The sequence below is a fragment of the Bos indicus genome, chromosome 7 (genome assembly GCF_029378745.1).
Source record: "Bos indicus isolate NIAB-ARS_2022 breed Sahiwal x Tharparkar chromosome 7, NIAB-ARS_B.indTharparkar_mat_pri_1.0, whole genome shotgun sequence".
NCBI classification, from domain to species: Eukaryota; Metazoa; Chordata; class Mammalia; order Artiodactyla; family Bovidae; genus Bos; species Bos indicus.
Window position 1 is genome coordinate 37,798,039 of NC_091766.1, and position 64,005 is coordinate 37,862,043.

General features: G+C 51.0%; 2 protein-coding genes across 2 annotated transcripts; one reads left to right on the forward strand and one right to left on the reverse strand.

Moving 5' to 3' along the window:
* The first annotated feature begins 13,076 nt into the window (after window positions 1–13,076).
* On the forward strand, window positions 13,077–42,685 carry CDHR2 (cadherin related family member 2). The gene is made up of 31 exons (XM_070792275.1): window positions 13,077–13,200; window positions 13,280–13,323; window positions 17,444–17,647; window positions 17,758–17,811; window positions 19,050–19,139; window positions 21,306–21,395; window positions 21,806–21,931; window positions 22,008–22,154; window positions 22,237–22,312; window positions 22,413–22,531; window positions 22,674–22,907; window positions 23,792–23,947; window positions 24,028–24,189; window positions 24,470–24,531; window positions 24,799–25,042; window positions 27,189–27,428; window positions 29,134–29,203; window positions 29,334–29,939; window positions 31,080–31,151; window positions 31,580–31,629; window positions 33,186–33,337; window positions 33,487–33,595; window positions 33,685–33,773; window positions 34,235–34,303; window positions 34,405–34,482; window positions 34,577–34,637; window positions 34,728–34,852; window positions 38,891–39,004; window positions 39,085–39,165; window positions 39,359–39,416; window positions 42,417–42,685. Exons 1-31 carry the CDS (start codon window positions 13,077–13,079, stop codon window positions 42,549–42,551), a joined length of 4,041 nt encoding a protein of 1,346 aa, XP_070648376.1. The 3' UTR covers window positions 42,552–42,685.
* Window positions 42,686–42,717: 32 nt separating this feature from the next.
* On the reverse strand, window positions 42,718–54,357 carry GPRIN1 (G protein regulated inducer of neurite outgrowth 1). The gene is made up of 2 exons (XM_070793299.1): window positions 53,777–54,357; window positions 42,718–46,554 (listed from the first exon to the last, which is right to left on the reverse strand). The coding sequence occupies exon 2, from the start codon at window positions 46,386–46,388 to the stop codon at window positions 43,620–43,622; it is 2,769 nt and encodes a 922-aa protein (XP_070649400.1). The 5' UTR covers window positions 46,389–46,554; window positions 53,777–54,357; the 3' UTR covers window positions 42,718–43,619.
* Between the last annotated feature and the right edge of the window lie 9,648 nt (window positions 54,358–64,005).

Below are 64,005 nucleotides of genomic sequence, written 5' to 3' on the forward strand. Positions count from 1 at the left end.
GAGAAGGAAATGGCAACCCATTCCAGTATTCTTGCCTGAAGAAGCCCCTGGACAGAGGAGCCTGGCAGGCCATAGTCCATTGGGTTGCAGAGTCAGACATGACTGAGCATGCATGCATACACACATATATGTAATCTTTTTCATATTCTTTTCCCTTATAGCTTTCACAGAATATATGGGCATAGTTCCCTGTGCTGTACAGCAGGTCCTCGTTGGTTATCTGTTTTGCTCCACTCACTTCCTGTTCATCTTTGCCTGCTCTGTCTCTTACTCCTGCTGACTACCAGAAGCTTAGGGGCCAGTGCAGGGGCCGCCAACGCCTGTTCTTGGCTCCACACCTAACCTGGCCTTGGAGGATAGACAGAATCTGCACATAGGCAGAAGACTGGGGAAGGTGTTCTGGGCGGAGGGAAGGGTATATGCAAATATCTGGAAGAGGGAAAACAGGTGTGGCCTGAGGATCGGATGCCTGGAGAGCAAGGGTGAATGGAGCCAGCGGCTGTGAGGCCCTGCTTGCTCGCCTGGCGCCTGGGGGAGAGACAGGAAGTGGGTTCCGCAGCCAGCGGGAGCCATGGCAGAGGCTTGAGCATGGGAGTGGCTGAGCCAGTGACGCTGGAAGGCTCCCTGTTGGGGCAGGTTCAGCCTGTGCCTTCCGAGCTCACACAGGCTTTGTGCATTTTTCTCAGGTGACCGAATCCAGATTGTTAGAACTTTGGCCTCATGATGATCAGACGAGCGTGTGTCTATCATGAGCGTGTGTCTCCCGTGACGAGGAGGAGGCAAGACTCCGTGAAACCCAGGGCCCTGGCATGGCAGGGAGAAGGAGCACTGGACCGCGGAGGCAGAGGGGTGGAGTGGCGTGTTGAGCAGGAGCCCGAGCCTCCCTGGGACTCAGGCCTAAAGGGCTTGACAGCCCTCTCTTCCCTCCCCAGGAACGAGGCAGGCTCAACTCAGGGGAAAGACTTTGTGCCTTACCCAAATGTAACAGGTCACACTGCTCTGAGGGTGGGTCACAGGCTTCTTGAGGGCCCGTGAGAATGGGAGGGGGTGTCAGAAGAAATTTTGATGAAAGATGAGTAGAGCTGGATGTGAGAAGGGGACGTGGGGGTGGAGTCTCAGGGACCCTGCAGAATGAAGCCCCTAATTAAGGCTGTTCTGCCTCTGCCTGGACCCCGGGGCTTTGCACAGGCCTGTGCAGAGGGCATGGCCGAAGGGAAAGAGAAAACCAGAAGCCTAGCAGAGGACAGCACGCAGGTCCTGCTCTGGGTTCTGATCCTGTTACTGAGTCACGTCCCTTCCTGTCTAGGACCGTGGTGTGCTAAGAACTCAGTGGTAATGGGTGCAAAGTTCTAGCTGGCCATCCCGGCCAGTTCCCTTCCCCTCGGGACTGGAGCCCAGGGCAGGAGTCTCTTCTAATTGCACTTCAACTTGGGTGAGGTGCACACTTACTGGCAAATGGTTTTGTGGCTCTGAGTTCACCTCTAAAGGAGGGCAATGGAGAGAGAAAAAGAGGTGAGGGGGTTAAGTTCAAGATCACACCCCCAAGGGGGTGCGGGGACTAGCTTCATCCAGGCAGGGTTAAGTGCCCTGAATTTTGCTCATACAATGGATGCTGGGAACCTGTCAGCATCACCAAAACCCTAATCTGTCTTCATCTCCTCTGTCAGCCCACCACCATCACCGCCACCAGCTCCAACCGCATCCCTCCAACCCCCGCATCACCACAAGGGTCACTGTTGAATCCATCCCCACCTCATCCCTACCACCATCACCACTTCTGTCCCCTCTGCCATCCCTGTCCCCAGCTGGCCCCCAGGCCACCTGTTCCTCACCATGTGCGTGCATGCGCTGCTGCTGCTGCTAAGTTGCTTCAGTCGTGTCCGACTCTGTGCGACCCTATGTACTGTAGCCCGCGAGGCTCCTCTGTCCTTGGGATCCTCCAGGCAAGAATACTGGGGTATTGCCATGCCCTCCTGCAGGGGATCTTCCCGACCCAGGGATGGGACGGCTGTTATGTCCACCCTCACAGGCAGGCGGCTTCTTTACCACTAGCGCCGCCCGGACCTGAGTCCCACCTCCATCATGCCAGCACCTCACATGGAATAATCTTTGTTTCGCTGATGACTGTGGCTCAGCACTCAAGATTCTGAGGACTGAGGGCTTATTAACTCCTCCCAAGAAACCAGGTCCATCTGCATTTCCCAACCTGGCTGAGTGTAACCCTGCTGTCCTGCACGTGGGTTGTCCCCAGCTATCATATTTGGGGACCTTGGCAAGCCAGGGGTTTTCACAGCTGCTTCCCCAGGGGCACTGGCCAGAGTTCCATTGCAGATAATGACCCAGAAATATAGTCCTTGGCATCATCCACAAGAACAGCCCTGCCCTGTTTTTGACGTTTACACTCGATCTCAGGGCATGGCCAGGGTTGGGGGCACGGAGGGAGATGGGAGCAGTTTCTGTGGTGACCGCATGGGGAGTAGCAGTCAGAAGGTGAAGATGGGCCCACGAGATGCAAAAGAAAGGATTTGCATTTGCCAAACACCTACTGTATGCCAGGCACTGAGCTGGCGTGTTCTACTGCCATTTACCTGCCCCCACCCAAATTACCACTTATTGGAGGTATCATTCCCGTTCTACAGATGAAGAAGCAAGCTCAGGGAAGCTCAGGGAACTGCTCAGCACAGCTGTGTAGCTTCTCAGTTCTGTGAGCACAACCAAGGCTCTTCACTCCTCTGAGCTTTACTTTCCCCATCTGTAATGTGGGTATAATGGTTTCTACCCTGAAATGTTCTTGTGAGAATTAAACAGCACCCAGCCCAGGGTCTGGCACATCGTAGGCGTTCCTTTCGTGGCAACGTTTGCTGTTCATCACCGTGATGTCTAAAGGCTGCCAAACATTCTGCCAAGGGCTTGACCATGTTTTTCTTAGCATTTGCTTGTGTTTCATGTGTAGGTTACTTCCACTTTCCAAGGTTAGAAATCATCGCTTGTGAGGAACAACTTTTCTGCAAAAAGTTTCTCTATTTTAGATTAGTTAGATTACTGGATGTAAGAAGGCAAATGTTTTAAAGATTTTGAGTCCATAGCTGAACAGGGGTTTTCCTCTTGTGCTGGGATCTGGGGGGAAGGGGAGGGCTGCACCCTTCCCTCTGTGCACAGAAGAGACGGGGGCCTTGAGTTTGGAGAGCTCTGTTTGAATCCCACTCACTCTTAGCTGTGAGATCCTCAGCGTATCAGTCTGAGCCCCAGTTTCTCTGTCCGCTAAAGTAAATTAAATTATGTGACTTCCTAACATCCAGTCTCCAAAATATATCTCTACTCTCACCCTTCCTCTCCAGCCCTGGGACACCATTTCAGTCCACTGGCCCACAGAAGCCAAAAGATCTTTAAGAGAAGCAAATGAGTCCTGTCACTCCCCTGCTCCCCTGGAACAAGCTTCTGTTTATCTTAAAACAAAACATGTCTTACAGGGCCCAGCATGATCTGGCCCCTGTCTCCTTCTCCAACCCCATCTCCCACCCTCTCCACTCTGTCCCTGTGCTCCACCCTCACAGTCCCTCTTTCAATTCCTGGGACATACCTCATTCTCATCTGCTCCGGGGCCATCTCTTGTATTATTCATACAACCTGGAAGAACCCTGTAACAGTGATCTCCCTATCCAAGTAACATGAATATTTATTGTAAACATTTCAAATAATACTACAATGTTTAGAACAAAAACCAGCCTCTGAGTTGCTTTCAGTTCAGTCGCTCAGTCGTGTCCGACTCTTTGCCATCCCATGGACTGCAGCACGCCAGGCTTCCCTGTTCATCACCAACTCCCGGAGCTTACTCAAACTCATGTCTGTCAAGTTGGTGATGCCACATAACCATCTCATCCTCTGTCGTCCCCTTCTCCTCCTGCCTTCAACCTTTCCCAGCATCAGGGTCTTTTCTAATGAGTCAGTTCTTCACATCAGGTGGTCAAAGTATAGAGCTTCAACTTCAGCATCAGTCCTTCATGCCAGTGAATATTCAGGATTGATGTCCTTTAGGATTGACTGGTTTGATTTCCTTGCAGTCCAAGGGATTCTCAAGAGTCTTCTCCAACACCACAGTTCAAAAGCATCAATTCTTCGGTGCTCAGTTTTCTTTATAATCCAACTTTCACATCCATACATGACTACTGAAAAACCCATAGCTTTGACTAGATGGACTTTTGTTGGGAAAGTAATGTCTCTGCTTTTTAATATTCTGTCTAGGTTGGTCATAGATTTTCTTACAAGGAACAAGTGTCTTTTAATTTCATGGCTGCAGTCACCATCTGCAGTGATTTAGGAGCCCAAGAAAATAAAGTCTGTCACTGTTTCCATTGTTTCCCCATCTATTTGCCATGAAGTGATGGGACTGGATGTCATGATCTTGTTTGAATGTTGAGTTTTTAAGCCAACTTTTTCACTCTCCTCTTTGACTTTCATCAAGAGGCTGTTTAGTTCTTCTTCACTTTCTGCCATATGGGTGGTGTCATCTGAATATCTGAGATTATTGATATTTCTCCTGGCAATCTTAATTTCAGCTTGTGCTTCACCCAGCCCAGCATTTCTCATGATATACTCTGCATATAAGTTAAATAAGCAGGGTGACAACATATAGCCCTGATGTACTTACTCCTTTCCCAATTTAGAACCAGTCCGTTGTTCCATGTCTGGTTCTAACTGTTGCTTCTTGAACTGCATACAGATTTCTCAGGAGGCAGATAAGGTGGTCTGGTATTCCCACCTCTTTAAGAATTTTCCACAGTTTGTTGTGATCCCCACAGTCAAAGGCTTTGGCGTAGTCAATAAAGCAGAAATAGATGTTTTTCTGGAACTCTCTTGCTTTTTGATGATTCAACAGATATTGGCAATTTGATCTCTGGTTCCTCTGCCTTTTCTAAATCCAACTTGTACCTCTGAAAGTTTTTAGTTCACGTACTGTTGAAGCCTAGCTTGGAGAATTTTGAGCATTACTTTGATAGTGTGTGAGATGAGTACAACTGTGCAGTAGCTTGAACATTCTTTGGCCTTGCCTTTCTTTGGGATTGGAATGAAAACTGACCTTTTCCAGGCCTGTGGCCACTGCTGAGTTTTCCAGATTTGCTGGCATATTGAGTGCAACACTTTCACAGCATCATCTTTCAGGATTTGAAATAGCTCAACTGGAATTCCATCACCTCCACTAACTTTGTTCATAGTGATGCTTCCTAAGGCCCACTTGACCTCACATTTCAGGACTTTATTTCCACATTTTTGTTTGATTTGGTTTGGATTTTTCAGTGTCTGGGTTTTTTTAGCAGGTTTCCATGATTTGATGTGCTTGCTTGTTTCCATGGTGTAAATACTTCCATCCCTGCTGATTTCAAGCTGCGACATAATCCCAATCAGTTTGCAAAATTCCTGAAAAGATGGCAGTTTTAGTACAGCACCCTGGCTCTAACTAAGAAGGAGACTCCACAAAGTTGACTGGGGACCTGTGGGACTTGCTTCCTGGATGTGGAAGGATCCAACAGAGGCCCCACGTTTCAGAATCTGTAGGGGTTTTCTCTTAGGTGGGTCAGCTCTCTCTAATTTTTTATTTCTGGTTGTAGGGAGAGAGGTCATATTGGTCAGTGCTCTTGGGACTGATTGGGGGAAAGGAGCTGAGGGAGTCACCATTTAGAGTGTGCTCTTTCACTTAACGCCCTGTCTTGCTATGGTGCCCCTATCTCCACCAGGCCAAGGGTCCCTGAATCCAGATCTGTCTGATTCAAGCTCCCCAGGAAGCAGCCTCCTTGTGCTCTAGGGTGGGGATGAGGAAGTAATGTTTGGAATCTAATTGCTTCTTGTGCAGCGAGTCTCCTGCCTCCAGGCCACTTCACACCTCTGCTTCTGAGGGTCCTAAGCTTCCATCCTACAGGCTTGCTGTGGTTTTGAGCTTGTTTCCTGGGCTTCTCTGGTGGCACAGACAGTAAAGACTCCACCTGCAATGCAGGAGACCTGGGTTCAATCCCTGGGCTGGGAAGATCCCCTGGAGAAGGAAATGGCACCCTACTCCAGTATTCTTGCCTGGAGAATTCCATGGACAGAGGAGCATGGGGGGCTCCAGGCCATAGCGTTGAAAAGTGTCAGACATGACTGAGCGACTTTCACTTCACTGCCTGTGGGTGCTCCTTACCCCCATCCTTACTCTGGTGTGAACCATCATTAGCTTGATAAGGTGATCATCTCTCATCAATTCATTCCAATTCTAAACTCTTTACCATCATTTTAGTGGGGTTTCAAGAGGAAGGACGGTGTTGAACTGTCCATGTTTAACAGGAACCTCCCTGCACCATGCCTCACACAACATCTCTTCTCACCCCTCATATCTCTGCTGACTCTTTACCTCCTCAAGACTCCACCCCATGTGTTCCCATTATCCACTCCTGCAAAACAAGCCACACCAAGGCTCACTGGCAAACAGCAACAACAGTCATTTATTATGCTGAGGAATCTGCCATTTGGACAGGGCTCAGCAGGGATGGCTCATGGAGTAGGAGGGACCATTTCAGGGTGGTTCACTTGCATGGTTTGCTTACGTAGGTGGGCTTTGCCTGTCAGCTGGAGCTTGAAGGGCCTGGAGGCCAGACGCTTTGGTTCCTCTCCACATGAACCTTTTCACAGAGCTGCTTGGGATCCCATACGTCATGGCTGCTGAGTCCCAAGAGTGAGTGTTCCAAGAGGCAGGAAGGGGAAACTCCCAATATCATGAGACCTGGGTCTGGAAACTGGCACCATAGAATCAATATTCTATTGATCAGTCAGTGAACCTGCCCAGATGTCTTAATCATAAAACATGTAGGAGTTTTATTTTTTTAATTGAGATATAGTTGATGTACGATATTATATGTTTCAGATATTCAACATAGTAATTCATAATCTTTAAATCTATATTCCATTTCTAGCTATTACAAAATATTGGCTATATTCCCTGTATTGTACAATATATCCTTTTAGCTTATTTATTTTCTACCTAGTAGTTTGTACTTAATCCACTACCCTTTTCTTGCCCCTCCCCTTACCTGTCCCCACTGGTAAACACTAGTTTGGTCCCTGTATCTGTTTCTTTTTTGTTGTACTCACTAGTTTGTTTTATTTTTTAAATTCTATATCGTATAGTGTTTGTCTTTCTCTGTCTGACATTTCACTTAGTACAATACCCTCCAAGTCCACCCATGTTATTGCAAATGGCAAGTTTTCCTTATTTTTTATGGCTGAATAGTATTCCACACATATATATGCCACATCTTCTTTATTCATTCATCTGTGGTTTGTTGATGGACAGTTAGGTTGCTTCCATGTTTTGGCAATTGTAAGTGATACTGCTGTGAACATTGGGTTGCATTTGTCTTTTTGTATTAGTGTTCATTTTTTCAGATATATCCTCAGGAGTAGAATTTCTCGATCATATGGTAGTTCTATTTTTAATTTTTTGAGAAACTTCCATGCTGTACTCCATAATGGCTGTACCAATTTACATTCCCACCAACAGGGTACAAGGGTTTCTTTTTCTCCACATTCTCATCAACATTTGTTATTTGTGTTCTTTTTGATGATAGCTGTTCTGACAGTTGTGAAGTGATATCTCATTGTGGCTTTAATTTGCATTAATCTGATGATGCTCAACACCAAACATCTTTCTGTGTGCCTGTTGGCCATCTGTATGTCTTCTTTGGAAAAATGTCTATTCTCATCTTCTGCCCATTCTTTAATTGTTTTTTTTTTTTTTTTTATTAAGTTGTGTGAACTGTTTATGTATTTTGGATACTAAGCCATTGTCAGTCACATCATTTACAATTATTTTCTCCTATTTCATACGTTCTTTTCTTTTTGGGGAACTAAGATCACATGGTTTCCTTTTCTGTACAAAAGCTTTTAAGTTTAATTAGGTCCTGTTTGTTTATTTTTACTTTTGTTTCCTTTACTTTAGGAGACAGATCCAAAAAATATTGCTACAATTTATGTCAAAGAGTGTTCTGCCTATGTTTTTTTACAAGGAGGTTTATGATTTCCAGTCTTGCATTTAGGTCTTTAATCCATTTTGAGTTTATTTTTTATATATGGTGTGAGGATTTTCTAATTTCATTCTTTCACATGTACCTGTCCAATTTTCCCAGTGCTGGTTATTGAACAGACTGTCTTTTTTCCATTGTATATTCTTGTGGGACTTTTCTTTCTTGGCTGTGCTGCATGGCTTGTGGCAATTTAGTTCCCTGGGTAGGAATTGAACCCAGGGCTTCAGCAGTGAAAGCTTGGCATCCTAACCATTGAACTGCCAGGTAATTTCCTGAGATTTTTAATTTATGCAGATGATGGAGTGATGACCTGGAGAAGCTAAACCCATTGAAGGAAGATTTTATTACTCACTGTTCCCTAGAGGAAAGGGGCTGCCAGACCATGCTGGGCCACATGGGGAAGCCCCAGGGTTAGCCAGGAGGCAGGAGGGGCCAGGGGAGAGCAGGGCTCAGAGTGCTTACTGTGTTTTCCGTGAGAAGGAAGGTGGGAAGGAAGCTGTAGGTTAAGCAGCTGAATAGGCTCAAGATTGGACAGTTGGACTAATTTTGGCAGCTCATAGGAGTCACCCTTAGTCATCTAGTACCTGGCGCTGGGGAGATTTAAAGCCCCAGGAATATTGACTTGGTGTGTGAGAGTTGATAAAGGCGGCAGTTGGGAGTACAGGCTTTGAATTGGTTGGTTTATATGCAGGCAAATCATTTGTTACCTCTAGGAGTTACCTAGCCCTGAGATGGGCAGGCAGCCCCTCCCAGATCAGCAAGGCCTCTGAGATGTCAAATCATAAAATACAGGGAAAAAAAACACCATGAATGCATCATATTCAAGTGGAGCCGTTCTCATCTACTGCTAGGAGGAATGTTAAAAAGTCTACAGCCCAATTGATCTGCCAGACCGCCTGAAGTCGTGTCCCTTTACTGTACCCTCACAATGCCCGAATTCTCTTCCTTCATAGCACTTAATGCAGTAAACAATTAGACAATATTTTCCTTGCTTGTTTGAAATTGAAAGTGTTAGTCGTCAGACTCTTAGTAACCCAATAGACTGTAGCCCGCCAGTCTCCTCTGTCCATGGAATTCTCCAGGCAAGAATATCGGAGCGGATTGCCATTCCTTTCTCCAGGGGCTCTTCCCAACCCAGGGAATGAACCCAGACCTCCTGCATTGCAGGCAAGTTCCTTACCATCTGATCTACCAGGGAAGCCTTGACTGTTACACTCACCATTGTATACCCAGTGCTGAGAACAAGATCTGGCACATAGTGGATCTGGGACAGCCAATAAGTATTTGTTAGGGGAATGAATGGATAGATCAGGGTACTCAGCACATAGTAGGTGCACCGGAATGTCAGCATATTTTTTTTTTCATGTGGCTGTGTCAGGTCTCAATCGCAGCACGTGGGATCTTTGTTGAGGTATGTAAGATCTTTCCTTGTGGTGAATGGGCTCTCTATTGTGGCATGTGGTCTCCAGGCTGCATGGGCCCAGTTGCTCCATGGCATGTGGTCCTAGTTCCCCAATCAGAGATCAAACCCATGTGCCCTGCTTTGGAAGGTAGATTCTCTCTCTGTTTCTTTTATTAACTAATTAATTAATTTTGGGCTGCATTGGGTCTTCGTTGCTGCGTGGGCTTTCTCTAGTTGTGGCGAGCAGGGGCTAAGCTTTGTTGTGGTGCACTGGCTTCTCATCGTGATAGCTTCTCTTGTTGCAGAACTTGGGCTCTGAAGCACAGGCTCAGTAGTTCTGACACATGGACTTAGTTGCTCTGCAACATGTGGGACCCTCCAAGACCAGGGATTGAACCAGTGTCCCCTGCATTGGCAGGTGGATTCTTCACCACTGGATCACTCAGGAAGTCCTGTTAGCAGATACTTAAAATTACCAACCCTGTCAATGCCTCAGCAGGTCTGGGCAAAGTGGGGGCAAAGATAACTCTGAGTTAAAGGGGGAAGGCTCAGGCTAGAACTGGATGGCAGGTTGCAGCAAGCCAAGCCCAGAAGAGAGTAGCCAGATTGGAGCCAGGGTCCCTCTGGCTGTCTCAGGGCTATTGACTGAGAGGGGCTTATGAAGTGACCAAGGCTGGCCAGGGCAGAATATGAGGTGTGCCTTTATTCCTCCACGATAATAAGAAAAAAAAATTGCTGACGTTTTTGGCTCACTTACTTTGAGCCAGGCACAGTGGAAGCCTCCCACAGACCCTGTACTGGAGGTGCTACTATTATTCCCAGTTTACAGACAGGGGAGCTGAGGCCCAGAAAGGTTAAGTTACTTGCCCAAGATTACATTGAATTTGCACCCAAGTTCTCTAGCCTATATGCTTACCTCTCACACCTGGCCCCCTCTCTCAGGTGTGTTCCACGTCAGGCCACCGGGGTTACAGTGATTCACTGGCACACTCATTCATTCAATTCAGAAATGCCCCCTGAGCTTGCTGTGGGCTCATCCCTGGGCTCGGTCCTGTGATCAGAGAGATGAATCAGACCTGGACCTTACCTTCACATCTCTCCCGGTCTGAAAGGGAGAGGCTGATCTGCAAAAAGATAATGGGCCCCGAGAGCCACAGAGTTCAGGCTGGGATCTGAGCAGCACCTCATGCGGTCTCTGAGCTGGCATAGGAATTTAGCCCCTCCCTGGAATATTGCAGGAGTGTCCGGAGGAACATAATCTTGGAACTGCTCACCAGGGAGGACCAGGCAGTAAGGAGAGGGAGAGCATTCCAGAAAGAGGACACTTCATATGCAGAGTGAGGGAAAGCAGAGTGGGCTCTGTAGGGAGAGGTGTGAGGGAGGGAGGCAGGGCATGGCTAGAGAGGAAGCTGGGGGCGGGGTGAGGGGGGCAGGGAGGGCAGTGGTGGCAGTGCTCAGGGTGTGGATGGTCCCGGGGAAGCCCTTTTGTACACTTTGCCAAAAGGAGCCATTGTAAGGTTTGGAGCAGGTGAGGGAGGTGATTAGAGGAAGTGAGGAGGGATAATTTTGGTTGAGAGGACTGGATTAAAGAGAAGGAAGGGAAGGAGCCCTTGAGGAGGGCTGAGCCGGGGAGAGAAGAAGCCTGCTGTAGGATGGAGAATAAATGTAAGAGTTGCAGGAATTGGATTGAATGCACGGCATTCAGAAGAGGGGGCATCAAGGGTGATGGGGAAGTGGGTGTCCCTGAGGTGGGAACTCAGAAGGAGGGTTGGGCAGTGGGAGGGAGAGGCCTTCTGGTTTCTGGTAAAGGTTCAGCTCTGGAAGCCCTTCTGCCCCCCACGGACGGCCCGTCATATGGAGTCCACTGTGGGTCGGGGTCCTTCCTTCTTGGTTCTCCCAGAGCTTTGGAGCCAGGCTCCTCTGGAAAATGGCAGGCCACTGGCCTCAGCCGCACTGGGGCAGGACAGGGAGCTGCCTGGGACCCAGTTAGGGTGACTGACAATGACTGTGTTCTTTGGTGTACTTTTATTTTTATTTATTTATTTTTAGGGCTTCCCAGGTGGCCCTAATGGTAAAGAACCCTCCTGACAATGCAGGAGATGCAAGAGATGTGGGTTTGACCCCTGGGTCGGGAAGATCCCCTGGAGGAGGGCACGGCAACCCACTCCAGTATTCTTGCCTGGAGAATCCCCATGGACAGGAGACTGGCAGGGCACAGTCCACGGGGTCACAAAGAGTCAGACACGAATGAAGTGACTTAGCACACACGCACTCATTTATTTTTAATTGAAGGATAATTGCTTTACACTATTGCATCGATTTCTACCAAACATCAGCATGAATCAGCCATAGTTTTGTGCACTTTACAGCTTCAATTTATCTTCGGAAAAGTTCACGTATTCACTTAGCAAACAATTCAAAAGGCACAAAAGGCTATACAGTACAACGTCCTGTTTTATGGAATAATTACACAGATGCAGGCATGCAGCACACTTTCTTGACAGAGGGCAAGAAACATCTGTGGAACTATCTTGCTCTCCCTTGGCTTTGGTATCCATCATCTTTTGGGATGAAAGAACCTTGGCACTTCAGGCGTCTCTTGATGATAGTGAATCCAAGTCCCCCTCTTCCTGGATGAAGGACAGCTTCATCAACATAAGGCGACCAAGAAGACTGGGCCAGGCAGGGTCTTCCAATGGTGCCTGCCCAGCTCTCAGTCAGCAAGAGGAGCACAGAGTCCTTCCCATACTGACTTGACCCGGGACCCCTTCTACTATGCGGCATCTTCCAGGGCTGGGGTTCCGTGGAGCACACTTTGAGAAAGGATGCCAAGGCAGCTATTTATTGTGTCAGCAAGTAGGACAAAGGACCCTGCCCACCCACAGAGTCTCTGGATGGTCCTGGACAAGTCACAGTGCCTCTCTAGGCCCCTGATTTTGAAGGACACTATTAGCTTGGAGAGTCGGACACAACTGAAGCGACTTAGCAGCAGCAGCAGCAGCATTAGCTTGGACACTTCAAATAGGCAGGGCAGCATAGTGGTTGAGGGAATGGATTCTGGAGTCCAAAGACCTGTGTTCAGAGCACGGTCTGACGCTGACTCTGTGTGGCCTCAGGCAAGCCCCCTCCTCTCTCAGACTTGGTTCTTTAGCAGTCACTTTGTCGTTGTAGGAATAAGGAGATTATGCATCCAATATACCTGGGGCCATGCCTGCTACACAGTGGGCCCTGAACTCTGGGGTCAAGTTCAGGCTCAGTCTCAGGCTGAAGCTCTAGACCAGGCTCAGCTACCCTGCCCTCCCTCTCATGCCACACCCCCACTTCCCCTCCCGGGGCACATCTGGCAAATGGGCAGCATTTGATAGGGGCCTGGGGGAGAACCTTGAGTGATGATGATGAGTGGGCCAGGGCTGGACCCACAGACAAGGCTCCACCAGAGGAGGGAGGCCTGGGCTCCAGTGCCCCTTTCCTGACGTCTCTTCCCGCAGGTCCCTCCAGACATGATGGGGTGGCCGTGGCTGTCCTGCCTCTTGTTTCCTGCCCTTGTGGTGTCTGGTAGGTACCTCCCCTCTCCCATCAGCACTAACCTGGAGGCCCTCAGCAGAACCCTCTAGAAGGGCGGGATGCTGCTCCATCAGCAAAAACCTAGCTGCTACGGCCCAGCTCTATGCTTGGCTACCCTGGGGAGGCCTGGGGAGGAATCCAGCCCCAGACTGGTGAGCTGGGCTGAAGGCTGGCCTGGGACTGGTACGGGCTCCTGTGGGGGTAGATGGGGTTCAGTCTTTCCAGAGGTGTCCAGATGTTCCCACACCCCGTGTCCCTGCAGTGGCAGCCAACACGGCCCCAATGTTCGCGTCCAACATGTCAACGGTGAGCCTGCCTGAAGATCTGCCAGTGGGTGAGTACAAGTTCCTGTGCCCATATCGTGCCAAACCCTCACCCATAAGAGGGCCCGGGGTCCCCTGTGGGCTTGCTCCCCATCCGTGCAGCTCCATAGCACCTCATGGCCCAAAGATGGTTCCAGAAGTTCCTTCTTTTCAGCTTTTTGGTCAAAGACCCTCACACAGCATCAAATAATTAAGACCCACCCAAGAGAACACCCCTCCTGTTTCCCATCTCTTTCAGGCTTTCTGATTTTCCCAGGGAGAAAGTATCCATTCGGTACCATTATTTTTCTTCTATCTCTCTCACTTGCTCATCTCTCTCCATCCCTTGCTATTTTTTTCTTTTTCTTAAACAGACAGAGAGAAGACTTGAGGCTCAGCGCCTTTCACGGACACATCTCATCACAAGTCGACACCTTTGCTTTGCTTTTGTTGTCTTTGTAGAGTTACCTTCCATCTGTGGCGAGTGAGACAGGTTTTCCACGTACAGTAACAATCTAAAGTTCGCTTCTAAAATAAATGTATTTACATAAAATAGTAAGTCAATTAAAAGGAGGGTCATAAATAATGAGACATGGTTGGTAGTAAAGATCTTGGCAGTGCACAGGAGTGAATGACGTTCACAAAGCATTGTTTTGGATGAAGCCACAGGGACTGGATGCCAAATTCCCAGCAGGCAGGATGGGGGTTGAAGAAGCTGAAAGGATGGATGGCTGTATTCACTGGGATATAGGGTCAGCTGCGCAGAAAGTGTTAGTCGTTCAGTCGTGTATGACTCTTTGTGATCCACGGACTGCAGCCCCCAGGCTCCTCTGTCCATGGAATTCTCCAGGCAAGAATACTGAAGTGGGTAGCCATTCCCTTCTCCAGGGGACCCTCCCAATGCAGGGATCGAACCCAGGTCCCCTGCACTGCAGGCAGATTCTTTACTGTCTGAGCCACCAGGGAAGCCCTAGCTGCACATAACAGACCCCAAATAATAGAAGTATAAACGAGGTCAATGTTTACTATTCTCTTACATAGTCTCCAAGAACAGTGAGTCAGGGCTGTTGGAGGGTCTGTTCAGTCAAGCTGGCTCTTGCTCTCTGCTTTGGGTGTCAGGGACCCTCCTTCCATTTCTAGGTTCTGCCTCCCCTGTGGCATGGACTTCATCCACAGGGTCCCAGATGGCTAGTGTCACACCCTATTCCAGTGAGAACTTGGGGGAGGAAAGGGCCAGGAAGGCTCACTTCTTTCTCCTAAGGACAGGCCTCCAGATTTCATGCATGTTACTTCTGCTCACATCTCATTGGCCAGAACTTAGCCTCATGCCCTAGCTGAAAGGCAGCTGGAGAAATGAGGGCTTTGTTACTTTAGTTACCCATGTGTCCGGCTCAAAATCCGGGGTTCTATTAGTCTGAGAGAAAAGGGGATTTCTCTTTGAATACTGGGGGACAATTTAGTCTTTGTTGCAGTGTCAGATATCTAAATCTACCAGATGACACAAGAGACGGCATCAAGGAGGCTGAAATCCAGAGCCTGCCTTGGGATCCAGAAGCCCAGGTCTGGGTACACGAAGAAAGGGTGGGTGATGGGCTTAGCAGCCACAAAGGCTACATCCATTTGCATGTGGTTGTCAGGACAGCATAAGGGTTATATTAATAAAGATTTAGAGGCCAAGATGAGGGAGGTGATAGTCTCATTAAATCCCGAGATGGCATAATCCTCCCTGGAGGACTGGGCTGAGGTTAAACTATTTGATATCTATGAATGCAACAGAGAAGTAGTATATAGGTGTTAATGATATTTTACATATGCTTTCATAGGTGTTTAGTCATGGATAAACACACACACACACACACACCCTTCCAAACAAATGTCGCAAATGCCCTCATGATCTCCATTCTCTTCGGTAACCCTTTAAAATCAAGTATGATCTCTGCCAGACCAAATGAGGGTCTTCTTTAAATATATAATTAACTTATGTATATATTTTGGTTGTGCTGGGTCTCTGTAGCTGCATGCAGGCTTTCTCTAGTTGTGGCAAGAGGGGGCTACTCTTCATTGTGGAGTTCAGGCTTCTCACTGTGGAGCTTCTCTTGGTGCGGAGCACAGGCTCTGGGCACGCAGGCTGCAGCAGTTGCAGCAGGCTGGCTCAATAGTTGTGGCTTACAAGCTTAGTTGCTCCTTGGAGTGTGGACTGTTCCCAGACCAAGGATCAAACCCGTGTCCCCTATGGGCAGGCAGATTCTTATCCACTGCACCACCAGGGAAGTCCAAGGGTCTTTTCTTCTGTAACCCCGGGGCCCCTCTCTGGGCTTTCTTAAACCAAAGGGCAATTTTTTCCTTTCTGAGATGAATTCCATGGTTCTCTAGGGATGAGAAAGCATTTTCAGTCAGGTTTTAAAAAAATGTTGTTTAGACCTTTTATTTTGAAGTATAGTATATGTAAATGTACAGGGAGGTACACTGAATTACCACATGTAAATCCCTGGTGGCTCAGATGGTGAAGAATCTGCCTGCAATGCGGGAGACCGAGTTCAACCCCTGTGTTGGGACGATTCCCTGGAGGAGGGCATGGCAACCTACCCCAGTATTCTTGCCTGGAGAATCCCCATGGACAGAGGAACCTGACGGGCTACTGTCCGTGGGGTTGCAAAGAGTTGGACACGACTGAGCCACTTTCACTTCAACTGCCAGGAACACCTACACCTCAACCCCTCTCTCCCCTTCTAGTCACTCTCCATCCTGCATAAGACCTGTTTTCCTGACACTAACACTGTTTAATAGTTTAGTTTTGTCAGGCAGACTCTTTTTTTTTTCCAGACTTTAAAAAATACATTGTATTTTAAATATCAAATTCGACTTTAGTGACAGAGACCTAATATATGTCTTTTATTTCTATAGCTCTTATTATCTGTTACATTTGACTTTTTTGAGACAGACTTTTAGAAAAGCGTTTTCTCCCTGATCCATCTTTCTGTGACCATGGACACGTGTACAGAGAAAAATTTATACACACCCACTCACCTCCCATATTTCCTTGAGTATAAGAGCCATGTCAGTTTACACCTTGACATTTCTGAGTCAGGATGTATCTTATGTTTGAGAGAGTTGCTTAACACAGAATGACTCCCCACCCTCATCCCAGCATGCATTAAATTAACAGTGTGTCTCATGGCAGAGTAAACACAATGTAGACAGCAACATTTTTCTAGTCGGATGGTCTTCCTGGAGGAGGGGGCCTGGGTGGGGAGAGACCGAGCTTTCCAAGGAGTTTCTGGAAGAGGCAAGACTGATCAAAGAAGAGCAGGCTCCAGGTGTGTGGCCCAGACTGTCCCTGAAGGGCCATCGTGGGCAAGAGGGAGCAAGCTGGTTCCCTGGGACACTCAGGCTGCAGGCTGACCCCGCCATCATGTCACCATTCTAGCATTTTTGCCTTTGTGGGCCTCTTCCATAATTAAAAAGAACAAGATATAATTGACATACAACATGATATTAGCTTCAGGTGTACAACATACTGATATATTTGTATATATTTCAAAATAATTACCCCAATAAGTCTAGCTAATATCTGTTATCACACATCATTACAGAATATTTTTCCCTTGCTGTGAGAACTTTTAAGACCTACTCTCTCAGCAACTTTCGAATACAGTATTATTAATTATAGTCACCATGCTTATACATGTACATTATATCCCCAGGATTTATTTATTTTATGACTGAAAATTTGTACCTTTTGACTCTCTTCACCCATTGTTCAGTCTCCTCACCCCACGTCTGGGAACCACCAATCTGCTCTCTGAATCAGTGAACTTGGATTTCTGTTTTCAGATCCCGCATGTGAGTGAGATCATCATATAATATTTGTCTTTCTCTGACCTATTTCTTTTAGCTGAATGCCCTCTAGGTCCATCCATGTTGTTGAAAATGGCAAGATTTCATTCTTTTTTTTATGGCTGAAAATATTCCATTTTGTACAAAATTTACAAAATATTCACACACACACATACATATATATACCACATCTTCTTTATCCATTCATCCATTGATAGACATCCACTGATGCCTTGGCCCTCCTAATTTTAAAAGAAGTTAAATGTACCTGCGGGCCTCGTGGGCAGCTTGGACAGGCCAGCATTGAACTAGGTGGCCGTGGACCCTGGGCATTCCCTGTCCCTTCTGCAGGTGCCGAGGCTTTCTGGTTGGTAGCTCAGGACCAAGACAATGACGAGCTGAAATATGGGATTAGTGGCTCCAATGCCTACTTCTTTAATGTCACCTCAAATACTGGGGAAGTGAAGCTGGCCAGCCCTCTGGACTATGAGGTAAAGGAAAACAGCTTGGGAAGGCCTTGTGAGGGGTAGGGTGGTGGGCAGGGCCCTGGCGGACACCCAAGCAGGGCTCACCTTGGTGCCTGTCTCTCTGCCCACTGCAGACGCTCTACTGGTTCACCATCACCATCTCCGTGAGCGACAGTTACAACAACCAAGTGAGTCAGCAGCGGGAGGGAAGGGTGAGGGTCCCAGGATCAGAGGACAGGGGCCTGAGGGACCATGGCTAGTGGTGTCCCGACCTCAGACAAGCAGAGTGAGCCTCAGTTAACAAAAAACAAGTTGAATGTTTATTTTTATCAACATTATACTTGTCCATTTTTCATCATACAGTATTACCAAGATTTTAGTATTTACTATTAATTTGCTTTAATTATATGCATATGTTTATATATATATATGGTGTATCTATTTTGCATATCTACTGTTTGTAGATATACTGTTTGTATATTTGTATATCTACTGTTATCATGAATTGCATTATTAATTCATATTAATATGTGTATTAATAAGAAAACAGATGCCAAATAACTCCCTACCTTCTCTCCTCTGAGATCATCATTTTCAACTCCTTTGACTAATGGGCTGGTCTCAGTGTTCATGTTTCTCATTACCACGCTTATACAGCTACGTCTGTGTCTGTGAAAGTTGGGGGTTTTCTCTTTATGACCTGTTCCTTAAAACCTATGCATTAAAAGATGACTTGGATATTCATAAATACTTTATAAGAGAGATACTTTCTCTCTGTAATACTTCCCAACCCACTCCCAACTAAAGTATCCACCGTCACTGTTTCTTATCCCTCGCTAAGCACTGGCATACATATATGCATCCATGGAAGAAAGATTGTAGTTTTTGGTGTATTTTCTTAAACCCGAATGGAATCCTACTGCCTGTATGGTCTTGCACTGACTTGTCCACTCAACAATCAGCTTTGGAGCCTTTCTGAATCTGCACACAAGTCTCCCATTTCCTGTATGTCTATGGCCCAGTGTGGGACATACCATGGTGCTTAGCTGGTCTCCTCAACACTTAGGTTGTTCACAGCTTTATTTTGTGGCTAACAAAGCTAAAAGGAAGATTCTTGTAATAAGACTGCTGTGTTTTAGATTTCTTAAATGACCTAAAGTACTCTCCAGTGGTTCAGCAAACATGTGGAAAGAGAGAGAGAGAAACTAAATAAGGGGTAAATCTGCATGAAGAGTATCAGGAGTTCTTTGCTCTGTACTTGCAACTTTTCCGGCATTTGAAATGGTATCAAATAGAGAGTCATCCCAGACACTGCCTGATTGTTCTCCTGAGACGCTATGCCAACTTGCATTCCTGTCCAGGCACTTCTGAATTTGTTTTCCCAAACTCCCACGTTTTCTGGCTCACCTGGGCTTCTGACTTGCAGGTGCAGAGGGAAATGCAGGTGATCGTAGAGGACAGAAATGACAATGCGCCTGTTTTCCAGAGCATAAGCTTCTCCGCCAACGTCAGCGAGGTAACATCTGTCTTACCAGGGTGGGTGTATAGAATGCAGGCATCCTATAAATCTGCTCAGAGTGGGAAGGACCAGAGACAGTCAGCAGGTCATCCAGGATTGGGAAGAGTGCCTCCTAGAAAGGGCAGCCACAGGAACCAAATTCAGGGGGTTGCATGTAACCCCATGTACAATGGTTACAGCAACATTTTTCAATCCATCACACTGGATTGGAGTTCTTTAAGTTATGATCATCCCAGGTGGAGAGGAAGAAATTGATTTTCTCATGTGTTTGGACATTTGAATGGTCTATCTGGCTTCAAACATGGCTGGATCTAGGCACTCAAGCCAGCCATCAAGAAGAGACTTCTCTCCGCCTTGCACCTCTGTGACTCTTGCTGCCTTCATCCTGGGCTTGGGGGAGAAGTTCTCTCCCGTGATGATGAAAGTGCCCCAGCAGCTCCAGGCTCACATCCCACTGGCTTTGAATTGCAACACAGATTGTCTCTTTCTCAGTGGTCCCAACCAACACCCCAGGGCTGATTCTCATTGACCCATTTTGGGTCACGTGCATGTGCCACCATTGTTCACTGGGCTTCCCAGCTGGCTCTAGTGGTAAAGAATCCACCTGCAATGCAGGAGATGTAAGAGACACAGGTTTGATCTCTGGGTCGGGAAGATCGCCTGGAGAAGGAAATGGCAACCCACTCTAGTATTCTGGCCTGGAAAATCCTGTGGACAGAGGAGCCTGTTGGGCTATAGTCCATGGGGTCACAAAGAGTCAGACATGACTGAAGCAACCTAGCATGCATGCAGTTGAGGGGTGTGGAATGCTCCAGTTGTCAAAGTCTGCATCATAGGCCTTCCCCTTTAGCAAGGATGACAGCCTGACTTGAACTGCATGGGCAGGGAGGAGGTTCTCCAGTCGTCCACAAGCAGGAAACACAACACTCCTGAGTCTTCATTGCTACGTGGATTCAAAGACCTGAGAGGTGTGCCCTACCCCCCAGGCCAGACAAGAGGCTGGTGAGATCCAGACAGACCTTCAACAGGCTCTACTGAATGCCTACTATGTGTCTGGCACTGTCCTTGGTGCTGAAGATATCTGGCGATGATAGACTTGGTTGCCACCCTCAGTAGCTCACATTGTAGTGAAGATCACAGACACTAATGAACAAAACACTAAGCAGATAGGATTATTTCAGAGGTGTTGTGCTCAATGAAGAGCATAAGGGGTTGCTTTTAGGTTGAGCCAGTCAGGAAAGTCTTCTCTGGGTGGGTGACACCTGAGCAGAACTAAATGTCAAGGAGCCTCCCTGGGCTGCTCCAGGAAAAGGATTTTCCAGGCAGGGAATAGCAACTGCTGTGAGGTGTGAATCAGCCTGGAGTGTTGTAGGCATAGCTAGAAAGCTGCTGTGGATGGAAGATGGAGTGTGAGAAACAGGTGAGGTCAGAGAGGTGGACCTGACCTGAGAGTGATGTGGTCTGGTTCAGGATTTTCAGAGATCTCTCTGGCCACCTTGTGGAATTAGTGAGTGTGTGGCCAGGTCCTGGGGCAAAGGCATCTGAAAGAAACTTTCAGCTCTGAAGAGTACTGTCTGCAACCTGGGCTGGAGGCTACAGAGAACCCACAGGGAAGTTTAAGCAGGGGAGTGGCAAAACCTGAGTTCTGGAATGATCATTTATACTGGCCCTGAGGGGCTCAGCAAATCAGAAGCTAGTTCATGTGGCGAGGGGGCTCCATCAGGGAGAGGAGAAGTGGGAACTCTGCTTCCTGCCGATGTACAGATGCCCCAAGAGGCCCAGCCTGGGCGAAGAAAAGGGGGCCACCTGTGGAACACTGGGCTTCAGGTTCTGGAAGGTCTGTCACTATCCCCGTGGTAGGGCTGTGGGCCCTGGAACTCCAGGGGGGCATGTGCTTGGGCATGAAGAAAATGGATTGGAACTCAGAGTTGATGAAACCTTTTGTATTAGAGGGGCTTCCCTGGTGGCTCAGAGGTTAAAGCATCTGCCTGCAATGCAGGAGGCCTGGGTTCAACTTCTGGGTCGGGAAGATCCCCTGGAGAAGGAAATGGCAACCCACTCCAGTATTCTTGAGAATCCCATGGATGGAGGAGCCTCAGTCCACGGGGTCACAAAGAGTCGGACACGACTGAGAGACTTCACTTTCACTTTCTTTTGTTACAGACCTTGCCGGTGGGCTCCCTGGTGTTATCTGTGCAGGCCACGGACAAAGACACAGGCTCGGCCGGCGCGGTGGTATACTCCATAGAAAAGGTGAGAGTGTATGGTCCACGTGGGAGTGTGGGCGCTGCCGCTCCTCGTGGCCACCAGGGGGCAGCATCTCCCACACAACCTGCAGGGACCTTCCAGCCCAGGAGCTCTGCCATGGCCCAGCCCTGGTCCCCACACCATCCTCTGGCCCCCTCTGGCCCCCTCTGGCCCCATTCCGTCCAGTCGCCTAAGAAGGGTATCTGCTGCAGACTGAACCCTTCTCCCCACCCTTTCACCTGGAGTGCTGAGGCAGTATCTTGCCCATTTCCCAGAGGCAGAAACTGAGAATCAGAGAGGTTATGTGACCTGGTGAGGTCAAGAGCAAAGCCAGGATTCGACCCCAGGCCTCTGAGAGCAGGTCCTAGGGGCAGAGCCATCCTGGGGCAGCCTGGCCTGACTGTGCTATGCCTCAGGTCATTCCTGCCACGGAAGGCAGTGAGTACCTCTTCAGGGTCCTACCCAATGGTTCCATCATCCTCAATGGCAGCCTCGACTACAACAGCAAGAGTTCCTTCTATCAGCTGGAGCTGAAGGCCTGTGTGAGTAGGGGCGCTGGTGGGAGCTGGGGGCATGGGGACCCGAGGCCCAGATTCATGGAGACCTGTCTCCCGGCAGGACTCGGGCGGCCTGTACAACAATCACACCGTCATCCAGTGCTCCTCATCTGTCTTCGTGTCCATCTCTGTAATCGACAAGCCAGACCTGGACCCCCAGTTTGTTAGGGAGTTTTACTCAGCCTCCGTGGCTGAGGATACACCCCAGGTATGCTGGGCACCTGGGGGAGGGCCTGGGGGGAGCTGAGTGGTAGGGAAAGGGTCTGGCTACTGACCGTGCCTCCCTGCAGGGAACCTCGGTGCTGAAGGTGGAGGCCATGGATGGTGACAGAGGCATCAATGACCCTGTGATCTACAGCATCTCCAGTGAGAACGGGATGTCCCCAGGCTGGGGCTGGGGCAAGGGAAGGGGTGGGGAGTTCCGTCAGAGCCACCGGAAGGAGCTGCTCCTGCTGCTTCTTCCCAGATTCCACAAGGCCTGGCTGGTTTGATATTGGCAAGCAAGATGGGGTGATCACAGTCAACAGTCCCCTGGACAGAGAGCAACTGCTAGAGGAGGATGAGGAAGTGCAAGTGCAGGTCACGGTGAGTGAGGGGGCCACTGCCCTCTTTGCACCCCCGCTCTCTGCACCCCCACTCTCTGCACCCCCACTTTGACCTTTGATCTCAGCTCTCTCAGAATGCTGGTTCTCTGACCTCTGCCTTCCGGCTTCAACTCTGCTCTCAGGCTACCGAGACGCACCCCAACATCCACGGGCAGGAGGCCAAGGCGAGCATATGGGTCACGCTGAGAGTGACAGACGTCAATGACCACGTACCTGAGTTTTACAACTGCAGCCTCCAAGACTGCGCATTCACTCCCAACGAGACTCAAGTCAACTTCACTGGCTACGTGGATGAGCACGCCTCCACGCGCATCCCCATTGAGGACCTCACCATGGTGGTCTATGACCCAGACAAGGCAGGTGCACCCAGATCATAGGCAGGGTGGGCAGAAGTGATGATGGGGGATCACTGGGGAGGGGAGGTGGCGAGTGACCAGCAGAGCACCGACCATGGTACACAGTGTCACAGTGGGTGACAGCAGTGCCAACCATGAGTGGAGGTGACAATCAGAGTTTGAATGACATTTGGAACTTCTGAGTGATGCTGAGCTGGTGGGAGGTCTTGTGTTCAGGGCGGAGCTCAGTGGTGGGGAATGGAAAGGCAGGATGCTGGGTAATGTTGAGTGGAATGTCACTTTCGGTGGTGGTGTGTAGAGGGTAGTGATGGGTAGATGGTGAAGTTGAGGGGAGCTGGTATTGGATATTGGGGGATGTGGGAGGTGTTGAGCACGGACGCTTCTAAATGGGTGTCAAATTGGAAGGCATTCTTGGGAGAAGTTGGGATTGAGTGGTGGATGATTTGGGTAGTACTGAATGCTGAATAAGTACAGTGGTAGTGACAATGAGTTGATACAAAGTGTTGAGTGGGGGATGATTTTGGGTGGTGGTGGTGGTTGGGTGGTGTGTGGAGTTTATGGTCGGCATTAAGTGGAGAGGGTATGGAGCAGAAGGGGCGTGTGGGTAATGGGCCAATGTTGGGCACTGATGGTGTTTGGTGTTGGAGTGCGTGGTGGAGGGTGGCTGGTACAGAAGACTCAAAGGGAGTGAGTGGTGTGTGTCCAGGCTCTGCAGCCCAGGCTGGGGCCCACAGTGCCTCAGGGAAGTCTTCTTCTGATGAGCCCACATCTACAGGGACTAGTGACCAGTCCACCCTCCCAGGGTCTGTGGCCAGGGATTGGGGGAAAGACGCAGGAGGGTACACTGCAGGACGGGGGTCCCTACTTACAGCCCACCTCTACAGGGCAGCAACGGCACCTTCCTGCTGACCTTGGGGGGCCCGGATGCTGAAGCCTTCAGCGTCTCCCCACAGCGGGCAGCGGGCTCAGTGGATGTGCAGGTGCTGGTGAGGGAGCCGTCGCTGGTGGACTACGAGAGGCAGTCCGTGATGCTGGTGCAGGTGAGCGGTGCTCGGCGGCCCAGGGGAGCCAGCCACGGGGCGCTCCCACCCCCACGCCGCTGCTCTTCCTCTGTCCTTAGGTCACAGCCACTGACTCTGTCAGCGGGAACGCATCTGTCGCCTCGGTGACCATACACCTTCGAGACACCAATGACCACAGGCCCACGTTCCCCAGCAGCATGTACAACCTCAGCGTCTTTGAGCACAGTCCTGTCGGCTATGTGGTCACCGACAGCATCCGCGTGAGTGACGGGACAGGGCTGGACTGGGCTGGGAGAGGCGTGGAGATGGGCAGGCCTGGGGCTGGCCCTGCCAGAGTCTCTGCATCATCTGGGGTCATCGGATCCCAGCAAGCGTGCATGTACATGTGAGTGTGCGAGGGTGAGCGTGTCAGTCTGAGTAGTCAGGGGTTTCTCCCTTCGGCTCAGGAAGCAAGCCTGCCCTGTCCTCATCAATTACACGGTCAGCAGCGAGGGCATGGCTTCTGCTCAGTGTCCCATTTCCTGTCTCTCTGCCTCGCAGGCCTCCGATCCCGACACAGGAGAGGGGGGCCGCGTCACCTACAGCCTGCTTCCAGGGAACGGGTAACGTCTCTGATGGGAGCGGGGCAGGTGGTAAGGGGGACCCAGGTCCTCCTCTCTGCCTCACAGTGGGGCTAGAGGAGCCAGATAAAATATAGGGTACCCAGTTACATTTCAATTTCAGATAAATAAATTATTCCTTTTTTTGTTGTTGTTGTGTAAGTAGGTTGCAAATATTCCATGGGACGTCCTAAAATACTTTTCATTGTTTATCTGAAATTCAAATTGAAGTGGGCATCCTGCATCTTTTTTCGCTCCATCTGGCCGCAGGGTGGACATCTTTGCAGTGGATCCAGACTCGGGGAAGGTGACGGTGAGAAACAGCGAGCTGCTGGACCGGGAGAAGCAGGCTGTGTACTACCTCACACTGCAGGCCACGGACGGCGGGAACCTGTCGTCCTCGACCACGCTACAGATCCACGTGCTAGACGTCAATGATAACAGTCCCGTGGTCAGCGGCTCCTACAACATCTTTGTCCAGGAGGAGGAGGGAAATGTCTCCGTGACCATCCAGGTGCGAGCCAGCCTGAAACTGGTGGGCGGAGGGAACAGGCCCAGGGCACCAAGCCTGGCTCTGTGGTCATGTTGGCCCTGTGCTGGAATCTGGGCTCTGCTGTGTGGCCCTGAGAAAGTCACTCAGTCTCTCTGGGCCTCCATTTCTTCTTTGGAAAATAAGGTCAATCATAGACCTTATTCCCAGGGTCATAAAGGATATAAAGTACTGCCTAGCACAGAGCAAGCCCTCAAAAACCACACTGCTCTTTAAAATGCAGGTCCCGACCTCACTCCAAAAAGGATTTGGGTGGCTTAGATTTAAAAGTATAATAAAAGAAATGAAGAAAAAGAGAAAATAAACACAAATCATGTCCAACTCTATGTGACCCCATGGACTGTAGCCCACCAGGCTCCTCCATCCATAGAATTGTCCAGGAAAGAATATTGGAGTGGGTTGCCATTCCCTTCTCCATGGGATCTCCTGACCCAGGGATTGAACCCAGGCCTCCTGCATCACAGGGAGATTCTTTACCATCTGAGCTACCAGGTGGTGTAAGCACAAACGCAGGGTTAAACCCGAAGCCATACAATTGCTAGGAGAGGGCTGAAAACTCAGTTGTGAGCTTCATAATGGCCAGAGCAAAAATGGAAATGAGACCAGTGGCCAGGTTCTCAGAGATGAGGAGATAAGAACCAACTGTTGGCTCCAGAGGAACGCTGGGGAGAAGCTCCTGCACCGAATCATCGATAAGGACGTCTTGTGAGAAGCAGGAAACAAAGTCTTCAGAATGACAATCATGTGGCCACGGGGCCCTCCCGTCTTTCTGGGGCTTGTGGTTTCCTGATCTCTTGATAACCTTGTGAAGTAGCTGCTCTAGTGGTCCCCATTTCACGGAAGGAGAAAACAGGCTTAAAGAGGTTAAGTGACTTTCCTGTGGCTGTACAGCCAATGAGTGGCAGTGCTGAAACCTGGGTCTTTCTCCATGCATCTCAATGCTTCTCACCCTGGTCTGAGAGCTCTTTGGGGGCAGGAGCATCTCAGATACGCTGCTGGAACCACAGTGCCCGGTTTCAGCCCTGAGAAGTGCTTGGCGAATCAGCCGGCCTGAGTTCAGAGTGCTGAGGGATGAACAACCAGAGTTTTTCGTTTCATAAACAAGAACCCGACAGATCTAAAACAAAAAGAGCTGAAGGTGTCAGTATGCAGGGAGGAGATGAAAGAATTGGGTCCAAGTCAGACTAGCCCAGCTCTGGATTCAAAGCCACATTTGCTGAGCACTTACGTGCAGCAGGCCCTTTGCTGAGCCCTGGGTCCTCTGAGATGAATTCACCATAATTCCTGCTTCCAGAGAGGGTGGCAGACCATCACGCAAGGGTGTCACTTGTGCTGTGTGGAAGGCGGCACAGGGGTGGGGGAAGCCCCGCGGAGGGACCAACCTGACCTGGAGTCAAGCAGACACGGTGTCGAAGGCATTCGTGTGTGAGCGCAAAGCCCTGATGGCAGGGGAGAGCCTCTTGGGCTCTCTGTGCCCAGTCACCCTAAAGGCACACCAAGCGTGTGCTCAGGAGCCTGGCAGGACAGGAATACACACACACAGATTGGGTGAAGAATTTCAGCTACTTAAAAAAAATAATAAAGCACTGAAGTAGTCATGATGAATCAGAATCTCGTTGGACTTCACACTTACTTTTTTGGCTGCACCACGTGGCCTGTAGGATCTCAGTCCCTCTACCACCCCCACAGCCAGGGACTGAATCTGGGCTCCAGGAGGCAAAGTCCAGAATTGTAACCACCAGGCCACCACGGAATTCCCCTACATTTACTTCTGTTGGTTAATTTTTACGTTTGACTGTCTTTAGTATATTGCCCTCACACCTCTCACCTCGCTAGAATATCAGCTCCATACGGGAACTGTCTTGATCACAGCTCTAGTCCCAGTACCTAGAACAGGGCTGGGCATGTGGTAGGTAAACATGTGTGGGATGAAGGAATGACCTCAGTGTTTAAGACCTCAGAAGGTCTTGCAAGCTCTTGTTGGTCCTGTCCTCTTAGCTGGGAGACAGGAGCTGGGAATTGGGGAGAAGCCCTCTGATTTTAGGAGGGGGAGGCCCATGGGTGGGCAAGCACCTGATGGCGGGCATCCCAACCCTGCTCACCTGCCCAGGCTCACGACAATGACCAGCCAGACACCAACAACAGCCTGCTGCACTTCAGCCTCCTGCCCAGCCCCTTCAGCCACAACTTCTCAGTGGACCCCGACAAAGGCATTCTCAGAAACCTGGGGCCCTTGGACCGAGAGGCCATCGACCCTGCTCTGGGGGGCCGCATCGTGCTGAGCGTGAACGTGTCTGACTCTGGCGAACCTGCCCTCTGGACCACAGTCAGTGTCACCATCACCGTGGAGGTAAGGCCCGGCTCAGCTGGGGACGGGGTTTGGGATGAACCCCGTATTGGGAGGCTCCCGAGAAGGCGGCCTGTTCTGCCTCCTCCCAGCTCAAATCACATTTCTGCCCTTGCAATATGGTGGGTAAAAGAGTTCTGGAGCCAAGCTGATGGGTTAGAGTCCTGGCTCATTGGTTGTGTAACCTTAGGCAATCAGTCAGCCTCCCTGTGTCCTCAACTTCCTCATCTGTAAAATGGGGATGAAAATAATATGAGTTAATAAATGGAAAGTGTTGCAAAGAATGCCCGGCCTGGAGAAAACACTCAGTGCACACCTGGCCCTGCAAGGGAGCGGGGGTTAGCTCCATCATATTGATCAAAAAACTAAGGCGCACAGAGGTTCAGTAGCTTGCCTGGGTCACAGAATGGGGCTTTGAATTCAGTCTGGTTCTAAGGCTGCTGTCCGGCCACAAGCACCTTATGTCCACGATGTAGTTGGTGCCCCCTTGGGTTTTGCAGTGCACAGCCTGCACCACTGTACACAGCAGTCTTGTTTCCCACTGGGTTGGGATGTGACACTTTCCTACAAGGGTCAGAATGTGATATCAGGGAAAACAGAAACAGAAGATATCAGAAGCCAGGTGAGGTCTCACCAGCTGTCTTTGGGGGTCAGGGGCAATAGGCCATAAAGAAGGAAAAAAAGCAAAACTGCTTTCTTGAGCCATCAGGGTTCTTTCACACCCATGAGCCCTGTGAGTAGGGATGATGACCCCAATCTGCAGATGAAAACACTGAGGCTCAGAGAGGTCAGAGTCACACACGAGGAAGAGATGGAGCTGGGTTGAACTTGGAGCTGTGCTCGTAGCTCCTCCTGTGAGGACGACCTTGAGAAGGCAGCTGGCCATGGGCATGGGGCAGTGATGCCATCTCTGGGAAATCTCCATCAGAAATTCCACCTGGTTAAGAAGGAGAGGGCTCTGGTTTTCAAAGATGTCCGTCCTACCATTATTTAGAAAAAGCCCAAAGCAAAAGTCCATGAGCCGCCCTGGGGAAGGACCCGGAGAGCCAAGAGCACTCAGTATACCAGCGTCAGGGGAGGAGGTGCAGGCGGAGTTGGCCTGATGCTGTGACACAGGAGCAGCACTCTGCGTGGGTGACCAGAGAGGCCACTGGAAAGGGAAGGCGAGAACAGAATGCAGTGGGCATCCGAGGGCAGGACCAGGTCCAGCCCTGGCATATGCCCCCAGCGCCTCCCCACCTGAGCTCAGAGCGAGTGTGGTGGGGCCAACCAAGGGTAGGAGGGACAGGAGGAAGGAGGGGACCAGGAAAAACTTGGGTATTTGTGGGATCATGGTGGTATTGGGACCAACACAGTAAATCCAAGAGATGGGGAGTCAAGCTGGGCCAGGCAGGGACACAGGTGGGGATGCAGAACCATCCTCTGGAGAGCAGGGTCTGAGACAGCTGTGAGTGGTGGGCAGGGAAACACAGTGCGCACCCAACTTCAGAGGGCCTGCCGTGGACCTGGGAGCCCCAGGGGGTGGGGTCTGGGCTAGCTCTGTCCTCAAGTCTGTTTCATCATTTCTGAAGTGGGCAGCGCTGTCTGAGGAGAGGGACAGAGAGAATGGACCGCAGGTCAGGGGAAATATTAGCTTCTCAGGCTATGTCTGGGGAGGCCCAATCTGGGGGCCTGAGTTCCCTGGGCTCAGAACTGCCTCTGTCTGCAGGACATCAATGATAATCTGCCCATCTTCAACCAGTCCAGATATTCCTTCTCAGTGAGGGAGAGAGACCCAGGTAAGTCCTCCCTGGGGCTCCCTGGGTAAGTCAAGGGCAGGCCTGAGGCCCCCAAGGTGGGTGAGGATGGAGGATGCCTCCGGTGGCCGCCAGGCCGGGGGTCCTTCTGCACTCTGCCCCTCATCCACAGGAGTGCAGGTGGGCATGGTGGAGGCCTGGGATGCAGACCAAATGGAAGCCAACAATCGTATCAGCTTCAGCCTGTCAGGGAGCGGCGCCAACAACTTCATGATCCGAGGCTCAGTGCTGGGGTCTGGGCAGGCAGTGGGCCGCCTCTCGTTGCCCTTGGATGTGAGCCTGGACTACGAGACACAGGCCTCCTTCAGTCTGATCGTGAGTGCCGAGAACGCGGACGCCCAGGGGCGTGAGACTACAGCAGAAGTCCTTGTAACTGTGGAGGACGTGAATGACGTGCCACCCACCCTGGACTCAGCCTCGCTCCAGGGCATCCGGGTGGCCGAGAATGGCTCGCAGCACGGCATTCTGGTCAACGTGGTGGCCCAGGACAGGGATACCATGTCCCAGGTGGAGGTACAGCTCGTGAATGTCATCTGCACCAAGGCTGGAGTTGACGTGGGCAGCCTGTGCCACGGCTGGTTCTCTGTGCTGGCCAACGGCTCGGTGATCATCAACCAGAGCGAGGCCATCGACTATGAGGCCTGTGACTTGGTCACGCTGGTCGTGCGGGCCTATGACCTCACAACAGACCCCCGCTTCCAGGCCTACAGTGACAATGGTGAGGCAGCCTGGCCTGCAGGGCTCAGCAGGCTGCAACACAGGGGCTGTGGGGAAGGACTGGAATTTGTAAGGTCGGGGTTCAAATCCTGGCTCCAGCCCCGGCCAGCTGTGCCCCTGGGAAAGTCACGACACTGCCCAGAACTTTAGTTGCCCCATCGGTCAAGTGGAGTTGGGTAGTAGGTTGCCTATGAAGAGTACATGAGAATATGTATGGAAGGCATTGAGTGCAGTGCTTGGCATGCTGTTGTTGTCCAGTTGCCCAGTCGTGTCTGACTCTTTGCGACCCCATGGACTGCAGCATGCCAGGCCTCCCTCTCCCTAACCATCTCCCCCAAATTTGCCCAAGTTCATGTCCATTGCGTTGGTAATGCCATCCAGCCATCTCATCCTCTGACTCCCTCTTCTCCTCCTGCCTTCAATCTTTCCCAGCATCAGGGTCTTTTCTAATGAGTTGGCTGTTCACATCAGATGAACAAAATACTGGAGCTTCAGCTTCAGCATCAGTCCTTCCAACGAGTATTCAGGGTTGATTTCCTTTAAGATCGACTGGTTTGATCTCCGTGTTGTCCAAGGGACTTTAGCACTTAATGCTGTGATGCTGAGAGGCAGTGTAAAGAGACTTCAGAGCCACATGTGTGCTCAGATCCCACGTCTGACACCAAGTAGCAATAACAGTCACATCAACAGCCAGCATATATTGAATCCTTACTACAGCCCAGCCTATGCTAGGCACCTTGCAAGCATTTCACCATTTTACTCCCACACAATCCATGTGGTAGGTGATCCCTAGCCAATTTTATAGATGAGGAAACTGAGGTACAGAACGGGCAGTTCAATAATGTAGCTTACACAGCTAACCAGGGCCAGAATAATGTTGTGGCCAGGTGGGACATACCTGGGCTGGGCTCAGTCCTGGCCCAGTGGTCTCACTGTGTGACTTTGGACAAGTTGCTTATCCTCTCTGAGGTCTGGGGAGAATGCTCCCTCCTACACAGGCCAGAGGAGACTGAGTTAGTAGGGGAGGGGTCTGACCGTGGGTGATGCATGGGAGGGAGGCTGCTGGGAACAAGCCTGAGGACCAGGCTTTGTGGGTCAAGTCTTGCTTAGAGACCAAAGCCAGCCAATCTTTTCCCTCTAGGAAGCCTCCCCATCACCATCGAGGATGTGAATGACAACGCGCCTTATTTTCTGCCTGAGGATAAGACTTTTGGTAAGCTGCAAGCCCCTCCCTCCCCACCCACACTGTACTCTGCCAGAACTACCTTTGGGCAACTCCCACAGATGCTGCTCAGACCCCAGGTGTGCCTCTGGAAAGGGAGGAAGGCCTCCAGCCCTGTCTCTCTCTCTCAGGGATTCAACAGGAGGAGAGACCCGAGTTTTCACTCTATCTCTGTCCCAACTCACATCTGACCCTGGGCCCGGCCCTCCTTCTCTGGCCTCAGTTTCCCCATCTGCACAATGGGGGGTGGAGGACCTGCTAACTAGCGGCTCAGGGGTAGCTGTAATGGGGGTCTGGCAGTAGAGAGCTTAAGGGCAGGTTTGGAGGGATGCGCCCCGAGCTGGGCTTATTATGGTCAGCAGTTGGCCCAGGGGGCACTGGCCCTGATGCCACTGACCTCTTCCTGTCTACACTTGCAGTGATCATCCCAGAACTCGTCATGCCCAACCAGCAGGTGGCGTCCGTCCGGGTAAGTCCCTGGCTCCAGCCGTTGTCAGTCACATCAGCCCCAGGAGACACAGGGCCTAGGCCTGTGGGTCTTTCAGCCATCCTCCAAGTGTTTAGACACTAGAAAGAAAATGTATTAACTCTCTGGGATGGAAATGAAGCACCTGCTTAATTGATATCATTAAACTCCATTAATTGTTAAGTGTGGTATTCATAAACAATTCATGACCCTAAAAACCACTTGCAGTGCTTTTCTTCAGAATTCTGGACTATTACAGAGAAATCACAATAACTGTAAATTAAACAAGTTCCTCGTATTAAATAATTTCCAGAGCAAGCTGCAAAAATGCTTTCAATTTTTATAGCAGTGGATGTGTTTATATTAGAGGGTGGTAGCTGTCCCCGCAGTGGGTGGGGCTGAGGCCTCCCCCACAGCCCTGGGGCCTGGGTCTGGCCAGGCCTTTTAACTGAGCTGGGGAGCTGTTGTGCCTTTTAAGAACTCACTTTCCCTTCCAGACAAGAAGCTGTCAGCTCTTGGCAGTGACTCCTTAGGGTTCAGGCGTTTTATATGTGGGTGGCCCTCCTTGAGTTATGGAAAGGGCATGGGTGTGGAGATGGATGGGTCTGGCCCTCCCCACTTACAGCCGAATGTGCCCTGGGGAAGACAGGTCTCTGTCAGAACCCCAGTGTCCTCCCATAAAAGGGGAATAGTAATTCTCCCTTTCTGGGCCTTCCCAGGTGGCGCTAGTGGTAAAGAACCCGCCTGCCAATGCAGGAGACATAAAGATGTGGGTTTGATCCCTGGGTTGGGAAGATCCCCTGGAGGCAGGCATGGCAACCCACTCCAGTACTCTTGCCTGGAGAATCCCATGGACAGAGGAGCCTGGTGGGCTACGGTCCATGGAGTCGCAGAGTTGGACACGACTGAAGCCACTTAGCACTCATGCAATTCTTCCTCTCTAGGTTCTTTCTAGGCTCAAAGGGTCAGTTTTCCAATCTTCAGCCCTGGCTGAAGACGTTCATTCCAACGTCAGGAGTGTGGCCCTGGCTTTGAACAATTTTCTTTAAATCAACTCCCTTTTGAAACGTCAACACCAGCTTTAGCCTCATCCTGAACAGTGACATCAGTGGCCTCACGGCTCTGTGTGTTGGTCGTATTCTTCTCCGAAAGGCACTAGAGTGAATAAAAATGCCTCATTTCATGGTCCGCTGGGGGAATTCATACTCCTGTTAGCGAGTGCTGAAAGGAGGGGTCTGGGGGAAGGTGCTTGGTACACAGTAGGTGCTCAGGACAACTGAGTGTCCCTAGGCTTGTGCGTGTGTGGCAGTGAGAGGGGGAACCTTCCCAGGGTGACCTTCTACCTGGGAGAGACTTGGGCAGTGACCTGTTGAGTTGAAGCAGGGACATATTCAAACACTGTTTGTTTAAAGCACTTGGTCAGTGGCCTGGGGAAGGCCAAAAGAGGTCATGGCAGGGCCAGGCTCCCAGGCTACCCTAGCTTCAGATTCCTGCTGGGGCTGGAGGCGTGCCTGGCCTGGCCCAGCCCCCACAATTTGTTCACTCTGTCTTGCTCCCAGGCCAGAGATGACGACTCAGGGAACAACGCAGCCATCCTGTTCTCCATCTTTCAAGTGGATTTCATTGCTAAGGATGGGGCCGTGATCCCTTTTCAGGGCTTCTTCCGGGTCTCCACTTCCTCGGAGGCCAGCGTGTTCACTGGCAACATTGAGTAACTGCGGGCAGCCCCTGGACAGGGGTGGGGGAGCCAAGCGGGGCCTCAGGGCAGTGAGTTCCCCATCCTAGGAGGGGTCCAAGGGGGTTCTGAGAGGACTACAGCCTGGGTTTCAGAACTGAGTGGTGCCCTCCTACCTTCCGTAGCCTGGTGACCAGCCTTGATTCCACTCTCCAAGGCACCTACCAAGTGACGGTCAAGGCCCAAGACAGCCCTTCTGAGGGTCCTGCCCAGGAAGCCAGAATCACCCTAAACGTGAGTGTTAGGTTCTGTCTCAGTTCCCAGTGCCCTCTGCCACTCCAGGGTCCCTTGCGTCTCATCTTCCCCATGTCCCCCTCCCATAGCTCTTTACCGTGGACCAGAGTTACCGCGTGAGGCTGCAGTTCTCACTGAACAAGGAGGAGGTGGGCGCCAACTCGGAAAAGATTAAGGAGTAGGTCTCAGGAGCCAGGGGGCGGGTGGCTTGTGGGGAAGAACAGGGCTTGGGAGCCTAGTCCCTGATAGAAATCTGAATGGAATATCTCTCAACCCTGTCCGTGACCCACATTTGATCTGGTCCTTGTCTTTGACCCTATACCTGTACTGGCACTTCCCTTCTGCATGTGCCCAGAAGCCTATCATTGGCTGGGCAGAGACAGGCCTAAATAGGGCTGCCACATATAGTTGCAAAGGCAGTGCACTGCACAAGGGCACTCTGCTTGCTAAGCTATAAACCCGGTCCCAGAGGAAGGGGCTTCCTTGTCTAATTTGCACAAGAGTGCTACTTGCTTAGCCAGTGGAGCTGTCCAGGGGAGGTGACCTTCACACAATCCCTAATTTCACTGCAGAGCCCTGGCCACAGGCCTGGGCTAAGGCCCCTACCCCAACCCTCTGTGACATCTGCCCTCTTTGCAGGGCTCTTGCTCAGGCAACCAGGACTACTGTCTACATTGTGAACATTCAGGACATAGACTCCCAGGTTCGGTGAGTGCCCACTCGGTGGATGGGGCGAGGAAGACAGGATCAGCAGTAGGGGTGTGGCCTGGTGGTCCTGGGCTGCGGGCTTCACCTCTGCCCCATTCCAGGGCCCGAGGACGTTCCTATCTTGATGCCTATTTTGTCTTCTCAAATGGGTCAGCCTTGACCCTTGACCAGCTGAATATGTGAGTAGGGCTGCCCTTGGGGTGGGCAGGAGGGTAAGCAAGAAGCCTGGGGGATGCCAATGTCCCTCGGGCCTGAGCGGGGCTTTGTGGCCAGGATGATCCGGAATGACCAGGACTCCCTGACGCAGCTGCTGCAGCTGGGGCTGGTAGTACTGGTGAGTGTTGGTGGGACAGAGGTAATAGGAGAGCAGGGAGGCGGGAGACTGACCCCACAGCCTCCTCCCATCACACTGCTTCTTCTCCAGGGCTCCCAGGACAACCAAGAGTCAGAGTCACAGGACACACTCCGCAACGTCACCATAGGACTGGGAGTGGCTTTGCTGCTGGCCATTGTGATCTTTAGCACAATCATCATGTGTACCCAGAAGAGGTGCTGCTCCTATCATCCTCTGTGTCTCAAACCTCCCCTCTCTTACCACCCAAGATATCTAGGGGTAGAAAGACCTGGAGCTTAGGTGTCAGGAACATCTGTATTAAATCCCCAGTGACTCCTTAGGATCTCTTGGGTAGGTCATCTCCCCTTCCCAAGCCTCAGTTTCCTCATATGCAAAATAGGCTTGATGCTAGATTCCCCAAATCATTTCAGGGATCCATGTGCATCTCGTACCAGCAGATATCTGGCATATGTTGTTGTTGTTCAGTCACTCAGTCTTGTCTGGCTGTCTGCAACCCCATGGACTGTGGCACCCCAGGCTTTCTTGTCCTTCACTATCTCCCAGAGTTTGTTCAAACTCATGTCCATTGAGTCGGTGATGCCATCCAACCATCTCATCCTCTGTTGCCTCCTCCTCCTGCCTTCAATTTTTCCCAGCATCAGGGTCTTTTCCAATGAGTCAGCTCTTTGCAGCAGGTGGCCAAAGTATTGGAGCTCCAACATCAGTCCTTTCAATGAGTATTCAGGGTTGATTTTCTTTAGGATTGACTGATTTGACCTTGCATTCTAAGACTCTCAAGAGTCTTCCCCAGAATCACAGTTCAAAAGCATCAATTCTTTGGTGCTCAGCCTTCTTTATGGTCCAACTCTCACATCCATACATGACTACTGGAAAAACCATAGCTTTGACTACAAGACTTTTGTCGGCAAAGTGATGTCTCTGCTTTTTAATATGCTGTCTAGATTGGTCATAGCTTTTCTTCCAAGGAGCAAGCGTCTTTTAATTTCATGGCTGTAGTCACTGTCCACAGTGATTTGGGAACCCAAGAAAATAAAGTCTGTCACTATTTCCACTTTTTCCCCATCTATTTGCCATGAAGTGATGGGACTGGATGCCATGATCTTCATTCTTTGAACACTGAGTTTTAAGCCATCTTTCTTTCACTCTCCTCTTTTTACCTTCATCAAGAGGCTCTTTAGTTCCTCTTTGCTTTCTGCCATTGGGCATATCTGAAGTTGTTGATATTTCTCCCAACAATCTTGAATCCAGCTTGTGAGTCATCCAGCCTGGCGTTTCACGTGATGTACTTTGCATAATTTAAATAAGCAGGGTGACAATATACAGCCTTTGTGTACTCCTTTCCCAATTTTGAACCAGTCCGTTGTTCTAACTGTTGTTTCTTGACCTGCATATAGGTTTCTCAGGAGGCAGGTAAGCTGGTCTGGTATTCCCATCTCTTTAAGAATTTTCTACAGTTTTTTGTGATCCATAGTCAAAGGCTTTAGCCTAGTTAATGGGGAGAAATAGATGTTTTTCTGGAATTTCCTTGCTTTCTCTATGATCCAATGGATGTTGGCAATTTGGTATCTGGTTCCTCTGCCTTTTCTAAAACCAGGTTGTACATTTGGAAGTTCTTGGTTTATATGCTTTTGAAGCCCAGTTTGAAGGATTTTGAGCATTACCTTGCTAGCGCGTGAAATGAGCACAATTGTACGGTAGTTTGAACATTCTTTGCCATTGCCTTGCTTTGGGATTGGAATGAAAACTGACCTTTTCCAGTATTGTGGCCACTTGTGGCTGAGTTTTCCAAATTTGCTAACATATTGAGTGCGGTACTTGAACAGCATCATCTTTTAGGATTTGAAATACCTCAGCTGGAATTCCATCACCTCCACTAGCTTTATTCATAGTAATGCTTCCTAAGGCCCACTTGACATCACACTCCAGGATGTCTGGCTCTAGGTGAGTGGTCTCATCATCATGCTTATCCAGGTCACTGAGACCATTTTGTAGAGTTCTGTGTATTCTTGCCACCTCTTCTTAAACTCTTCTGTTTCTTTTAGGCCCTTGACATTTCTATCCTTTATTTTGCCCATCTTTGCATGAAATGTTCCCTTGGTATCTCTGATTTTCTTGAAGAGATCTCTAATCTTTCCCATTCTACTTTTTTCCTCTATTTCTTTGTGTTGTTCACTTAGGAAGACTTTCTCATCTCTCCTTGCTATTCTCTGGAACTCTGCATTCAGATGGGTATATCCTTCCTTTTCTCCTTTGCCTTTAGCTTCTCTTCTTTTCTCAGCTATTTGTTAGGCCTCCTCAGTCAACAACTTTGCCTTCTTGCATTTCTTTTTCTTGGGGATGGTTTTGGTCACTGCCTCCTATACAGTGTTACAAACCTCCATCCATAGTTCTTCAGGCACTCTGTCTACCAGATCTAATCCCTTGAATCTACTCATCACCTCCACTGTATCATCGTAAGTGATTTGACTTAGGTCATGCCTGAATGGTCTAATGGTTTTCCCTACTTTCTTCAATTTAAGCCTGAATTTTGCAATAAGGAGCCTATGATCTGAGCCACAGCTCCAGGTCTTGTTTTTGCTGACTGTAGAGAGCTTCTCCATCTTTGGCTGAAAAAACATAATCAATCTGATTCTGGTATTGACCATCTGGTGATGTCCACGTGTAGAGTCATCTCTTGGATGACTCTTGGGTTGTTGGAAAAGGGTGTTTGCTATGACCAGTGTGTTCTCTTGGCAAAACTCTGTTAGCCTTTGCCCTGATTCATTTTGTATTCCAAGGCCAAACTTGCTTGTTTCTCCAGGTATCTCTTGACTTCATACCTTTGCAATCCAGTCCCCTATGATGAAAAGGACACCCTTTTTAGTTAGTTCTAGAAGGTCTTGTAGGTCCTTATAGAACTGATCAACTTCAGCTTCTGTGGCATTAGTGGTTGTGGTATAGACTTGGATTACTGTGATGTTGAATAGTTTGCTTTGGAAACAAACCAAGATCATTCTTTTTTTTTTTTTTTTTAGATTTCATGCAAGTACTGCATTTTTGACTATGAGGACTATTACATTTCTTCTAAGGGATTCTTGCCCTTAAATATGCCCATTCCTATCCATTTTAGTTCACTGATTCCTAAAATCACTGATTCCTAAAATCAGATGTTCACTCTTGCCATCTCCTTCTTGACCACATCCATGGTCATGGACCTAACATTCCAGGTTCCTATGCAATATTGTTCTTTACAGCATTGGACTTTACTTCCACCACCAGACACATCCACAGCTGAGTGCCAGTTGTGCTTTGGCCCAGCGTCTTCATTCTTTCTGGAGCTATTTCTCCGCTCTTCCCAGGTAGCTTTCTGGACACCTACCAATCTGGTGGGGCTCATCTTCCAGTGTTATTCATATTTTGTCTTTTCATACTGTTCATGGAGTTCTCAAGGCGAGAATACTGGAGTGGTTTGCCATTCCCTTCTCCAGTGAGCCATGTTTTGTCAGAACTTTCCACCGTGACCCGTCCGCATGGGGTGGCTCTGCACAGCATGGCTCATAGTTTCACTGAGTTACACAAGGCTGTGATCCATGTGATCACTTTGGTTAGCTTTCTGTGAGGCTGTGGGACTGTAGTTCTTGCTTCTTCTGTCTGCCCTCTGATGGAAGAAGGTAAGAGGCTTGTTGTGCAAACTTCCTGATGGGAGGGACTGGCTGTGGGAAAAATTGGGTCTCCTCTGTTGGGCAGGGCCATGCTCAGTAAATCCTTAATCCAATTTTCTGCTGATGGGTGGGGTGCTCCCTTCCTGTTAGTTGTTTGGCCTGAGGCGGCCCAGTCCTGGAGTCTACAGGCTCTAAGGCAGGCTCTAAGGCAGCAAACTGCAAAAGGACTTATGCCAACATACCCCTCCTAAGATTGCTGCTGCCAATGCCTGAGGGTGACAGTGGGTTGGCAGTGGCCTGACTCGGGGACAGGGGCACTGGCACATGCTATGCGTTTAATAAATGCTGCTTCTTTCCCCCTTTCTAATGCATATGGGGGAGTAGCCATATCTGGGTGTGGTTCTAGGCTTTGCCACTGATCAGCTGTGTGGTCTTCAGCAATGATTTTCCTTCTGTGATTCTTAAGCTCTGTAAGATGGAGCTAACCTTACACCAGCCAGGTTGCTGTGAAATCACACTCTCAGGGTCTGTGCTGGGCACACAGTAGGTGAATAGGGAAAGTGATGACCTCCCATTCTGGGTTCCCCATAGCTACCAGCGGAAGCTTCGGGCTATGAAAGCTGCCAAGGAGGCCCGGAAGACAGCGGTGGGGGTGATGCCCCCAGGCTCTGCCATCCCTGGGACTAATATGTACAACACTGAGAGGTAAGTGGGGACCAAAGGGTGGGTAAGAGGCCCCATGGGGTGGTTAAGCCCATGTTTACTGGACTGGGCTTTCTCTCCAGGGCCAATCCCATGCTGAACCTCCCCGCCAAGGACCTGGGCTTTGAGTCCCATTCTTCCTCCAGCGACTTGGACCACATCAGGTGAGCAGTGCCCCTGGCAGCCAGGCTGGTTGGTGGTAATAGTCATGGTGTGGGGAAGGGTGAAGTGACAGTGATGGTGTGGTGATGGTGTGGTGATGGTGTGGTGATGGTCTTGGTGGTAGTGGAAGTTGTTGGCCACAGACAGGTTGGATTGGGCCTGCCAACCATCTGAGCTCCATTGTCTCCCCTACAGCGTCAACTCCCTGGATGACAATTCTGTGGATCTGGAAAACAGCGCGCAGGAAATCAAGGCAAGATGGGGGATGAGTTGGTACCTGGGGTTTCTGACTTAGGGTGCTTCTCTGAAGAGGTGGGGTTCAGGACAGAGCTCGAGGGACCTGCTGCTGACATGGGTGTGTCTCTGCACTCAGCCTTGGGAAATCCCATGGCTTTGGAATGGGACCCAATCCTTATTCCTCTACTCATTCACTGTGACCCTGGGTAGGTGACTTCTTCCCTCTGGTTCTCAGTTTTCTAATCTATAAATGGGGATCAGAACACCAACTATTCAAAACTGTTGTGAGGATGAAATAAGAGTGGGTATAAAAACCATCTGGCACAAAGCAAGTGCTCAGAAATCTTGTTCCTTCCCTTTATATCCTTTATATAAAAGCTGGTGGGGTGGGAAGAGGAGATCCGGAGATGAACATAATCCAACTGAAGAGCAAAGGTGGGCTCGAGTGAACAACAGTGCTGTTGTTTGTTCAGATGCTAGTTGGTTCGGTTAGATCAAGCATTTGCATAGCCTGGGCTGCTGACATGGGGAGCTCTTTAGATGTGAGTATATCAGGTCACAGCCCAGGGATTCTGATCAGCTGGGGTGGGCCTGGGAAGGAAAGCTCCCGGGATTCTAATGTGCAGGTGAGTGAGAACCTCGCAACTGGGAAAGTAGATCAGAGGGCTGGGTGGGGGATGGGGCGCCAGAACCAGGAGCAACTATCCTCTCCTTCCCACTTTGTAAACCACCACTGGAGTAGAAGCTCTAAGGCCCACTGACATTTGATAGTCTATGGCTGTGTGTGTGTGTGTGTGTGTGTGTGTGTAGGGATGGTATCCTCCCACCATTCACCTTATCCATCCTACTTTGGGTCCTACCCTCAGCCTAGACCTGCCCTCCTGGGGATCCATAGCCACCCTTCATGCTTCAAGACTTTTACCTTTAAAAAAAATATGTATTTGTTTGTTACTGGCTGTGCTGCGGCTTCCCTGATAGCTCAGTTGGTAAAGAATCCGGGCTGTGCTGGGTCTTTGCTGCTGTGTGAGGGCTTTCTCTGGTTGTGGTGCGTGGGCTTCTCATTGTCGTGGCTTCTCTTGTTGCAGAGCACAGGCTCTAGGGCAAGTGGGCTTCAGTAGTCGCAGCACACAGACTCCATAGCTGCAGTGTGCGGGTTCCAGAGCGCCGGCTCAGTAGTTGTGGCCCAGGGGCTTAGCTGCCTCGAGACATATGGGATTTTCCTGGAGCAGAGATCGAACCTGATTTCCCTGAATTGGCAGGTGGATTCTTAATCACTGGACCACCAGGGAAGCCTCATGCTTCACGACTTATTTTCCCTTGAGGATCCCTTACTTGAAAAGATTTGGTCAAACAAAGCCTCTCACAGGTGTTAAAATATCAGAATGCTGCCCAAGGACCTGGCTGTCACTCGAAGGCCTCCAAATGGGCCCCCAAGGATGAAGATGACAGATGGGGGTTCAGGCTGCCAGGCAGTGCTGGAGGCCTCTGGATGGATGGCTCATCTCTGGGTTCAAGATGGTTTGGAGCAAAAACTCCAACTTAGGTGGAGGGGAACAGTTTTGTGGGCTGGAGCTGGTGACTGGGCAGGTGGCCCCTAATGGAGGCTAAGGTTGACTCTAGTGGAGGAGAGTGGAGTCGGGAGGGGAGAGGCGTCAGAGACCCCAGCAGTGGGGCTGGACCTGTGAGTTGGGGAGGGCCAGGGAACTCCCAGGGAGTCTGGAGAGGGAGGAGGGTCAGAGCGCAGGCGTCTTCAGTCTTCAGGCCGGGAAAGAGCCAATCCTGCGAAGGCAGGGGATGGGGTTCAGTCTCCAAGATCCTGCAGCAGAAGGTGGGCCTTGAGGTCTCCAAGTGCGGAATGCAGGTGGGGCCTTTTTCCACAGTCCCCTTGGTGCCGACTCACCTAAGCCTTCCATAAATGTTTGTATGGAAGGTCTGAAAGACCTGAGGGCTCATCCAGTCTGAGTTTTTCAAGCAACCGAGGCCAGGGAGGTGTGTTGAACTGCCCAAGATTAGAAAGCTCGCAAGGTCAGGGCATCCCAGAACCCAGGTCTCCTATCTCCCAGGCCAGGCCATGTTTCCTGGGCTGCAATGTGCCAACTGTTCCCAGTGGGGGTCTGTGTGGAAGGCTCTGGGGAGCATGGCAGACTGTTTAGCTCCTCCTGGGACCCCCTCAGATGTTCCACTGCTTACCAGGGACCAGAACAACCCCAGTCTGGAAAAAGCCCTTAGTGAGCCCTAGGGAGGGTGGAGGTGGTGGTGGTGGTTGGGGCTTTTCTCCCATGAGTGTCTTCATGGTGGAGTAACTGAGCCTGGGGGCCTGGCTGGTCCACAGGAGGGATTCTTGTGAAGGTGTGAGTGTGACATGTCACATGGTGAGGGGGAAGAGGGAGGGCAGGAGACGAGTTAGTGTATGCCGTGATGGCCGGCAGGCAGGACCTGGGTGTGATGTATCCCTCTGGGATGGCAGAAGGACCTGCCAAATTCAATCAGGGGCAGCGTGGAGTTGTGGACAGGCTTTAGAGTCAGGAAGACCAGCTGTCCAAACCTTGTTCTGCCCCTTCTGGGCCAGAGAGCCTTCCAAGCCTCAGTTTCCTCATCTGTAAACTGGGGGACGTTATCCCTCCCTCAGGAGGTCCTGTGAGTACCTCAGGTCATGGATGGCTGTGCCCAGCACCCACCATGCATGCCATGAGGTACAGGTGGCAAGGACTGTGGCTGGACTGGTTCTGGCACAGGATACAGGGCTTGACATTATTCAGGACCTGGCAGAAGACCAAAATGCCACCATGTTCATGGGCAAGACAAAGGCTGGAGTAGATCCCTGAGGCCTGCCCCATCACCTGAACCCATCTGCACCACCAGTAGTCATGCCGCCTCTGGGACAGAGTCAGGAAACTGAGACCCCAGCCAAGGAACCATCTGGTTATGAGCTTGAAGGCCCATTCGTTCTCCTAAGGACTGGGGAGATCACTCCATCTTTGCCCTGGCCTGACCCCTCCCCTCCCTCTTTCCACAGAAGGAACCCCCGCATGGTCCCATGGGGCCACATCCAGAGCCCAGGAAGAATGAGCTGTCCGGGAGGAAGGTGGGCTCAGAGCAGAAGGAGGAGCTGGCCTTCACTAACCTTGGCCTGGACACCACAGATCTGTGATGGGGGCGCAGCCACCAGACCCTGGCCACAGAGCTCCACACAGGCCCCCACTCTTCTGATCCACCTCCAAAGAGGCCTTGTTACCCCCAAATTACACCTACCCTTCCCTGATCATAATAAGATAAGCTGCTCCACCCCTGTCTGCTTGTAGCCAATCACAACTGACGAGGGTTGGGGGAGTATTTTATTACCAATGTATTGTGACAGTTTGTAGCCAAAAACCGTGGCTGGAGGGTTGGGGGACAGGGGTACTGAGTGGTCACAAGGGACTTGTGGGGCTCACGGCTCTGGGGAATGAGGGACCGGAGAGGGTGGTCTTTTAGGGACTACGGTGGTTGTAGAGTGAGCTCTCCGTCGTGTCCCCAGCACCCAAGGCCAGCTGTCACCAGGCTGTGGGCCTCTGACCATGACCCTCTGGCGTTTCTGTGACTCTTGCAGCTGCGCCCACAGGGCAGTCCTTGCAGCTGCCTTTGGCCTGTCTGGGAGTTGTGGAGTGGTGTCCAGTGAGGGTGGGGATAGGGCCAGGTGAGGGGGAGACAGGAACTGGGGACAACTACCAGCATGCAAGAGATGCCCAGGCCATGGGGCCAGCCCGCCGCGTGGACACGCACTCGCATACACCCCGGGCTTGCACATCGGGGATCTCACATGCCAATCCTCACATACTTGGGGCTTTTGTACACAGTTTCTCCCGTTCTGGGGACCTGGCTGCCTCTGGAGACCACAGCGCACCTGTCTAGACATCTCAGGAGCCTGCCCTAGCTCTCAAGGCTAGGTCCCCAGAGGTCGCCTAGTGTGGCCGGGAGAGGGTGGCGCTGAGGGCTATGAGGGGACGGTGGGGTGTCGGGGCTGGGTTCGTGGGCTCCTGACCACGAGGGAGCTGGGTAGAGGGCATTCATTGGTGTGTTTAGGAGGGGAAAGGGGGCTGGAAAGACAGGATGAGAAGACCCTAGATGCTGCCCGCTCCTTGGAGGCCTGTCGCGCGTTGAGGGGATCCCTTCTAGGGGCCTGGGATCGAGAAGGGAGCCTGAGAAGGTTGGAAACCCGGGCGTACAAAAGCGGAGCCGATCACTCGGCCGTGGGCCCGGCCCGCGAGCAGCATCGCGGGCGCCGCACACTCTGCAGCAGTGCGCGGAAGAGGCCCGGCGGGCGCTTGGCGGCTCCCTCAGGGGGCGCGGTGCGGACAGAGCCCGCGCGGCCGGGGCCCGGGCGCGCAGCGGGGGGTGGCGGCGCGGGCGCCCCCTGGCGACCGTGCTCCTCGATCTGTCGCTCCAGATGCTTCTGGATGGCCATGCCCAGCACCTCCACCTCCATGGCGGCGCCGTACACCTCCCACGTCATACCCTTTTCGTCCCAGCTCACGTCGCGCACCGGCTCGACCGCCTCGGGGGGCGCCGCGGCGGCCGCCAGCGCGGAGCCCGGCCGCACCCGCACTTCGGGGAAGGCGGGCGGCGCGGCGGCCTGCGGCGTCATGGGCCCGGTGGCCACGGAGCGCGTCTCGGCGGCGCCCAGGGACACTTGCAGGCCCGCGTCCCGGCGAGAGGGCGGCCCGGGCGCGGGGCTGGGCGCGCGCGGCGCCCCCTGGAAGCTGAAGGCCGGGCCGCCCGCGCCGTCCTGCGGAGACATGGGGCTCACGGCCACCGACACGCAGGCCTGCGAGCCCGCCTGCGTGCCCGCGTCCTCGCGTGGCGGCGGGGCGCTCGCCTCCCACGACGGCACCTTGGTGAAGTTGTCGCGAGTCCGCGGCCCGGGCGGCGGCGGCGCCACCTCCTCCGGGCCGGGGCTTCTCTCGGCCCTGGCAGCCGCCGGGTCCTCCCGGACGAGGCTGGAGGCTTCGGAGCTCGGCAGTGACGCTGGCTCCACGCGGCCCCCGCCGTCTGCGGGAGGAGGAGCGGAGTCACAGGGTTTGCCATCTGCCTGCCTGGAGGAGGCCTTCTCCAGAGTCAGGCTGTCCCCCTTCCCCAGGGATGGGGGCTCCCCCTTTCTTGGAGGCACAGAGTCAGTCTTGTCCAGGGCTACAGGCGCCACCTTCCCAGAGGCAATAGAGCCTGCTGATTCTGAGGATCCAGGATCCGGCTTCTCTGGGGCCAGTGGCTTCTCATTTGGAGATTTAGCCTCTACTTTCCCTGCTGAGGAGGTGCCCTCCTGCCCAGAGGGTGTGGTTTCCGCTTTGCGCTCGGACTTGGATTCTGCTTTCCCGGAGGCCCTGGGATCCACCTTCGTGGAGTTCATAGGATTGCCCTTCTCGAGGGGCAGAGCATCCACCTTTCCCTCTGGGACAGCTTCTGCCTTTCCCGAGGATGCCCGGACTGTTTTTCCTAGGCTCGTGGGGGTCACCTTTCCTGTGGACTCGGAGTCTATGTCTCCGGGGAGAACAGCTTCTGGCTTCCCCTTGATCATAGGGTCCATTTTCCCTGAGGTGGGGGGATCAGCCTTCCCCAAGGCTGGGGGACCCACCTTTCCAGGGGCCAGGGGACCTGTCTTTTCCGAGGACAATGGGTCTGCTTTCCCCCTAGTCACTGCCTCAGCTTTTTCAGAGGAAGGAGGACCCATGGGACCAGAGGACGCAGAGTCTATCTTTCCTGATGATTCAGGATTTACTTTTCCAGGAGGTGATGTTTTTGTATTTCCCACAGAAATGGGAACCCCCTTTCTGGAGGACACTAGGTCCTCCTTTCTTGAGGATGCAGTTTCTGTCTTTCCCACTAACATCAGTTCTGCCTGCACGGGAGACAAGGGCTCTGGCTTTCCTGAGGACACAGGATCCACTTTTTCCAGAGAAACAGAACCCACTTCGGCTGAAGACACGGGGTCCATATTTTTCAAAGACGTGGGCTCCACCTGTCCAGTGGACATGGTTTTTGTCATTCCCACAGACGTGGAGCCTTGCTTTCCTGAGGAGGCGGGGTCCATCTTTCCTAGGAACTGAGGGTCCTCTTTTGTGGAGGACATAATTTCTGCATTTACCATAGATGCAGGATCTGTCATCCCCAAGTGAGTAGGATCCACCCTTCCTGATGGCCCCAGAGCCACTGTTCCAGGCATGATTTTGTCTGGTGACCCTGGAGTCAGCATTTCCAAGGACACAGGATCCGCGTTTGCTGAGAGCTCGGGATCTCTCTTTCCCAAAGCTACAAAATCTGTCTTTTCTGCAAATGCAGGCCCCACCTCTTCTGAGGACACTCGAAGGTCTTTTCCTGAATACCTGGGCTCCTCCTTTCTTGGGAATACAGGATCCACTTTGCCCAAGGATCCAGGCTCCTCCTTCCTTAGGGACACTGTATCCATCTTGTTGGAGCACTGAGGATCCACCTTTCCCAAGGATCCAGGATCCTCTTTTCCTGGGGTCACAGGATCCTTCCTTCCAGAAGCCACAGAATCCCCTTTCCCTACGATTGCAGGCTCTATCTTTCCTGTCAACATAGGATCTGCCTTCCTCAAGGACCCAGCATCTTCCTTTCCTATGGAAACAGAATCTACCTGTTTTGAAGACTTGGAATCCATATTCTCTAAGAACATCGGATTTCTGTTCTCTGAGGGTGAAGGATCAGTTTTCATTGAGGACACAGGCTCTGGCCTCCCAGAGAAGGTGGTTTCTGGTGTTCCTGAGATCAAGGCTCCTTGTGTCCCTAACGTCTCCTTGGTGGCTGCCTCTTGGGAAGGGATGTGGGTCATGGAGGGGTAGGCCACACTCCTGCCAGGGTCCTCAGAGTAGGATGCCCCTTCCCCAGCCCCAATGGGGCTGCTGTGTCTAGAGTCCATGCTTGGGCTTTGGGCAGGGGTGAGCCTTGGGTGTGTAGGGATGGCCTTTTGCTGGGAGGGGCAGCAGTCCCTCATGGCCTGGCTCCCAGCCCCCAGGCTCCCATCCTGTGGGCAGCAGAAGGCTGTGGGCTGGGGTCCTGGGGAGCTGGAGTCCTTTCGAAGCAGCTGGAGCCAGGCTGGGTCTTCAGCACTGCCCAATTGCCCTCATGACCATGCTTGGGCCCCAGGCTTCTGTCTGGTTCTGAAACAGAAAGAGCAGACTCAGACTCAGAGGAGACCCAGTGGGAGGAGCCTCTATCCAGGCCTCTTCCCTCTCACTGTTTCTAACAGCCAGGCTTTCTTATCACATTCTCCACCTTTGTCTGATCCCCTCCTGTCCATAGGGTCTGGGCTAGTAAATGAACCCAACCATACCATTTCCCTGCTTCATTGCTCCCATTGGCCCTCTGGATAAAGGCCAGGCTTCCTAAAAGGGCATTCAAGGCCCTTCACAACTTGGCCACAATCTAACTTTTCACCCTCCCTTTTCAGCCCACCCCATGCAACATGCTACCTAGAAGTTATGCTGTTCTTCTTTAGGCCATATACCAGATTTTTAAAATCTTGAATTAATTGGGATATTTTACATTAAACTTCTGTATTTCCCACTTCTGACTGATACTACCAGGATGCCTGGTCACAAATTCTGATGCCATAGGGGCCAGGTAAGTAATCTAATTGAGGGAAGCAGACTGGGTCCTAAACAGTAGGGAGTGGTCGGGACTAAGGCAAACTGGAGAGCACGTGCCCTGTCTAAAGGGGGGACCACACTCCATTAGCCAAGTACTGTCCTGGAGAAATGCATCCTGGTAGTATCAGTCAGAAGTGGGAAATACAGAATTTTAATGTAAAATATCCCAATTAATTCAAGATTTAAAAAATCTGGTATTTGGGCCAAAGTATGTCTGTGAATCACCAGTTTATATCTGTGTAGGCCCTGGGGAAATGGGAATGGTTTACGATTGAGGAAAGGGCACAGTCTGAAATGTGTGTTTTCAAAGATTGCTTAGGGGTAGTGTGGAGGCTGGAGAGGAGGGGTTGGCCAATCATTTATTCAACCTCTCATGCATCCTGCTCTTCATTCATTTACCCAGCCCTTTCTCTGTGATGGTCTAGATGAGAGACGGTACGGCAAAGGTGGTGGGGATGAAGAGTTGGCAGCTTTGAGAGGTCCGAGGGAAATTGACAGGAACCAACTGGATGTAAGAGGTGATCATGGGGGTGGTCTGCAGGATTCTGGCTAGGGTGGGGGTGTTGCTGTGCAGGACATCTGGGGAAAGGAAGAGTTGCATTTTGGACAAACTGAGTGTGTGGTACCTGGGGTACACCCAGGGAGAGGATCTGGCAGGCCACCGGATCAGCATGCAATTCAGTTTTTTCATACACTCCGCAGCCAAGGCAAGCAGAGCTCTGATTCCCCAAGACCTCTTCCTCCCGACATCTCCAAAGCCACACTGTAGTGCTCAGGCCAAGATCCCTCGACTTCTCAAACCCTCCAGCCCAACATCCGAGCAAAACATAATGGATCTACCTTCAAATAAATCCAGAATTTGGCAACTATCCTGAGCCAAACCCACACCATCTCTGACCAGAATTATTTTTGCTTTATCCTTCACTCTATTTGTTTATTCTCAACACAGCAGCCAGAGGGATCTTAGTAAAATTCAAGGCAGACCTCCTTTGCCCAGAACCATGTAGTGTCCTCATTTCATGCAATGTAAAAATGTTAGTCACTCAGCTGTGTCCAATTCTTTGCAACCTCATGGACTGTAGCCCGCCAGGCTCTTCCGTCCATGGAATTCTCCACACAAGAATACTGGAGTGGGTAGCCATTCCCTTCTCCAGGGGATCTTCCCAACCCAGGGATTGAATCTGGATCCCCCAAATTACAGCAGATTCTTTACCATTTGTGCCACCAGGGAAACTCCTCACCATAGCCCACAAGTTCCTGCATTTTCTGGCTCTGTCACAGCTCTTGGTCTTGTCTCCTACTGCTCTCCCCTGATTACTCTGCTTCAGCGACCTGTCTGCCCTGTTGGTCCCTGAACCCACTACCTTGGGGCCTTTGCACTGGCTGTCTCCTCTCTGCCTGAAATGCTTTCGCTCCCAACATCTGCATCTCCCTGAAGCTTTCCCTGACACATCCAGTATAAAGTAGCCTCCTTTCCAACACTGGCTGATGTTCTCCTTCCCCCTTGCCTTGCTCCGTTTTTCTTTCTGGTACCTGTCTTCATCCTCAAATTGCATATGCTTGTTTATTGCCCATGATGTGTCTCTCCCATGAGAATGTCCGCTCCAGGAGTGTGGGGACTTTGCCATGTTAACTGATGTAGTCTCAGGGTTGAGAACAATGACTGGCACATAGTAAGCAAGTGGTTTCCAATACATGTTTGTTAAATAAATGACTGAATGCCCTTTCTGTGACGTTGGTCCCACCATGCCACTCTTGGCTCAAAGCCCTCCTTGCTCTTTTAGGGGAAATAAATTGGTTGCAATCTTTTTGGAAGGACATTTATCAATATCAGACTAATGGTGCATGAGAACATGGCTGGTAATGAGAAGAAAACCAGGAAGTGGGTTTGTAAAATGTGGGACAAACATATGGGAAACCCTCCACCCCCCACAGCTGTTAGAATGGGTGGAGTGATGAGGAAAGATGCTCAAGGTAAGTTAAGGGAAAAAACCAGGGGACAGCATGGCTAGTGGGTTCCTGTGAGTGTAGGCAAGGAAAAGGATAGATACACATCTGTAGGTTTATTTAAAAAGAGAAAATTTCTGGAAGGAAACCCATGAAACTTTTAGCAGTGATTGCCTTTGGGAAGAGAGACCAGAGATATCTGGAGGTAGAATAAACTGTTTTATTAATGCTGCTTTGCGATACTTGAATTTTGATTATGTATGCACGTATTATTTAAAAAAAAACACACAGAAAAAATTTTTTAAAAAAACAGGGAAAAAGAAACTTTTAATGACTTCTTGTTATCTTTAGGGTCAAGTCCAACTCTTTAATGTGCTTCTGAGCCCCTGAGTATTTACTCACTTGGTGGGCTGTATCTTTCATTATGCACTCCATCCCCCACAGCATGTGTACACACACACACACTCAAAACTGCTTTGGGTTCAACCAGGGGTTCACATTCTCTCCCATCTTGGCCTCTACAACTTTCCTGCTGGGCTTTTATTAAACCTTCAGTTCCCAGTTTAAACGCCACCTCCTCCAATGACCTTCTTTGCCTACCACTTGCCTCAGGGTTCCCCTGGCCTCTTGTTCTACTCCTAACCAGACTCTTGTCATTCTGCCTATAGCCCTTTACACCTCTGGATCCCCACCTAGCCCTCAGGTGCCTGGATGGGGATTCAGCTGCTATTGTTCACCACTGGGTCCCCCAAGCTTTGGGCTTATGGGACTTAGGGGGTGAGGATTTCACCAAAATGGGGGATGGGAGGAGAAGCAGTCTTACAGAGGATGGTAGGGGACTGGGTTTTGGGGAAGTTTAAGTGGGGGGTCTGCGGGTCTTATAGGGGAGATATCCAGGAGGCTTCTGGGAGACAGGTTTGAAACACAGGAGAGGTCTGCTGGAATTCTTTAGATCTGGTTTTCATCAGCATAAAAACAGCAGGTGTATGGGGAGCTTGGGGCTTCCCAGGTGGCTCAGTGGTAAAGAATCCGGCTTCCAATGCAGGAGAAGTGGTTCGATCCCTGGGTTGGATCCCAGGGAAGATCCCCTGGAGAAGGAAACGGCAACCCCCTCCGGAATTCTTACCTGAGAAATCCCATTGTCAGAGGAGCCTGGTGGGCTATGGTCTACGGGGTTCCAAAAGAGTCAAAAATGACTTAGCGACTAGACAACAACAACAAAATAGGGAGCTTGGGCTGGAACTGGAAGGAGTTGCCAAGGGCTACAGGAGGTATGCTCTGAGTCCTCACCAACCTTTTCACCCCTGGTAGCCCAGCCTCGGGGTCCTCTCACACCGGCCCCTCCAACAGGCTCCCTCCCCCAGGTGAGGCATGGGCCAGAAGTCAGGACAGCTCCCCAACTTACCAGCTTCCTGATTTTTTACCAGCTCTATGACCTTAGGCAAGTGCCTTCTTATCACTGGGGACCCTAACAAACCTACCCCCTGCTTCCCTAGGGCTGCAGGGAGAATTAAAGAAGATGAAGGGTGTGCACGTCCCTGCTACTTTAGGGCTGGGCTGTGTACATGCAAGGCCTGTTTTTATCTACTCAGTCTGTCAGAGCCCAGCTGTGCTCCCAGGAGGGAGAAGGGGAGGGAGGGCCAGCAACACAGGTACAAACTGGCAAAACCTCGCCCTTGGACATGCCTGATTAACTTGGGAGTGCTTAAAAAATTTTTTTTAAGTTATTGATCAACATTTAAAAATTAGAAGAGTTCATGTGAAAATCAGATTTCTAGCTTCTCTTGGAAAACTAAGATTTGGCAGTCTGCATGTGCTTCCTTCATAGCATCAGTGAGCAGTGGCTGCCTCCTTAGATGGATCCAATCAGCCACCATCTTTACCCCTCCCAGTGGTGTCCTGGGCACTGAGGTTGACTGCCTGCTGCCATTGATCACTGATTTGCACCATCATTTTTCTTATAGCAGCCCCTCATGGGTGTTATCCACCTGGTCTGTAGCCACCTGAGTTCTGACTCTTGACCTAGATGCCAAGAAGGCAGGAGGTGGCCCTGCACACATGACATTCTTACAAAGCTTATTATGTGCAAATCCTGTACACCTTCTGGGCAGATGCTCTGGTCTTATTTTCCAGAGAAGGAAACTGAGGTTCGAAGAGGCAGGCATGGCCAAGCTGGCAACATGCCCCTTCCGAAAGTTCCATAAGAGGCTACCTTCTTAGTTCTCAGTCCACAATTCTCTGATGTGGAATAAGGTCCAAGTTGGGACAAACAGCCTGGCCACGTAGTTAGAAAGATGTGGGGGTCAAGCCCCAGCCTAGTCATTGACTTGTTACATGACTTTGGGTGAGTTTTTCCACACTCTGAACATCAGTTTCCCAATCTTTCAAATGGGGGAGATGCATGCATGTTAAGTCGCTTCAGTTGTGTCCGACCCTTTGAAATTCTATGGATTGTAGACTGCCAGGCTCCTCTGTCAGTGGAATTCTCCAGGCAAGAATGCTGGAGTGGGTTGCCATGCCCTTCTCCAGGGGATCTTCCTGACCCAGGAATTGAACCCGCGTCTCTTACATCTCCTGCATGGGTTCTTTACCACTAGCATCACCTGGGAAGCCACAAATAGGGAGAGGATGTAGTTATACTAGTAGAACTGGCTGAGACCTGGGTTTACGATCTGTCAGGATACCATTCCTAGCAGGCTTGCAGTTCTGCTAGGCTTTACCCAGCTCTCAAGAAAGCCTTGGTATTCTCAAGTCACTTCTCCAAAAGGCAACCCACGCCTGGGGTCTCACATTCTCGCCTCCCATCTTCCACTGGACCCAGCTCCATCACTCTCCCAGTGTGCTCAGCCCTGGGCCCACCATACTCAGGCTTGTTTTTGCATCTGGACTCCACAACAGTCTCAGGAGGGGGGCATTATCATCCCATTTCACAGATGAGGATGCTGAGGTCAGAGGCATTAAGGACTTGACCAAGAGCACACAGCTGGGAGAGGGTGGGGCTCTGATTCAAAGCCTGTTTTGTCTGAATCCAAACCCTGGTTCTTCCTACTCATACAGCCAAGATCTTGGACATTGATGCATGGCTCTTAAAACCCCTTTATGCTCTTCAGGGTCATGCCAAGGGTCCTCCCAGTCCCCTGGATCTAACAGGCAACAGCACAAGGAGGTGTCTGGGAGAGGAAGCAAGAGTGTCTTCTGTGTGAGAACCCACTTGTGGGCACACCCTTTGGGCAGATGATCCTGCACACTTCTGCCTCCCGATGGAGGTAAAAGGTTGAAATGCCCCCCAGTTGTGTGGGCTGGCTCACCCAGCGTGCAGCGGAGCACGTAGATGGCTTGTCGATATCTGCGCCAGCCTGGGGAGCCAGAGTCTGGCTCCTGCGTTTTGCTCAAGAACTTGGTGTGCACATGTGCAGTCTGTATGTGCGGAATGCCCTAAGTGTTTGTGTCTCCTGGTGGCCATTTGGACCCTGTGGGTATGCACATTCACGGCCACCTGGCCTCAGAGCCTCATTCATGGGAGAGCTGGCCGGTATGTGCACAAGCATTGTTGTGCCCTGCTCCCAGGCAGAGAAGCCCCTGTGAATGCTCACTGAGGCTGGCCAGCCTGTTATTTCCCCTTTAGGATTTCTTCCCAAATTGGAGCCAGGACTGCCAGGCACCTGCAATCACCTCTACCCATGGTGATAAGATTGACAAAGGCTTGTGGTACTTCAGCAGGTGTGTGTGTGTGTGTGTGTGTATGACAGTCTAGGTGTGCTGTACCTCACCCTCTCATCCCCTTGTCTTCTACAACCGTCAGAGCAGTAAAGCGTCCTGCCTGGGGCTGGATGGGAGAAGGAGTCTAGCAAAGGGTGATATCCAGTCTTCCTTCCAGAAACACCCTTCAGGGCAGCTGTCCATCCACTCACAGGAGGGCAAGAGTGGACATGCAGGAGTTGAGGGGTGGAGAGCAAGCTAAAAGTGTGTGATGGAGTGTATGACACACCTACTCCAGGGTCTGGGGGTACATGAGGGATACCATGATGTGCAGGTGTGAACAGGCGCAAGCAGGCCAGAGCAGGGTGGCTGCGAGTGCGTTGTGATGGGGACTACTGCTGAGATGAGTGTGTGCTATGATAGGCGATGGCTGATGTGAGTGCGTAGCAATGCCTGGGTGTGTACGCAAAGATGTACTGGGTGGGTGCACAGGTGGCCATGTGTATGAGTCTGATGGAATGATCAAGGACCATAGTGTGTGTGAACCTGTGGCCTCGAGTGGTGAGTGTGTGACAGTATACGTGGTGGACCCCCAGAGTGTGTGCCACATCGAGCGTGCGACAGCCAGTGTGCTTGATGGTGCCAATAGAGCCACTCGATCGCCGAGCTCGCTCCATGGGGAAAATGAATCAACGCGGGCGGACCCCTTCCCCGCGGTGGCGGGAAGCGCCCCCTCCCGCACCACGGTGCCAAACAAAGCGGCAGTCAGAGGCGAGGCCAGACGCGGGGGCCGGGGTCTTACACACAGGGCGGGATGGCTGGCAGGGCCCCTCGGGTGCTCGGCCAGGACTGCGGACCCGCCCCCGCCCCGCCCCAGAGAGGAACCTGGAAATGGACACCCGCCGCCCCAGTAGCGCGCGTACCTTCACCCAGGCGCACGCCAGACACACGCCGCGCGCTGTGCCCAAACCCCGCCACCCAGGCGGTTCGAGGACCCTGGACAGCGGCTCTGGGGCTGCTGCGAGCGGCAGAAAGGGGTCGACACCGCCCGTTTGGAGCGAGCAGCAGATGCAGGAGTGGCGCTTACCGGGCTCTGTCGCCGTTCAGTCTCCTCGGCGCGCTGCGCTCTGGCTCCCGCCACCGCCACCGCCGCTGCCCGAGCTGCCTCGGCTGCCTCCGGCCGGGCTGGCGGGCGGACCCGCGGACTCGGCGCAGCCGTCCCCCGCGCCAGCTCCGCGCTCCCACCCCGCGCCCCGCCCCGGGCATGCGCGCTAGCTGACTGGCGGCCTCGGAACCCGGGAGGGGGCGGTGCCGACAGGGAAGCAGGGGCCCAAAGGAGGGAGGGGCGCCCCTCGCCCGCAGCCCCTCACTGCGACCGCTAGGCTCCTGGGTTCCCCGCCCTCCTCGACCCGGTTAGCGTTTCACAGACTGGATACCGAGGGGCGGAGAGGCTGCCTATTTGCTGCGCGCCTGTTGAGGGCGGGGCACGCTGTCACTCAGATCTCACTCAATCCAGCCCCGCGAACGCCCTCTGCTTGTTTCACCGAGGAGAAAACTGGGGCCCAGAGAGGGGAGGCCAGTTGTCCAAGGATACTTGGCCTCTGAATAGAGACCCAGGTCTGCGCCATGTCCGAGCTCCCCCTGCGCGGAATTTCCCGCCTCCTCCTTGGCCGCACTTCCGGCCTTCTCCCACACCCCCACCTCGCCCCGCCCCCGTCCCCTTTGTCTCGCCGCCACCCACGCTCCGGGGGTGGAGGGACCTGCGTGGTTGCGGGAGGAGGGAGAGAGCCTTCGATTTCCCGGCTATCGTCCTCCCTAGCCAGGGTGCCTGCTCACCTAGTCTGTGCAAGCCGGGTTCTCCTCCACCCTCCAGCAAATCATTTCACCTTTCAGAGTCTCAATTTCTCCATCTGTAAGATGGGACTAACATGAATCACCTTACAGTGAGTAGTCTTGGAAGGATGAAGGAGCCTGAAGTAGGTGTTCAGAGGCTTTTAGCTGAATTTGAATTGCCAAGGACAGGAGGACTTGCTGTCCACCCCGCCTCGACGTTTCTTAGCAGAGAAATAGTCTCCTCCCCTTTGATTTCCCAGAAGGGGAAAAATAAGTCTGTAATTGCCAAAAGGTGATAAAACCCTCTTCACGTGTACTGTAAAACCACCTACTAAAAGTGGTAGCAACTAACATTAATATGCTTATTTAGGGGCAGTGTTTTTATGGTAAAGCCCTCAAGTTAAAGTAACAAGTAACTTTACCTTGTTTTCAGGTTTCATCTAATTTCCATTTCCAATCACTTATAAGCAAGTTCATGTGAATGTATTATATCCCGTTTATCAGATAAGAAAACAGATACTGATGATAGGTCACTCGTTTGTTAGTCATGAAGCTAACTCCTGAAACTTCAGGCTTCACCTTTACTTTCTATTCCTCTGACTTACCTGGTGAGCCACAAGTCACTGTGATCGTTAAAATAAAAAAAAAAATTTTTTTAATCTAGATGGCACACATACAAAAAAAAAAAAAAAAAACCAATACAAAAAAACCCCCAAAAACCTATCGGACTGACGTCTTCAGTTAGCATCCCAGGGAAACAGAAAATGGGGAGTGCTCAACCAACTTTCAGCACCACGGACAGCACCAAGGAACCGGCGTCTTTACCCCTGAAAATTGCTCATTTACCACAAAAGCATTTCGCTTCACAGTTTTCAAACTCTATTCTACACTCATGGTTTCATTTTATTTTCCCTGCAGCCCTTCAAGGTATACATCGTTGGCCCCATGATATGTGAAGACACCAAGCTTTGGGTAGGTTCACAAGACACAAGCCGTAGCAGGAACGTGGCTGTGATCTAAAAAGCACTCCCACCCCCCGGGGGGAGGGGGCAGGGCGAGCGTGGATGACAGCAGGATCAGGGCATGAGTGAGGAGGCCATAGCAGGTGAGAGGTAATGATGGCTGAACCATTGGAATGGAGACTAGGGGCCAGATTTGATAACTATTTAAGGGTAAAGTCAACAGGTCTTGGTCATGTGGTGAATGCGAGTGTGAGAGGATTCTACTGCCTCTCTGAGGGCTTACCTTGGGGAGCCAAATGGATGGAGAATCTGATGAACTCTGGGGAAAGAAGGGACTTGTGAAACAGCTACACTGAGACATCTGAGTCCAAAACTGAGCTCTGAAGTAGCCAAGGCTGGAGACAGGGCAGGGAGCTGGTGACGGAAGTCATGAGAGGTGTGTTGGGACACGAGGGGAGAGTATAGACCAAATAGGGTGAGACAAGGTACCCTAGGCCCACCCTGAGGAACACCAATATTAAAGGGAAAGGAGGCTGCAAAGAATGAGAGAGTAGTATGAGAAAACCCAGAAGAAACCCAGGAGAGTGTGATGTCTCAGAAGCCAAGGGGAGAGAACATTCTAGAAGGAGGTCAGGGTCAACTGCATCAGGAAGACAAGATACAGCCTGAGAGATATCCTCTGGACTTGAAAAAAAGACAATGGAAATTTGATGAAAGCACAGTCAGTGGAGTGGTGGGGGTGGAAGCCAGACTGGGAAGGTGGGGCAGGAACTGATGAATTAATGGAACCAAGGAAGTGGAGAGGACAAGTAGATGACTCTCTAAAGTTTGGGTTTAGAGCAAGAAAGGAGATTTGATAGTCTCTCCAGGGCATTGGAGGTATTTAAGTCCTGATTGGAGTGGGGCAGTAAAGAGGGAAAGGGAGATGCCAAGAAAGGAGATCATAATGGCTGAGTCCAGATGCTCAGTGTGGAAGGATAGGATGGGATCCAGCACCCTGGGGCAGCTCACAGAACCTGAAATGAAGCTTGAGGAAATGTGGTTTATTTGGGAAGTGCAGGGACACCAGCAGGCAAGTGGGAAGGTGACCCAGGCAGAGAAGGCATCCAATGAGAGGTGGTTATCAAGTCAGCTACCATGGTGAGTGATTGATAATCCTGCAGGAAGTCTTGAGAAATGGGGTAAATGCACATCTAGAATTCCCCTGGTCATGAGCAAGGGAGCTTGTGTATTTATATCCCAGTATCTGGCAGACCTTGGGGAAGAGCCAGCCCATGGGCTGTGTGTTAATTCCCAGGCACTTCTAACCCACAGTGCAGGTAGACAAAGTGGTTTACACAGCCTGATACAGTTCTTTGACAAAGATGCAGAAAAACATCTACTTCTGCTTTGTTGATTATTCTGAAGCCTTTGACTGTGTGGATCACAATAAACTGTGGAAAATTCTTAAAGAGATGGGAATACCAGGCCACCTTACCTGCCTCCTGAGAAACCTGTATGCAGGTCAAGAAGCAAATGTTAGAACCAGACATGGAACAATGGACTGGTTCCAAATTGGGAAAGGAATACATCAAGGCTGTATATTGTCACCCTGCTTATTTAACTTATATGAGGAGTACATCACGTGAATGGCTGGGCTGGATGAATCACTGGAATCAAGAGTGCTGGGAGAAATATCAATAATCTCAGATACCATTCTAATGGCAGAAAGTGAAAAGGAACTAAAGAGCCTCTTGAGGAGGGTGAAAGAGGAGAGTGGAAAGCTGGTTTAAAACTCAACATTCAAAAAACTACGATCATGGTATCTGGTCCCATCACTTCATGGCAAATAGATGGGGAAACAATGGAAACAGTGGCAGATTTTATTTTTTGGGGTTCCAAAATCACTGCAGAAATTGACTGCAGCCACAAAATTAAAACAAGATTGCTTCTTGGAAGGAAAACTATGACAAACCTAGATAGTGTATTAAAAAAACAGAGACATAACTTTGCTGACAAAGGTCCATATAGTCAAAGCTATGATTTTTCCAGTAGTTATGTATGGATGTGACAGTTGGACCATAAAGAAAGCTGAGTGCCAAAGAATTGATGCTTTTGAATTGTGGTGCTGGGGAAGACTCTTGAGAGTCCCTTGGACTGCAAGGAGATCAAACCAGTCAATCCTAAAGGAAATCAACCCTGAATATTCATTGGAAGGACTGATGCAGAAGCTGAAGCTACAATACTTTGGCCACCTGATGCAAAGAACCAACTCACTGGAAAAGATTCTGATGCTGGGAAAGCATCAGAAGGCAAAAGAAGGGGGCAGCAGAGGATGAGATGGTTAGATAGCATCAGCAATTCAGTGCACATGAATTTGAGCAAACTCTGGGAGATAGTGAGGGTCAGGGAAGCCTAGCAAGCTGAAGTCCATGGGGTTGCAAAGAGTCAGACACAATTTAGTGACTGAACAATAACCTGGCTGTTATAGTCTGCCTGGTGGGCACAGAGATAGTAAAATCACCAGAGGAGATGTGGACAGAGCTCCAGCCATGTCTGCTACATGGGCACAGTCTGGGCCTCTTTCCATCTGTGCCCTTTTCCACTCTCCAACAACTCTTGTTCCATGAGGACTTGTTGATAAACACATGTTTAAAAATGAAAATTTCCAGACAACAGAACAAAACACTTGCCAAAGTAGAGTGGAAGATCAAGAAGGACATGGATGTAAGCAGTGTAGATTTGGATCCCGACTTTGCCAGTTACTAGTGTGTGTGGCCTTGACTGAGATCTCTCTAGGCCTCAGCTTCATCATTTGTAATTCTTACTTCTCAGAGCTCTGAGGAGGATGAAGGGAGGAAAAAGTCCTCAAGCACCAAGCATAGTGTAACACACCTGGTGGGTGCCAGGGTATGGCAAGCTCAGAACTCTGTACCCTTATCTGACCACAGCACCTCTGTTTTCCTTGGGGATCCACCTCCTCACTCCAGTATATGTGGTGGAGTGGAATGGGCCCCACTGCCATCTTTAGGGGTGGGCAGTGACCCTGTTCTGGTCAATCAGTGTGTGGTGATTAGTTTCATGGCTGGAGGCAGAGCACAGGATCATAGCCAGGGCAACCAGTCTCCCACTTCCCTGGAGCTTTAGGGGTTGCTAAATTGATGGTGTGTCTGCCTGGAGTTACTGAGGGTCATCTTTGTCCCCACGTGGAGAGTCTGCCTGGGCCGGGATTGTGGCTTGTCTTGGGGTTCAGGTTCATCCTGTGAGAACCAACATGGTCACCCACACCCAAGTGAGTGTGTGTGTATGTGAATCTTGGGTTGGTCTGCCTCTGGGAAGCCACACACACTCGTGCACACCAGAAGATAAACAAGTGCCTGCAGTTCTTTGGCTGGCGCCCAGGCCGGGGGTGGAATAAACAATCCCAGTGACTTTCTGAAAAGCAAGCGTGTGTGGCAACAGGCGCCATGGAGACAAGCAGACTGTACCACAGCACGGGCAGCAGCCACCCCCCTGATACCACTCCTGTGCACACATACACACGCACATACACAAGCACTTCTCATGTTCAGATCATATTTGTATCCACTCCATCACACACAGTCCTGCTTCCACACCCAGGCACACCACCCTTGGGATCTGCCCCCATTTCAGTTTTGCTAGAGGCTAAAGGCTTTTGAGAAGGTCTGAGATTTCTAATATAATAGCATCCATGGTTCCTCACCCCTTTCTGGACACTGGTCCTGATGTAGGCCAAATTTTAGCAAATCATAGCCTCTAGGGAAGTGTGTGTGTGGTGGGGGTTGCCGGGGGAGATGGAAACAGAGAGAAAGATGGAAGAGGAGAGAGGTGGGGGAGGGGGACAGGATCACACGGCAGGCAATACTATATAAACCCAACTTCCTAGAAAGTTCTTCTCTTTGCTTCAAAGATGCACACTCAACAGACATGCACCTGCTCCTTCAAGAAACACTCGCCTAGCCACCCTCTTCCAGGCGTGTATGCACACGACACTGGGTACAAACATTCACATATGTATCGGTCCTCATACATGCAGGGGGTTAACCCAGAATCCTACAGGTGATGATGGCGGTGGTGTACAATTTACTGACTGCCTAAGTGTTTTACAGTCATCATCTCATTACATTTAAGCCTTAAGAAAAGCCATCTGAGATTGATATTATTGCTATTCCCATCTCATAGCTGAGGGTACAGAAGTTCAGAGAGGTTAGGTAACTTGCCAGGGTCACAAAGTTAGAAAGTGACAAAGTCAGGAGAAGAATCCTGCCCACACTATGAGACTTTCTTCATTTAGTCAGATAGACATGCAACACGCATGTGTGCACAGGTGTGTGTGTGTGTATGCGCGCACACACACACATACATACGCAAACCCTGCCTCCTTAGTTAGTGCAGGGAACTGATGCCCATGAGGTCATCTTCCTCTTCCTCTCTCTGACCTCCTCATGGGCATCACTCCCAGCCCCTCACAGCACTGCCCTGCTTTTTAGGAGCGCCCCTGGCTCAGACACCTATGAGCACAGCTTGCTGCCCACAAAGGTCCCCTCCCCCCAGCAGCTGTAGGCCCCGGCCCAGCTGGGGGCGGCCCTGGGATTTGGCTGGGTGACTCAGGCTGAATCATGGCCCAGCTGCTCCTTGGCAGCCCTCTCCCCTACTCTGCCCAGAGAGCCTATTTTGAAGGCAGAGATGGGCCTTGGGTGGAGGGCAGGAAGCATGGGCACTTGAGAAGGAGGAATCAGGCACAAGAAGGCCTCTGTGCCCACTTCTACTCCTCAGTGGTCTGCAGGCACACAGGCAGCCCCTGCCCATGCCCCTCGTTCTCCCAGAAAGAGAACCCTTTTGCCTGGACATGAGCATGGGTCTCCCTCTCTGATTCCAGGACCCACGTTGGCGCCCTTGTCCCACTTTTTGGCTTTCATAACAATGATAACTATATTTACTATTCTAATGGATTACTCACATGTTACAGTATTCCACAGTTTTCAAAGCACTTTCTCATCAGTATTGCATTTAATTCTCTTATTAGTTCTAGAGTGGACTAATAGCATCCTTAGGAGTGGAAATTAGTATCCTTAGGTTTGAGCTTATGTGAACTGTTTAAGGTCACACAGTGGGTAAAGTGACAGAGCCAGGAACCAAATTTTAGGCTTCTTGGTCCAACCTGTGAAAGGTAAGCATTAAGGCTGGAGTTGAGCTGCAGTTGGGCGTGGGGGGCGGCGTGGCATGAGTATATGGGGCATGGCAGGGCCATGGTGGGGCCATGGCTGGGGCATCAAAAGTAGCACAGGGGCGTGGCAAGATAGGGGGTATGCGGAATGTATGGAGGAGGCATGCCTGGTGGCTTGGTGTGTGAGGATCATGACAAAATTATTCTCTTCACCCTTCTGCAATTAATAGATTATGGAATCATTTATGCTTTAAAGTCTTCTTTTCCATGTTTCAGGCCAATATCCTAAGCTTAACAGGTCCATCACCAACTCAATGGACACGAGTTTGAACAAACTCTGGAAGATAGTGAAGGACAGGGAAGCCTGGCGTGGTGTAGTTCATGGGGTCGCAAACAGTCAGACACGACTGAGCAACTGAACAATGACAAGCGCAGACCATAGAATTTCTACTGAGAAGACTTGACCTATAGGACCTTTGTTTTCCAAAGCCTTAGTTTGCTCATCTGAAATGATGGGTCCGGGCCTCCGGTGTGGTAGGGTGTTGAGAGGCATGCATGCAGTCGTGTGCATCATGCCCTTTAGAAGCCATGAAGGACTTCACAAAGGCTGATGTTTTTCACATTTTGTTTTATCTTTTTAAAAACGTCTGTGAGTGCTGGGCAGAAGGGTGGGTGGGCTTCTGGGAACCTGTGTGCGGTGCTGAGAGGGGGAGTGGGTGACAGCTCTTCCTTCCCCCAGCTTGGTCTCAGCCTGGCCTTCCCCCACCCTCAGCCCAGAGCCGGTTTCTAGGCAACAGGATGGATGCAGGGATGGTTCGGAGGGGAGAGAGCTATAAATAGGGAAGGGAGAAAACAAAAATAAAGTTCCAGAGAAAGCAGTGGAGCTGTATTACTAGAGGTGGGGGCGGGGAGATGGGGAGGGAAATGGGTGAAGGGTGGGGCACAGGGAAACAGCAGCTGTCCCTTCATCAGAGGAGCCGGTAGTCTCAGGTTAGCCAGCTGGCAGTGGTCCGCAGAGTGCTCACACAGGTGAGGAGGGGGTTTTCGTGTGCATAGCTGAGCCAGATGGGGGTGAAAAGGAGAAGTCTACTATGGCTGGAGAAATAGGGGAAGCTCAGAGGCAGGGATTTCAACAGGCAGAGTGACAGGCAGATGTCCAGGTGAAGGAAAGAAGCCGGCAAAGGACTGGAAGGTGTGGATCAGCCAGGCTGGGGCCGGACTCCCAGATCTCGAAGGCCTGGCTGAGCTCAGTCTCGCCGACCTCACACCTCATGTCCATGCAAATACGGGTGGGTTCTTCCTGTGCTGCAATGCTCGCCCTCCCCAGATTTTCCAGGCCCCTCCTTTTCATTCAGGTTTCAGCCTCTCAGACACCTGAGCTGATCCACCCAGTTGAACGTTGGTCACTACCCTTGCTGTGTCACATTCTATTACATGGCTTTATTTTATGTTCTTCATAAAACCCCAAATTGTCTCGATCTGTGTGTTCACTGATCCATGGACATGAGTTCTTCTGGGGCAATGACCCCAGGGCTGTTCCCTGTAGCCCCTTACTTCTAGGACCAGAGTAGGTGAGCATCACACACTGTTGAATGACTAAAGGCACCCAACACGTAGACAACCTCCTTTTTCATGTGTGAACAGAAATATACCTGCATCTATATGTAAGTGTGATACACGGCTCAACCCCACCACACACACACTCACTTGCAGCCTCCCTGAAACTGCATGAGATCTGTTATCTCCAGTCTGCTGCTTCACATTTTCCTGTTGTTGATGGGTTTTGTTTGTCTCCCCTCAGAGCAAGTCCCTTTTGGAAAATTCCAAAGAAAGAGGGCTTCGGAGTCAGGCTTGGGGCTGAATGTGGCCTTTGCCACTTCCCAGCGATGTGACCTAGGGCGGGAAACTTTGCCTCTCTGGCCTCCATTTTCTCAACTGTAAATTAGGGCAAATAACAAGGAATCTTTGAGGATGGTTTCAAGTGAAATGAATGGAGGCAAGTGCTGGATGCCTGGGAAATGCTGGGCACTGGGGAAATGGCTCTGTCCCTGTCATGAAGGAGGCACCCAGGAGCTAGCTGTGTGTTCCCACAGAAGCACTCACAGTCAGGACTTGGGTCTGACACAGGGCTGGCATCTTCTGCTGACGCTTCTGGGCTTGTGCCTGGAATGCATTTAAAGTGACCCCTGCAGATGAGAACATTGGTCTCTGAGCAGAAAATCGAGCTCAGGAAACCAGGTGCGTGGCTTGGCACCCAGGAAGGAGGAATAAAGCTCTTCACAAGCAGATGGTGAACCTGGTTTTGGCATCTAAAAATGGGGATCAGGTGCTGGTAGCTGGCAAGGAGGTGACAAACTCAAATTCCTCAGAGACGAAGCAGTTCATGAAAATGAGTGAAGTGGATGGAAGGAACACAACAGGGAGGGAAAGGGACTGTCGCCAACTGGAATCAAATGAGAAATATTTAAACCTTGTGCTAGCAAATTAAACATCTCTACAGGCCAAATTCAACCTAAGGACCACGAGTCTGCAGTCCTTGCGGACTGTGGGTTGCAAATAATGTCTTAATTCAGACAAAGATGATCTGGACATCCTAGTACTCGCACGTTGAGTCAGAGAATTAGAGACCCCCCACGGCCCCACCCCCCACCCCCGTTTGTTCTCCCTACACACACGTCTGCCAGCAGCTTCGTACTTCCGGAAGTAAAGGCTCCTTCACTGCAGGCCAAAGTGACTCAAGTGACCCTGGTGTCCCCCAGCGTTCAAGGCCTTCTGCACCCTACCGCCCCCAACAACTCAGGGAAGGAGGGGACGCTAAACACTTGGGGGTTGAATAAATAGAGCAAGCTTCTTCTGGCCCTTAGGTTTCCAAGGGCGAAGAAAGGTTTGAGTCGGAAGGGAGGTCGGACTTGGCAGAGAAAGGATGGCGTCTTGATCAGGCGAGGTTTAGGGGCTATCGTGACAAGGAGGTGCTGGGCTTCCGCATGGGCAAGGGTGGTGGCCTGGGTCTGAGCCAGGTTAAGCTACTGCTGCGGCGAAAGAGAGCAAGAGCGCCGCAACGGCGGGGGCGGGGCCTACCCCTGGCTGGGGCGGGGCCTCGACGCGGGCGCGGTGTGTTCTATGCCAATCAGAGCAGTGCTTTCGCCCTGATGGGGGCGGGGCCTCTGTGCAGCACCGCGGCTTCTCCGCCCCTACTCCCCAGTGCTGAGGCGGTGTTGGGGGCCCTCTAGTGCAGTACCTGGAGAAGGAAATGGCAACCCACTCCAGTATTCTTGCCTGGAGAATCCCAGGGACAGAGGAGCCTGGTGGGCAGCCGTCTATGGGGTCGCACAGAGTCGGACACGACTGAAGCGA

Excerpts from the sequence above, each read along its gene's own strand:
- GPRIN1 (XM_070793299.1), bottom strand. The coding sequence starts at position 46,388 with ATGAGGGACTGCTGCCCCTCCCAGCAAAAGGCCATCCCTACACACCCA.
- CDHR2 (XM_070792275.1), top strand. The coding sequence starts at position 13,077 with ATGCTGCTCCATCAGCAAAAACCTAGCTGCTACGGCCCAGCTCTATGC. Across the intron at positions 13,324-17,443 it reads TCGCGTCCAACATGTCAACG|CTTGGACAGGCCAGCATTGA; the intron begins GTGAGCCTGCCT and ends CCTCGTGGGCAG. Across the intron at positions 27,429-29,133 it reads GTGTCACCATCACCGTGGAG|GACATCAATGATAATCTGCC; the intron begins GTAAGGCCCGGC and ends CTCTGTCTGCAG.